Source organism: Micromys minutus (genome assembly GCF_963924665.1).
Source record: "Micromys minutus genome assembly, chromosome: 24".
Lineage (NCBI taxonomy): Eukaryota > Metazoa > Chordata > Mammalia > Rodentia > Muridae > Micromys > Micromys minutus.
The window spans coordinates 39533849-39597740 of record NC_137959.1 but is presented as its reverse complement, the minus strand read 5'-3'; the positions used below and the strand labels follow the sequence as shown (position 1 = coordinate 39597740).

Genomic DNA, 63892 nt, shown 5'->3' with positions numbered 1-63892 from the left:
ACTCATATGTGTATGTGAGTGTCTGTGTGTGTGTAGATCAGAGGACAACTTGTGGGAATCAGTTCTCTCTCTACCACATGGGTTCTGGGAACTAAGCTCAGGTCATGAGGCACTGTTACGTCACCTTGCTGGTCCTCTTCTTCCTGATTCTTTTCTACACAGTTCAAGCAACTAGAAAGCCAGTTGGGGAGAAGGGTAGGAGGGCTGAAGACCAGCAGAGTATACTGAGAATGCTCTGATGACCAGGACTAGACTCCTCCCTCTGGAGGGCTATGGGAAGGACCCTGTTCTTAATCTCCTTCCAGTAGCATGCAGGGTCTAGAACAGTGCCCTGAGGCTGCTCTCTCATGACTACAGGGTTCCTTCCCATTTCTAGACAGGGTTGAAGTGAGCTGCTCACTTCTTACCTGAGGGCTGAGGGGCTCTGTGGTATGCTTTCACCAGAGGAGAGACAGCACAGGAACAAAAGAATGGGTTCCCTAGAAATGTTTCACAAGAGGTAACAAAGAACCATGCCTGCTCCCAGGGGAGGTGGCTAAGCTTGCCAAGCACCTTCCTGGGCAGCCAGCCCAGCTCGGGAGACAGGGGTGTCGATTCCCAGCTTAAGGCAGAGTAGGCAGCAAGGAGCTTAAAACAGAATGTGTGTCAACCAAACATGATGCTTCTGGTGGGTATTACGGCTTAAAGAAATCTCTGGAAATAAGAGACTGTTAGAGAAAGTCGGACCATGAGCACTCTGGGGAAGGGACTGCCATGGTGGCTGGTGGCCACTGGCCACAGTCAAGGGACCAAAGTGATGATAAAAAGTGGAGGGCATAAAGCCAAGCCTAGACGGGACACAGGACTACCTCACAGGTAGGGACACAAGACACCTTTCTACTAAATAAACAGTCCCCAGAGCCCTTGGCTTGAGAACTCTGGATGTGGGCAGAGAACCACACAGACTGTCCTGAGCGCAGCGGATCCCCTGGAACTATTGACAGACGCAGTCGGTCAGAACTGCAGAAAGCACCCTGTCACCCTGATGTCATTCTATCTGATGGGAGCAGAGGCAGAAGGCTTAAGACCTTGTCTCAAAAAACTTAAGAAAAAATCCGCACAAAATAAATAAACAAGACAATGAGATTCTGTAGTTCTGCCTACTGGACTGAAAGGCTCCTTTGTCTGCCGACCACCGGGCTGAGGGCTCTTGCAGAGCCTGCTCACCTGCTCAGAGGCTAGATGGCTCCGGGTTGTTGAGGCCTCACACTGCATATCTGCCTAGAACCTCCAGACTGGAAGCAAACATGGCCTTCACCACATGGACACAGAGGGTAACAGTTTGCACACACACCATCCAAGTTGAAGAAGATTAAGTCTAAGACCTCAATCAGCAATATAAAAAACACCCAGTTTACTTGGTCAACTTAGATGACACATTTGATATTTTGGTGAAAACAAAAAGTCTCACCTTGGTAAAGGACTTTAAAGACCCTTAGAGGACTCCGTTAAGCAAGCTCTGAAAAGAGGGCGTGACCACATTCTTTGTTTTTCCTTTTTTGAGACAGGGTTTCTCTACGTAGTTCTAGCTGCAATGGTTCTTGCTATGTAGACCAGACTGGCCTCAAACTCACAGAGCTCCATCTGCCTCTGTCTCCCACTTGCTGGGTCTAAAGGTGTGTGCCACCATGCCTGGCTTGACTGTAACTCTTCAACACTCCAAGCACATGTATGTCTTGGGGGTGTTTCTGACACCATAATGCTGGAGATGAGAGGTGGGATGTGTGGTGTGTGCCCAGAAGGAAAAGGATTCTCTAAGCACAAACAGATGTCAGCTGCTTTCTAAGGTGGTGGTGGGCAATGACAGGGGCCAGCAATGCTCAGCTCCCAACCAGTGCCCTGCTGGTCCAGTGCCTCATAGCACTGTCTGTGTGAAGAGCAGACATGACCAACGAGGCAACGGTGTCACCACTACTGATGGGTGACACAGCAGCCTGGGCTCCACAGTCACCCTTTCCTTAGAGCCCACAGAGGCCAGAACCCACACTGTCCTCCCTCCAAAGACTGAACTGAGCCTTGAGACCAGAAGACAGATGACACAAGTCTGCAACCCTGGGTTCCCCAACTCCAGAGCCCATGCTCCCAACCTGCGACCTGTTTAAGTCCAGGAAGGGAGGATTTGGTCTGGGTGCTGCTCACCGAAATCATGGGCTCCTGCTGCCAGCTCAGCTGGGCTCAGATGCTGCCATATATTGTCACCTGAGGAGAAGCGTTGCCACTTTCTAGTCTCTGGGACAACTGGGAAAGGTATCAGCACACAAATTTAATGTCTTTTGCATGATGTTCTTCTCTAGTTAGTCTAAGCATGCAGGCCTCTGAGGGGAGCTCAGGCCCGTGAGGGGAGCACAGGGCTCTGAGGGGAGCACAGGGCTCTGAGGGGAGCACAGGGATCTGAGGGGAGCACAGGGATCTGAGGGGAGGGCTGAGTCTTTTAAGGAGGGGCCTGTATCTGAGGGCGAATGCTCTGAGGGAAGCACAGGCCTGAGAGGAGAGGATTCTTTTGACTGCTATTGACTACCCAAGTCTACCCACTTAAGTAGGCCAGGTTCACCTGTGACCTGAGAAATGTCCTCTCCTAGAGCTAACTACTGGGAGAGGGTATCAATGGCAGAGGTACTTCACCCTGGCTTGGGGACCAGAGGAAGCCAGAGGTGGGGCACTGAGGATCTGTTACTGGTGGTGTGGAGAACAGATACACAGGGTGAAGAGTTGGAGAGTCCCCTGTCCTGTGTGACAAATCACTCCAGTCATGAATTCAAGCAGAACGTGATTCAAAATTAGTTCGGTCAACCTCGGTCTTGAACCTGGAACACATCTACTCCATTCTGACATCTGGTCTACCAGGACTGAAGGGGAGAGAATGTAGTGAGGAGCCAGGAAAAAGAAAAAAAAAACCCCAAGAAACAACAGCACCTTTCAAGTACCATAAGAGCAGCCTCAGGCGTCTAAGTTGCGAACTGTGTCAAATCAGACAGGCGCTCTGTTCTCTGATCCTAACAAGGACAGAAACTAGGCCCTCTATCCTGCACAGCTGTGCTGTGTGCACAAGCTACTTTTCTGCTACAGGAAAACATAGCCTTTTAAATGACTCTTTCAAGTTCAAGTTGAGTTTCAAGTAATCACTTTGTAGTAGCCCCAGAAGAATTACTGCTCCTCCGGGTTAAAGTGCCTAGTTAAAAAAAGGGAGAGTGGGGATGAAAAATATGCCCAGAGGATCCCCAGGCTGTTCACTGCCTGCTTCCAGGCCTGTGTTATGGGACAGAACACTGACTTCTCATCGGTCAGGGAACCAAGTACAGCTCTCCGTCCTGAGGTAACTGACCACAGACACTAAGAATGGGAATGGACGGAAGCACCATCCATCCAATGAGCCAGGGCATGCCAGAGAGCAGGCAGCGGACATTTCTCTGGTGCTGCTGGAAGACATTCAGCACCAGTGTCTTCTCTGTATCTGATGAGGAACAACTGTCCTACAGAAGCACTTGGAGACATGGGCATATGCTGGGTACGCGAGGCACTTGGCATTTTCGATTCTGTCCTAGCTTTCCCACTCCACAGGCCAGCCCACCGATACTCGCAGCTTTTGGTTTAGAATCCAGCAGAACCAATAAGGACATTCTCTGCCTCGTGCGAAGCATCACAATGAAGGCTGGGGTGCTGTGACTCAGTACCTGCTTGCAAACCCACAATAGTTCAAACAAATAGAGTCCTAATTCAAGCTCCAGTGACTTCATAAGCCAGACAGGGAAGACTGAGTCCCACCTGCTTCCTGTGAGGTTTGCAGAAGCACACGTGTGTAATTCCTGGGAGTTGCTCAGTATTTGCTGCGTGGTGCAGGACAGGCACTGTCATGCCTCACCAATCACCACTGGCCTGGTCAGTGCTCTCAGCTAAAGGGGAGTCACTGTAACAAAGAAGCCTTGCTTCTCCCTTCGGCGGGTTACTTCCCAGGCAGTTCTGGGCCTTTAGGATCATACAGTGAAAGCCACCTCACTCCTTCCCAGAGCATCCAATGTCTTTACTAGCCACAGGAGGGCTATGCAATCAGGAAAGCCAGCCTTCTAGAAGACGGCACTGCAGGGCTTGTCATACTCCTTAGAGCACTTCTGGGACCCCTGGTGTAGGGCACTGGGTAGGAGATGCTAAGAGGAGCCCTCAAGAGGTGCTAGCTGTTTCCCCAGACACCTGACTGGTGGCCCATCAGACCCTGAGGCACCACAGCAAGGACAGCTCTACTTTCATTTCCTTTATAAAAAGAATGTGTTTCTGAGTCACTGCTTGGGGGTGGCCTCTGCCCACTTATAGAGAATAAAATGACACCTTCAAGCCTGTGGACATCACAGCAGCCTCAGCAGCAATGCTCAGAGCGATGTAACAGAACACTTGCTGCAGCACAAACAAGGGTCAGACACAACCCCCAGGTCGTTTGGTTGCTGGACTGTGTGAAGAGTCCAACCCGAGCCATGACTCCTCCGACCAATCATGCTCAGCCCTAAACCAGACCTTTCCAGAACCAACTGCTAGCTGGTAAGCACATTTTAAAAATCCTACTAAGGAAGAGAGATGCAATCCAGCAAAACTGACTACTGAAGGCCGGCAGATTCAAGGCTTATCTGAAGCACCAGGAGACGATAGTGCATGTAGCTTGTGACTACAATTCAAAAGTAAACATACACAGACGAACTTTCAAGTCACGTGGCACAGCAAACACACACACACACACATTCACTCACTCGTCACACCTTTTCTTCTCACATGAGCACTCTTGAGATTTAAAAAAAGACAAAAACAAAAAACACATCATTTCAAATTAAGCACTTAAATCTTTTAAAAACCTGTGTCTGGATATGTTAGATAAATAAGCAAGCAGGTAAACAAACAAGCAACAAGCCTACTTTAGACCCAGCTTAGGGAAGTACCTTGGTTTGCCTACTGTAGTTTAAGACACGACCTTCTAGTAAAAAGAAACTGCACTTCCCCCAAAGATGCTTGTGTTTCAGACTTTAAGATCTAGCCCCAGTTGCCGAATGCAACAGCATACATCTGGTCGACGTGCCTTACAGAGGAGGCAAGGGCCACTCAGATGAGGAGACGCAAGTGGGGAAGTAAAACGAGCCTGCGTGGGAGGGACCACAAGCTATTTCACAACGCTGAGAGAGGAGCCATAAAAGGTATGACTGACTTCAAAACATCGAAATAAAATTAATATAGCCCTACTCTTCAACAAGATAGTTTTACACACATGCATGCACGCGTGCACACACACACACACAAAATAATAGTTTGGCACTTAGCAGCTTTTGTTGATATTGCATCCCATATTAAGTTGCAAATTTATTTTATAAAACATTAATTTCTGCAGCTACCGTGTCAATAAACTGAACTAAAAGCCTGTTTTGTTTTTTGTTTGTTTGTGGTTGTTTTTTTTAAAAGTGAATTGACCAAGTCAACAGGCACCGGTGACATTGCAGTCATCTGTTGCTCTAAACAAGGAACTGTCTTCTTGGAGAGGCCTGAAGCAGACTGAGAAGAATTTTAAATTTCAGGGGTTAAAAACAAACAAACAAACATCAACAAAAACAGAGCAGTCACCACAGCTGTCCAGACTTCAGTTTCTCTCTGCTCTGCTGGCCATGGCTCTGTCCTGTGCAGATATTTCACCAAAGTCAACTTGCCCTTTTGGGTAGTCTCTCTCCTCTGAAGCCATCCCAGCAGCAGCAGAAAGTGCTTTTCTGCAGCACCTTCTCTGAGGGAAGCTTCCCAGTAGGGAAACATGCCAACAAGCTCTGACTGACATCGGATTCCCTGGGTGGCGTAAATGTGTAACACATCTGGCCTACAGCAAAGGAGAGACCTTAGACCTTCTCTTGCCAAGTTGCTTCTGGCCCTAACAGTTTGAAGCGGCTCCCAGCCCCTTTTATACCCATCCTACCCCTACCTCTTTTTAGTAACTTCTTAATGCTGATGACTCCCAGCAGGTGTAAGAAAATTCTGCAGAGGCTACCCTTTTAGGAAAATAGGATTGATGTCTTATATGCACTTTAATGGCATATAAGCATCTCACGTAGGAAGTTTCTAGAAGAAATTCCTGTTCTCCAATATAATCAAAGGATGTACTCAGACATTTAGCAATCACTAAGATACAATGTTGCCTCTTATAGTCATGCTCCAAGGGAAAGCAATTTGAAGAAAACAGTTAGAAATGAGGAACTCTATCAAGTTGACCAGAAACTTGATATTGCACTGAAATAGCCAAGTGCGCCCAAGTCCCTCATCTCACACCAAAATGCCATAATCTAAATGGAAAACAAAATATCTTACGAGATAAATTCCACTAAGTAAAGAATTGTTTTTACTAAGGGGAAGTAAACCGGAGGGTGAAAGTGGGGGTGAGTGACAGGGAAGCAGGGGGAAGGGTACTAATGGGAACAGAATAAAATTAAGTTGAGGTAGTTTATTCTACCAGCCAAACATTACTGGGAGCGAAATTCATCTAAACCTCTACGCTTTGGGAGCGGCCTGTTACGAAGACACAATTCTATACACACCTGCATTCAAAGACAAGTCTGTAGCTCTAAGCAGCAGTAAACAGGTCTGAGTGTGCTTTCAGGCAGATTAGATGAAGACCTTTTGATCCCTTACACGTTATCAGGACAGCTTTTTTTTTTTTTTTTTTTAATGTTTCATTGTTTTTAGTTGCAGCAGAACTCTCATTTGCCTGACTCTGTCTAAAGTCTCCTCTGCACTAACAGCCTGGAGCACAGAAAATGGTTTTGCTTTTCCGGGTGGAAAGGAAGAATGGCATGACTGAGCTCCCTCCTGATCTCACATCACCACCCCAGAACTCTCTGGGCCTGGCCCAGGATTTTACAGTGAGCAATTCCTTTAAGCTCACACAAAAGCTTCAGCCTTGAGCTCCTTGGTTGGCTGAATCTTTACTAAGGTAGACTGTTGCCAGGGAGGAGTTTTATCTAGTTTCAATTCCTCAGAATAGAGATTTTGAGAGTCTTACGACAGAGCACTAGTAATATGTGGGAACCAACTGCACAAGCCTCAATTACTGGGCGGAGCTGGGCATTTTCTCCTCCACACTCGACACAAGGACAACCTTGTGTGGCGGCTATGTTGGTTTGCATATATGGATTCTGTTGTTTGTTTACCACAGCCACACACACTGGAACTCAGCAGTCAGTCAGGTAAGAGTTCCTTCCGGGAAAATGCACCTTAGGGTTTTAACTTTGATATTTCACACGATACAAGCCCCACACCCTCCTTCTAGGACATTCACCAGCCTTGGTTACCAATGCATCAGGCTGGAGGGACTGATTCCTCCCAGGTAGTTTTTCAACAGTACGCGGTCTCCAGACAAGGGCAGAAGCCTGAGCTCCTAAGCATTAAAAACCCACCAAAGAGTAACCATACTGAAGCCCGGCACAGGCAAGATGGGGCTGCCTCTCTGCACTTGCTGCCGTCCAGCCACGGGATGCGCCTGGGGCAGGATCTCACTTTTGGCTCCTCTTCCTCTTCAAGGGGAATGGACCCGGATGCGGAACAAGCCTTGCTGCAGCTGCAGGCGGAAGAGCTTGCAGTTGGCTATGCGCAGGGCTGCACAGCCTGTGCGCCGAAGGTCGGACGGCAGGAGCGGCTTTGTGTGATGCCAGGTGCCGGTGCTTCTCTTAAACTCCCGCACGTAGTCATAGTTGGTACCTAAACCACAGAGGGAGCAGAGCTGAGCAGATGCCCCTGAGCCACAGGAAGCAGCCCCCTACTCCAAGCATCCAGCTTCCTCACCTGTGTCAAGGTCTCCGATAACATAAATACTGGCTCCTATGGGGACTGCTCCATAGACAAAGGACGAGCTGGCTGGAATGCATAGGTTCTGATCATTAAGGTAGATCCACCTGGAAGCAAGGTCCACAGACACAACTCAGGAAATAGGACGTACAACGGACGTGGTACAATCAGCTCGGCAAGCCATCAGCACACCTCACCCTGCCTGGCTTGACCCCCTTGGCTCACAGGAGCCTTGGCTGTCGTTACTGCCAAGATAGACAGCAGAGGCTCAGATGGCGCCTCTCGCACACTCCAGCTCCTGGCACCGCTCCAAGCTCGGCTCTCGTCATGCACACTCTGCTGTCTTATTCATCTGTTTTTTTTTTTTTTTTTTTTTAATTGTACGTGTGTGTCTGTGCATCTGTGTGTAGGTATAAGCACATGAGTGCAGTGCCCCCGGAGGCCAGCAGACAAGGTCAGACCCCTGGAACTGGAGTTACAGATAACTGTGAGCGACTGATGTGGGTGCTGGAGACTGAATCCGCCCTTTGCAAGTGCAGCAAACGGTCTCAATGACGAGCATCTCTGTAGCCCGGGAGTATTGCTTCTCATGGCTCAAGTTCCATCACACTAGCCAGGATTCATCTGGATACCTTCTGGCTGTACCTACGACAGTCAGGGGACCTTAGGTGAGCCTTGTTTGGTTCTGTTTCTTGGTGGACTTATGGAATCACTGGATTTTGTGAAGTGACATGTGCCACTTAAGCGACAAGAAAATGCTCTCTTTCCAAAGTTTTGTTTTCTGCTCAGTAAGGCATGGGAATTCCAGTTGCTTATGCTCGCCAGGTCTCTGTGCCCTTAGCCCTTTGAAGACCTATTTCCTTAAAGTCTAACTAAGCTGGGTATTTTGGCAAGAGCTTACTGGCCACTTTATGTACCTTCTTTTGCAAAATATCTATTAGAAATTTCACTGATTGATGCTAACCCCAGAGGCTCGGACTGCCCCAGAAACAACTCACAAACTGTGTGAAGTTCAAGAAAAAAAAAAAAAAAAAAAACATTAGGCTCAATCCTTACACACTAAGAAAACGTTGACTAATTCCGGGTTACATCCTGTTTTGCATGTACTTTTTGCTCATTGTAACTAGTAAGATCTTAATGCAGAGTATCAAACCTTAAAAAAATGCTTAAAATTTGTAAAAATAAATAAATAAATAAATACATACATACATATAAAAAAATAAAAAATAAAAAAATAAAAACTCCAAAAGTTTAAATGAAAAATAAAAAGAAATTTCACTGATTTTAGAACACACACACACAAATAAAAATAATATAAATCCTTTAAAAAAGGCATTCTAGAAAATACCTGACCAATCTTCAAGTGTGAAGGCCAGGAAAGACAGGCTATCACAGGCTAATGGACAGCAAGGAAGAATAACACCTCTTGGCAACTAGAGGCAAGGGCCATGCTGGTGGAAAGAGGGTGACACTGAAGGCAGTCTGTACTTAGCTAGTAGTGCAGAGCTAACACCTGTGTTCTGACCAAGGGGGACACTAACATCAGGAGCCAAGTAAATGATTTATGAGGACACTTTGGCTTTTGGAAATGTTTGTACAAGTCTAAATTTGCTGCCAGGGCTGGAGAGGTGGCTCAGCAGGTTAGAGCACTTAAGGCTTTTTCAGAAGATACGGGTTCAATTCCGAGCACCCACATGGTAGCTGGTAGTACTAGGGGATCTGACATTCTTTTCTGACCTCCATGGGGAACACATGGTACACATATAATACAAGCAAACCCCTCATAAACATAAATAAATGTAAAAGTTACTGCAAATAGATATGGGACGGTGGCATGGGCACTGGCTGTTCAGCCTGTTGAGCCAAGTTTGACCTTGAGGATCCACATTGTAGAATCAACTCCTGCAAAGGTTGTTCCCTGACCTTCATATGAGATAAATACACTCCAGGCTTTGCCATGTAGTACTGTTCACTCAGGAAACCGACCGACTTCCCACTAACAGCTTATACCCACGCCGGACCATAGCCACTGCTTAAACAGCCCTGAGGCTCCGCGGTCCAGGACGGTGGATACAGTTCTGCGGACACTTTGGCCTCTCCATTCTGCTGCACAGCAGTTAAAAGAACCAGTGTAGCAGGTGAGTGGCCTCCAATGTCAATTACCAACAAAGAAACACTTCATAAAGAACGTTACTCACTTCGACAAACTCCTTACCACTGTCACAAAACACACAGCTTCCTTATTTTAAAGTTCCAAGAAACAAGGAAACAAGATAATTTGCCCAAGATTATAAAACAAAACTAAGCCACTACATTTCTACCCTTCTCTCCTTCCCTGTCTTTCCCCTCCATCTTCCTTTCATTTTCTGAGACAGGGCCCAGGTTAAGCTGCCAAGGGTAACCTTTAACCTCTGTTCTTCTTCCACTGCTTGAGTGCTGGATAACATGCCCAGGTTATGGGGTGCAGAGAATGGACCCCCAGGGCTCCATTATGCTCTCTCTGGAGCCATATGTCCGGGGTACTATCAGATGACTTACCAGGACTAGAAATATGGAATTTGGCATCACACATGTACATGCATGTAGTCTACTTAGTCATATACCAGCCCAACATCTACGTCCTCAGGGTCTTTTTCATCCCACGTCACGGCTGGTCAGTAATTATGGACATCACTGTATTTTCTGTTTAGGTTAATGGTGTGGTTTCTGCCTCCAGGCTGGACCATGACTCAAGATCAAGAGCAGGGTTTGCTCCCTGGGACTCATGTTTTCACAAGTCTTACTAAGCAAAGAGAAGAACTCCATTGTCCTAAGCATCAGATGCAAATGGTCTGACATTTGCAAGGCCAGGCAGTACGGTGTCTCCTCAGAGCATCAGGATGAACAACTTTTACAAAGGACTGACTCAACCCCAGGCACACACTGGGCAGGTTAACTATTGGCCTTGCCAATAAGACTAAGATACAGAAACGTCTTCTGCACATCCTTGCAAATAGAATGGATGAAGTGAAAACCTCAGCTAGACCAATGGCTGCAGAGAAAGGCCTGAGACGGAAAGATGCAGCCTGTCCAAGACACACCCCATCTGGACAGTAATAGCGATCAGCCTAGTCACCCCAGGGCTGAGGACTTTCAAGACTGACCTGACATGTCCTCCCCAACTCTCTCTCCTGAGTATGATTGAAGTTGGTCTGAATTAGCAATTCTTGTTTCGGTTTTCTAAGTACTCGGATTATAGGTACGTCCCACCACACCAGCCATTTCTACTCTCTAAGTGAACTGCATGGAGGGACGGGCCTCACAGGCCTGCTGCCACTTCCCGTCTTTGGAGACAGGAGTGCTCAGGGATTCTTAGCCCTTCTTCCTGGGTCACTAGCATTCATCCAGGTGTCAGGCATGCCTGTGTAATTGTACCCTCTATGACGGAAAGGTGACACCAGCAACATAACCTCAAAGTTAACACAAGGACCATGTGTCAAACAGGAAACAGACAGGGTAAGAGCACTGGACTCAGGAAGGGGAGATTTTGAAGAGCTGCCTCAGCCTCAGACAGGTCCTGAGCAGGGCGCTGGGAGGACCTCAGTGTCTGTTGCACTCTGGGAGAGTCACAGCAGGAGAGAAGGGGGTGAAAGAAAAAGCATGGCAAAGTCATGAGAGAGGCTGTGTGGACAGCTGATAACACCACAGGGGCGCAGGGCTTCCAGAGGAGGAAGGGAGCCCTCTCTCTATGTGTTTGTTTTTTTTTTTTTTTTACCATGACTTAGAAGTAATTTGTTGCCTTTCTTCTTTTTAACAGCTTTTTTTAAAAAGAAAAATCAGAAACCACAGAAAATATTAAGATGTGGCATTTTTCCAGGAAAGTTTTAATCTAAAAATAAGGAACAAAGACAGGAAAGAAAGAGATTACAGACAATCTGGTCTCCATCTAACCCAGAGTTCACGTGGCAGCAGTTACCAGTGTGCAGAGAGTACACACCAAGGAGGGAGCCCTGCCCACTGCTGGGGGATCTTTCTGCCGGTCGGCCAGGATTTACGGGAACATAGTCAGGCCAGTGGGGTGGGCGCAAAGGGGGCTCTGCAGCCTGAAAGTCTGAGTGTGGGTCCCAGGTCTGCTGAGCACTCAGCACCTATGCTCCGTGCTCACCGTAAGACCAGTTGGCAGTGCCTGAGCTGCAGGAACACAAGAGCCAGGCAGCGGCTGTGCAGCATCTGGCTTTGCTCATTCCCAGTGTTTAACAAACGTGCAAATGTCCTGTCTGTCAACTGACAGAGGTCCTGCCAGCTGCTGTGTTTACAGGCTAACACAGGGGAGCCTGGGAGCACAAAGGCTGGAGATGCATGAGTTTTATTAGAAAAAAAGTTCTTAAGATCACAGGCTTATTTTTTGTGTTTACACATTCATGTATGTTTATATATGTATTTATGTGTGATGATGTGCTTGCACATGTGTCTAGGCTGATGTCATGCCTGGCTTTCTTGAGGGTGCTAGGAACAGAAAGAAAACCTGCAGATTTGAGCAGCAAGTACTTTACTGACTGCCCCCTACCCCTCCCCCCCTTAAATACAAGAATGGGGCCGGGACATGGGTAGTGGTTAAGAGTGCTGGCTGCTTTTCAAGAGGACCCAAGTTCAGTTCCTAGCACCCATGTCTGGTACTCACAACTCCAGCTGCTAGGGATCTTTTGACCCCCTTGAGCACCCACACACACAACACACACACAAATTAGTCATAAAAATATATTAAAGGCCAGGCAGGAAGATCTCTGTAAGTTCATGGCATGTCTGGACTATATAGAGTCCCAGGCCAGTCAGGGCTGCAAAGTGAGACCTCAAAACAGAAAGGGCTGGGGAGATGGCTCAGCGGTTAGAGCACTGACTGCTCTTCCAGAGGTCCTGAGTTCAAATCCCAGCAACCACATGGTGGCTCACAACCATCTGTAAAGAGATCTGATGCTCTCTTCTGGTGTGTCTGAAGACAGCTACAGTGTACTCATATATAATAAATAAATAATAAAAAACAGAAAAAGAAAGAGTTAAAGCAGACAAATAGAAATGAAACACACACTCCTCCCCACTCACAGTGCTGTAGTCTCCTCAGAACAGACTCCGAGCAGGCTGACTGGAATACCAAGGTTCTAACAATACAGCATGTCCTGGGATGCCTGGGACGCATTAGAGTCAGACTTGATCCCACCCAGGGCAATAGACAAAAAGAACAGAAACGTAAGCAAATGACTTCTGACATGTTGCAGCTCACACTGACTGCGCATGGAGTCAGTCATCACAGAAAAAGGTTTGTATCCATATTTTATCAGAAGCCAGACACACTGCTACTGCTTGTTAATCAAGCAGGACAGACTGTCTCATGCTCATCTGGGCAGAAGGTTAATACACTATTTCCTGCAGAGGCAGCATTCCCCCACTGTGGCTTATCAAAGAACGTAACAAGGCTGGCATCCCCTGCCCACCCCCACACAGCAAATGTCTTCGAAGCTGCCTCCTCATTTTCTGTCTAGTGAATTCCCCAGGCAGTCTACCTCTGATGACGGAAAGTAAAGACATGTCTGAAAGTATTCGACATGAAAAACACATGACAGCCCAGGCAACGTTCATATGCATGGCTAACACTGTATCTGTTTATTATTCACTGCATCTCAAAGACAGGAAAGAGGCGTTATCTTGTGGCACCCCCACCTGGTACCATGACCGAAGTACATAGGATCACATTGTGCAACAGGCCCCCTAGGGATCTGAACAGGTCACTGTAGTGAGAACACTGCTGCGCCTTTAGGAAAATCTGTGAGAGGAGGAGCGGGGCAGGACCGACCACAGGCTCACGCCATAGCCTGTCAGGTGTTTTAAAAAAGGTTTTTGTTTTTACATTTATTCATTTACTCTCTCTGTGTCTATGTCTCTGTGTGTGTTAGTGTTTCTCTCTCTGTGTATATATCTGTGTGTTTGTGTCTCTGTGTGTGCACATCTCTGTGTGTGTCTGTGTCTCTCTCTGTGTATTATCTCTGTTGTGTCTCTGTGTTTATTTGTGTATGTTTGTATCTCTGTGTGTGTTTGTGTCCGTGTTGTGTTGCTTGTGTCTCTGTGTGTGTGTGTCTGTGTGCACACACTGACACACTGTGTGGAAGTCAAGAGGACAGTCTGGAACTCAGCTTTCTCTCTCTTTGGGGTCCTGGCAATTGAATCCTCTCAGTGTTTTAATATCTCAGAGAGCAGCTTAACTGACACACGATGGAGCATCTGATGCCTGTCAGGTTTGATGCTGGAGGACCACCTGGGACCTTGCCTTGTATACATTCAGTTAACAGTTACAAAGTCAGACACAGTGCAGAGGATAAGGGATCAGTGTCTGAGCAGTGTGCTTGGGCCTGGGAGAAGACAGCAAAGGCTGTCTCTGGAGAGTGACAGTTATGTGTTGTTTCGGAAAGGGACAAGTTAACTAGATTGGCAATGAGGGGTATTTCAGGCAGAAGCAGTCTAGAGCTGAGCTAGCTGAGGGCACAGTGTGGAGCCTCTGGAAAGACAGCAGCAGAAAAAGCAAATAAAGGCCCTGTCATAAAAGACTACGTATGGTCAGGTGTGGGGTGCACACCTTTAACCCCAGAACTTGGGAGGCAGAAGCAGGTGGATCTCTGAGTTTCAATGTCAGCCTGGTCTATGTAGCAAGTTCCAAGACAGCCTGGACTACACAGAGAGACCTTGTATCCTCTCCCCCTCCAAAAAAAGAAGTCATACATACTAACAGGACAATGTCAAATATGTGCTAAGTTCCAGGTTCTGTGTTGTTTCTTTGAGTCACTCTGGTGGTTTGAATAAAAATAAACTCCATAAATCCATATATTTAAATACTTGGTTCCTAGTTGGTGGAACGGTGTGGGAAGGGCTAGGAAGTGTGGCCTTGTTGGAGGAGGTGTGGGACTTGTGATTTCAAGAGACTTACCAGTTGTCTCTCTCCTCTCTCTCTCCCTCTCTCCCTCTCCCTCTCTCTCTCTCTGCCTCCAACTTTTGGACGATAACATAACCTCTCAGTTGTCCCTACCACCATGCCTTTGCTCCACCCTCCTGGACTCTAACCTCTGAAACTGTAAGCCCAGTGACATGTGTTCTTCTGTAAGATGTCTTAGTCATCATGTCTTACCACAGCAATAGAGAAGTAACTAAGACACCAGTTTCTGAAGTCTCTGACAAAATATCCAGCATGTAGTAGGTACACCCCCAACAGAGAACTCAGTGATGTCATTGGAAATCAAAGCTAAGGCACAGCTCTGAAGCATGGAGGGAAGGGGGGGGAGGGAGAGCCTCGAGACTGTCTGAAAGAGAGAGCAGGTATGAAGGCCTTCAGACTGATTACCTCTTAAACTCATCATGATAGAACTCAGACTTGCAGGTGACCATCTCACTGCCCTGGATGTCTTCTCGACTTCGGACGCCTCCAAATACATACAGCTCCATGGCAACGCCACAGGCCACTGCTCCAAACCTGCGGGGCCACAGAACACGGGTGCTGGCTTAGAACTCAGGACCTCACCCCAATTCCTCTACTACTGCTCTTTTGTTTGCTGGTCTTTTTGAGACCTCAGGGTAGGCTAGAACTCACCAAATACATCACATTGTCCTTGAACTCACAGCAATCCTCGTGCCTCAGTAGTCTCCAAGTGCTGTGATACAAGCATATGCCACCACGCCCAACCCAGTTCCTTTTTGTCTTTATGTGTATAGGCACACGTGTGTGTGTGTGTGTGTGTGTGTGTGTGTGCGCATGTGCAAGGCCCAAGGTTGATGTCACTAGTGATTCCTTATTCATTAAGGCAAGGTCTCTCAATTGGAACCAGAGTGTGCCGATAGGATAGTCCAGCTAGCCGGCTTTCTTAGGGACCCCTTGCCTGACATTTACTTAGATACTGGGAATCTGAGCCCCCATGTTTGTACAGCAGACTACACATTTTAACACGGAGCCATCCCCCAGTGTTTATTGCTTGTGCCTGCAATGCTCTGTTATATGTGCCTATGGGCCGTCTGTTTTAGGGCTGCTAGCCTCTGAGGCCTCACACAGCAACAGTGGCGTACTGCGGGGCACTCTCTGCCTCACCTCCTCTCTTTCAGTGGGCATATGGCGGTCCATTGCTGGGTCCGTGGATCGTAACACTCCACAGACTCGAACAGTTTTCCATATGAGCCTCCACCCATGGCATAGATTTTCTTTTTCATAGCTGCATAGCAGCCAATCTGAAAGGAAGAAACAGTGGTGGGAAGAGACCATTTGTCATTAGAACTGATGGACAGACAGAACTGGCCCAGAGCACGGTCACATACCTAGGACAAGCTCTGACTCCTAACAACAAAACCATGATGCCTTCTAACATGACCCACAGGACCTCAGAGATGGAAAGAAAGAGCTGGTGACATGCACTGGAAATTTCCAGAAAAGGAGTCTTCATCCATCTTCAGCAAAAGAAGTTAATAACTTTCCTTTCCTTCTTGGGGGGCCATGCTGGGCATGGAACTCAGAACCTCAAACATGCCAGGCCAGGGTTCTGCCACTATGCCGGATTTCAGCCCATAGTCCTGTAACATATGGGTGCTTTGTTTTGAACCTAGCTCTTTTCTTCCACCATATGGACTCTGGCATATCAGGTGAGATACATCAGAAAGCTTGCAGCAAGCATCTTTATCCACTGGGCCATCTTGATGTCCCCATAATCTGACTTTTTACTGGCTTTGTAGGTAGTGGCACTTGCCTGGTATGCTCAAGCCGTGAGTCCCACCCACACCACACTGTGTGACATGGGGGATGGAAGGGTATTCCAGCATATCCTTTCTCCAGGTATACATCCCCAGGACTTAGGACTTGGAACAATAAGTTGCTCAGTTTCTATCACAATTGTTTAGTTGGATGATGTGGTAGTTTGAATAAAATGGTCCCACAGGCCCACAGTGAATGGCACTATTAAGAGATGTGGCCTTGTTGGAGTAAGTGTGGTCTTGCTGGAGGAAGTGTTGTCACTGAGGAGTGGGCTGTGAGGTCTCCTAGGCTCAAGATATGCCTAGTGTGACAGTCTTTCCCATGTTGCCTATGATCAAGATGTAGAACTCTCAGCTCTTTCTCCAGCATCATGTCTGTCCGGATAATGCCATGAGTCCTGCCTTGAGGATAAGGGACTAAACCCTCAGAACTATAAGCCAGCCCCATTCAAATATTTCCCATATAAGACTTGCTATGGTCACGGTGTCTCTTCACATCAATAAAACCCTAAGACAGAAGTGTACACAGTAAAAGAAGACAGGATATCCATAGCATGAACCACAAGCATGGCCAGGACTGATGGGCAGCTCTGCCTGTAACCTGAGTCTATATGACAGAGGCTCACAGAAGGAAGCCATTGCAGCCTTTCATGTGTAGAGTAAGTAAGTGGGAGAGATCCAGCTATTCACAAAGCATCTACTCCAGACCCTGCCAACACAGCACCACTGCACTGAGCCAGACTAATACTCACAGGCTCTTTCCTGCTGTGATGTATGATTCCAGGCATGAAGGCAAGCTGCCAACAGAGACAGAATTCTAGGCCTGGATCCTCTGAGCATTTTCTGTTGCACCAAAGGCACACTTAAGAAATGAAAATGTGTGCTGAGGACTTTGCTCTGCATTAGAGTACTATGTGAGTCCCTGTGGGTGAGCCTTGCCATCCCAGAAAGAGACGCTGACTCTGAAGCCAGCTGCACAGACCGAGGCTCACCTTCCTAACCATCGTCAAGTCAGGTTGCTTTGTCCAGGTTTTTGAATAGATATCGTAACACTCCATGGAAATCAGCTCACGGTCACCATCCTCCCCTCCGAGAATGTAGAGCATCCCATCTATCTCCACGATCCCAAAGTTGTGTCTTGCCTAGAAAGACATTGCAAACCTTGGTAGGCGAAAGTGGATACTCCACATTATTTTATTCCAGTGTTCCAGCAAAGAAGAGACTTGTTCACACTGTTTCTCCTTGGAATGTCTCCTCACTGTGTGTGGCTTCTTCAGCACAACAGACAGAGCCAGTTACTCCTCAGGACCAGGGACAAAAGATGCAGGCTCATCAGCAGAGATGCTGTGCTTAACCTATTCAGAAGAATGCCTACAAGGACAGTTGGCTCCATGGTATTGCTTCTGTACACTTATGGGCAGGCAGGTTTCTGAGGTGACTGTGAAAGGTAGCACAGAGACTACCTGCAGCCAGGAGAGGCAGCAGGGAGGACACGGCATGCCCAAGTATCAGGAATTCCAGAAACCTGAGGTGCTTATAATTTACCTACAGCCCAAACAGAACACAGAAAATTCCTGACTTGTGGAGTCTCGTAGGAACATGTAAAGCCAGAGGTAGGGCACAGCAGAGCAAGAGGAAGGTAGTGAGATGGCATCTTGAGACTGGGGCAAGCAGTAAGGGTAGTGAGAAACAGAGTCTCTGCAGGGAGATGGTGCTAAGCAGGAGGCCAGGAGGAGGTAGGGAGAAGGGGAAGATTTGGGAGAACAGGTAGGGCAAGGCCAGGCAACCTCTTCTTCCTCTACATGGGAACCCACACCCAATAAAACTGCCAGAGAGAAAAGAAACGCACCCTGGAGACAAAGTGCTGCGTACCTCGTTCATGGGTGGGAGCGCAGTCCACGTGTTAGCATCTGGGTCATACTTCTCTCCTGAGCTCAGCGTCTGCTTATTTTCATCCTGGCCCCCCAACACGAACAGAAATCCTTCTGTAAGAAGCACAGGGGTCACACAGGACACTCCAGCAGATGCCATGGGGTAGTGGCCTGGCATTTAGAGGCCCCCTCCCTAGCCCAGAGTATTCTTGCTCCTTGACGAGAGTCAAACTAGTTAGTCACCCTGGCCACTAGGCTTTATTCAACACAGTCTGAGTTGATTCTTACCCTACAGGAGGAGAAGAAAGGTGATCCCACCCTTCAGTCAGCAGGCAGCTCAGGGCTACCTCAGCTCCTCTCTTTGTCCCCCACCTCTGAGTCTCAACAGCATCTGACCTACAGTCCACATCTCGCCAGGTCACAGGGATGCCCTGCACAGGGCATTGGGCATGCAGACGGAATGCAAGATTAACTCCTGCACCTGCTGCCATGGAGGAACACATAGCTAATGGATGACTGCTCACAGAACCATTCAGACACAGAAATGAATTCCAAGGGTGGCCTAACAGGCTCTCAGAGCTGAAATGTCACCGAGACAGATCAAAAGCGACCATCAATCCCATGACAGAGACAAAAAGACAGAAGCTGCTGTGCAGTAATGGTACAAGTGTTAATCCCAGCACTCAGGAGGCAGAAGCAGGAGGATCTCTGTGAGTTCAAGGCCAGCCTGGTTCATAGAATGAACTCCAGGACAGCCAGGACTGCACAGAGAACCCCCACACCCAGAAAAAAGGACAGAGCCTACAAAGACAAGCAGAGAATGTGGAGAAAGGCCTGACATGCTGGATGAGACATCCAAGAGCTGGGAAGCAACGGAACATAAGAGGATAAGGAAGATAAAAGGGCAGGCAATACGGCTCTGCAGGTAAAAGAGCTTGCTGCAAAGGATGACAACCTGAGTTTGATTCCTAGGACCCATATGTCACCACTATACTGGGTGGTGCTAGAACTCAAACCCAGGCCACTCAACAATCTGAGCTACACCTCCTAGCATTAAGCTTTTTTTTTGAGACAGTATGCAACAACAAATCCCTAGCTGGCCTGAATTCACTATGAGATTAAAGCTGTGCACCACCAGGCAAAGATCACACCCGCATATCTGTACAACTTGGGTTCTGCTAAAATTGAACAGAGAGTACCTGCTGAAAGCACTCCATGGTTAATTCTTGGCATGCTCAGAGGAGCCAGTTCAATCCATAGCTGCCGATTGGGGTCGTAGAGAGGGCACATACATCGCATGGCTGCTGTGGGTTTCCGTGAGCTAAGGAAATATATAATTGATGTTTTACAGTTCCTCTCATGATAACCACTGTCGATTTCAGTACTCCACAGATAGTTAAACATTTATAACAGTCAACTAGGGTTACACTTTAGACACAGAAAATTACCCAAACTTCTTGTCACTCCTCCTCTCCCTCCTTAGAAGCCTCCCCCCACCCCAGAAATCTCTCCACCTCCTCTCCCCAGAAGTCCCCTACCCCCACCCCTCCCTACCCCTTCCCCGCCACACTCACACTCTTTCTTCCCCTCCAATGGTCACTATGCACTCTGAGTAGCCCCTGGGCTTGAAGCTGGCCAGCATGGCCTCCCCTTGCTGCGGCTGGCTGAGCGGGATATTGCTGCACTCTTTGACAATTTCTCGTACCAAGGGTTCATTCAGCATCTGCTCTCGCAGGTAGCTGGAATCCAACCCTGAAACCCACAGTGCTGACATGACATCCTTCATGTGGACCTGCAGATGGGAGGAGGAGGAACAGAACAGGGATGACACAGGTCTTCTGAAACACACTCTCTGTTTCACAGAACATGGTGTCTGTTAACATCTGTCAGCCCATACTATCGCTGTCGGTCCTGTCTGATTATGCACACCAGCCCCTTCCTCTCCTCTATCAAAAAAATTTATTTATTTATTTTGTGTGTATATACACGTGTGTGTGCAGGTACCTATAGGTCAGAAGAGGGTGTCTGATTTTCCAGAACTGGAGATACTGGCTGTTGTGAGCTGCTTGGTGTGGGTGCTAGGAACTCTAGTTGGGTCCTCTGCAAAAGCAGCAGACGTTCTAACTGCGTAGCCATTTCTCTAGACCCCTTCTTGATCTAGGCTGTCCTCAAGCCCACCTTCCTCCTGCCTCAAGCCTCCATGTCCTGGATGGCAGGCATGTGTCCCTCTGTTCTGTGCTCCTCTCTACTCTGTTGTCCACAGTCTCTAGGAAGAAAGGTTTGGATGTTTCAAGAGCTTTGCTCACACTGCAGGTCCCACCCAGTGGGTTAAGTGAGCGGCGCAGCGGCTCAAGTACCAGGATGAAGTGTGACATTTATAGAAGCACTATAGGATGGTGAGCAGAAGTCCAGCGCGGTATATTCTGGGCAACAGAACAACATTAATATTGTAAGAAAATCAGCAAAGCCAAAAAAAAAAAAATCCCAGAATGGTGTGATAGTTCCTGCAACAATCATGGTTCAAGACTATCCCAGCTTTGGGTATTTTTGGTCTCAGTTGCTATCTCTGACAGTTGTGCATGCTCTGGATGATTTGGCCACAGATTTGCTCAACTAACCATCAAGTATAGCCTCTGTGGATAAGGGGAAACCCTTGAGTAACTTAAAACACACGTTTCCATGCTCTGAGAAATCAGATTAGCCAAAGGACAAAAAATTGTCACGTTCCCTAGTAACCAGGCCACCCGAATCCCTGAGGCAAGAGATGGTCCTGACGGCCAAGGGGGAGCAGAGTCTCCCAGAGCCCCTGTGAGTGTCACCCTTCCTAAGTTACCAATGTGGATCAGTTAGGTGGTCTGACTGTAGCTAAGACCACAGCGTAGTTCCCGAGTGTACACCCTCACAGGCTTACAGGCTCTGAAAACTACAAGATAATCACTAAGAATCCAGTCTGCATCAACAAGAACACTGAACAGTGTACTTATGCATCAAATCTATTCTCCGCAACCAACATAGGGCACGTCTTCCACTGGAACAGGTGACTGGGGAGAAGAACAAGCTCCTTTCCCTGTGGGATTTCGATGGGGACCAAAAGGCTCCCACTCTCTAAGGCCTTCACTGCTGTCACTCCACCACCCAGTTTTTGTTATTTGTTTGTTTACTGATTTTCAGACAGAATCTCATATAGTTCTGGCTGTCCTTGACTTCAGAGATTCACTGGCTTCTGGGATCAAAGCATCCACCCACCTATACCTCGCTAAGCATTCTTTTTAATTTTTTTCCCCCAAGTCAGCTAAGATGCTGGGGGCTGGGACCACCTGACATCTGTTGGACCCTTACCATGTGCCCTGACTCTTGAGTAAAGGACCATCGGCTAAGAGCCTCTTTCGTGCCAGTGCACGACTTTAAATAGTCTGTAGACGCCTTTGGGAGGCAACACAGCTGCTTACTGCTGAAGCAGGCTCTGGCTCGAGCAAGCACTGTCTGCCACAAACAGTTCAGACAGCGTGCACTGAACGTGTCCATCACAAGCCTCACTAACCTCCAGGAGCCATTTTCACTCAGGCCAGAGTGGGAGCATGTCCCTGGTGGCCAGCCTGAGGTTAGTGCAAACAGTCCTTCGTTGGTATGAAGTCTGCGGTGACTGGCCCAATTATAGCCATCTCCTCTGACACAAACTCGAGGGACTGTACCTTACTAATAGTCCTGAAGGACGGCTACCATTATTCCAAAGTTTACTGTATCTCCTTTCTAGGTATAGAGGAAACTTTTTCATAGCTCCTGGGAACTGCTCTCCCATGTCCCACAGAAGGTCCCTCCATTCCAAGTTTTGATCTTAACAGTTAGCCCATGGTGAACTGTGACAGAGGAGAGGATGGAAGACAATGAACTGGTGGTGGCCATGCAGTAAGACACTTGAAGATGTCCACTAAGTGGCCAGGACTGACCCAGGCATGAGAGATAAAGAAGGCTGTGAAGAGCGGAGAAAGAGAAACTATGATCCCTGTTACTAGAGGAGTTCCAGAGAGCCACTAAGATGTAAAAACCAAGTTTCTCAGATATCCTAGGCCTGAGAAACATACATTCAACCCTGCAGGAGCGGAGGGACTCAACACCTGAGAGTTCTCAGGAGCAGTAACAGCTATAGGTAGGAACCCTGCTGCCCACTGCTGCTAGAAGCCCAGGATTATAATAGCTGTCAAACGACAGGGCTACCAGTAATTAAAGCTCCAGCAAGAAGCCTTCGACCTGAGCATCTACAGATACAAGTCTGACTAAACAGCCTAGACAAATCATCTCCTGGCTCTTAGGGCTGTTCAGTACTTAGCCTTGGACACTTGAGGACCCAGGATTATCAGCATTGGGAGTGTTCTTCCTTGCCATCTGGGTAGACCAGAAGGACCCTGCTAACAGTCGGAGACTGACAGCTTCAGCAATGGACCACAACCCTACCCATTCCACCAAGTAAATAAACACATTAACGAGAAGGAAACCTAAGGCCATGTCCTGAATGGAAGGTACCTTTCTCATTTCTACATCATGTGCTATCCACCGAATCACCGCCTCGAACACATATCTCTCATTGCCGACATTCAGCTTCTCAAGAGAGATCACTTCTTTGAGCTTCTGTGGACTCAGCTCTAGGAACTCCTCTGTGCTGCTGACGTCTCGGAAGTGGGTCTCCAGGTACTCGGTGGCCAGGTAATGCACATGGTGCAGACAGTAATGCAGTGCAAAGTCTCGGATGCCAATGCAGTTCTCTGCCGCTATGCAGCCCTCCAAGAACTCACAGCACAGGGTTTTAAGGTCCGTGAGCAGCAGCAGGTCAGCTGCCTGCACAACATCTTGGATTGTATCTTCATTTAACCTGATCTGTAAGAATATCACAAACATTTTATAGCTGGATCCAGAAAAACAAAACCAAACCCCAAAACTACTAACCCAGTAGTCTGGCTCACACAAAGTCCCCAACTATTTCCTTTATTTTTAAATATTTAGTTTTAATTATGTGTATGAGCACATGAATGCAGGTGCCTGCAGAGGTCAGAGGCACTGGATCCCCCTGAGCTGGAGTTACAGGCAGTTGTGACATGCCAACATGGGTGCGAAGAACTGAACTCAGGTCCTTCCCCTCCAAGCGCTGAGCCATCTCTCCAGGTCTCCAATCCCCAGTGATGTAGGTCAAAGATGACTATTGTTGACCATCCATTGTACATCTTTCAATAGACTGAGGCATCAAGGGGTCTTAAACTTTTTTAAGCTTTATTTATTATGTATAAAGCATTCTGCCTGCATGTATGCCTGCAGGTCAGAAGAGGGCACCAGATCTCATTAAAGTCTGACTTGTTTGTTTGTCTGTTTTTTTTAAAAGATTTATTTATGTTATGTATGTGAGCACACTGTCACTGTCTTCAGACACACCAGAGGAGGGCATCAGATTCCATTACAGATGGTTGTGAGCCACCATGTGGTTGCTGGGAATTGAACTCAGGACTTCTGGAAGAACAGTCAGTGCTCTTAACCTCTGAGACATCTCTCCAGCCCTGTTTGTCTGTTTTGAGACAAGGTTTCTCTGGGTATCCTGGGCTGTCCTGAACTTGCTCTGTACAGCAGGCTGGCCTCAAACTCAGAGATCCACCTAATCCCTCTTAAGTGCTGGGATTAAAGGCATGTGCCACCATCACCTGGCTGGTTTGTCTGATTTTTATTCTTTGCCCTCCTGTGTCAGCATGATCTACTGTTGAGGGGACCCACCCATGTGTTCACATACACAGGTCACACAAAAACCTGACTACTAGTGGAAATTGGAGTTACCTGTTTCTGTCTGCCGAGTGGAATGCCCAGCAGATAGCACAAGCTTTGGCTCTCCTCAGTAGCCCTGCATTCAATGCTTGAGCCTCAAACCACCTTCTGGATCAAGCCCATAATGTAAAAGTTTCTCTCCTTACGACTCTTTACTTCTGATGAATTTCTCCAGTTTCCTGACTGACGCTTCTTTGTCTCCATGCAAGTATACAAAATGGCACACACAACTGAGCTCCCAGCTTCTCTACCTCAGAAACGAGGGCGTTCAGGATCCAGCAAAAACCATTCTACCAGAATCTGTACTTTTCATACCGCAGACTTAAAAGTGTGGTATTATCAACTGTCTCAGAAACCGAGCACAGAACCACGAAAAAGAAACAGGGAAAATTTCCTGCACAGAGGACATAAATAACTTTTTCTTCTTTTTTAATTTACTTTTTATTTTATGTGCATTTGTGTTTTACCTATATGTATGTCTGTGTGAGGATGTCAGATCACCAGGAACTGGAGTTATAGACAGTTCTGAGCTGCCATGTGGATGCTGGGACTTGAACCTGGGTCCTCTGGCAAAGCAGTCAATGCTCTTAAACAGTGAGCCATCTCTCCAGCCCATTTTTTCTTCTTTTTATATTTTTTGTATGTGTGTTGGCTGGTTTATGTCAAACTGACAAAAGCTAGAAGCATCTGGGAGGAGCAAATATCAGCTGAGAAAATACCTTCATAGGATCAGGCTGCAGGCAAGACGCAGGGCATTTTCTTAACCAATGTTTGATGTAGGAGGTCCCAGTACCTTGTGGGTGGGCCTCATGCATGCCGGGACTGGCTCTAGCACTGAGCTACACCCCCAGACCCCAAATATAAAATTCAGCCAGCAGACAGGGAACAACTGCAGACTAAATAAAACCCGTGAGCACACACTAAGCCACATCTCAATGAAACCTAATGCTGATTCATGAGTTTGCCATCCCTACATTGCCCCTGGGTTCTAAAGTTTAAGCTGGGACAAATCCCAGCAGTCAGTCTACAGACAGTCCCCGAGCTGAGCCGAAGCCCACACAGAGAGAGGATGCCCTCAGTGGCCTGTCACTGGCTGTACTGTAAGTGACTGATTTCACCCTGCCCAGTGAGAGCAGGTCACCTGGTTCCTCCTGCTGTGCAGGGTTTCTAGGATTTTAAGGGCTCTGCCTCCATTAATTTTAACAGTCACACATGTGCACACCAGCCGCCTTGTGTTTAGGAAAGAGCTTCCCTAAACTGGGCTCTCAATGCTATGAAACCACAGCACACCCTTCAACAGGACTAGAATCCCCGAGTCTCCGAGTGTGTGGACACAACGGAAGCACTTAGAAAAGACAAGCAAAATACTCCACTTAGTGGTGGGCGACAGGTCTCTCAGAAAAGGGGAGGCGGGAAACAGCAGTGACCAAGGCTCCAACGGGCAGGGCGAAGGGCGAGTGAGATCTTGGAGAAAATGAGGCACAACGCAGTTTGACACAGGTAAACGTACAACACACTACTCTGCTCTCTGGACAATATACCTACCTGACTTGTCTTTTCTGTTTGCTTTTTTAAAGAATTATTCCTATTTGTATGTATATGTGTGTGTGTGTGCACTTTAGAGAGTGTGTGTGCACCTCCCCTGGAGCTGGAGTCACAGGTGATTGTGAGCCGCCTTCTGAGGGTGCTGGGGACCAGAGGAGTAGCCAGCTCTCTCAGCCACTGAACCATCTCGGTATCCCTACTAAGAGTCTTAAGAGACTGTTTTTCCAGAGGTACCGAGTTCAATTTCCAGCAACCACAAGGTGGCTCACAACCATGTGTTATGGGATCCTATGCCCTCTTCTGGTGTGTCTGAAGACAGCCACAGTGTACTCACATAAATAAATAAATAAATCTTTTTTTTTTTTTAAATAAAAGAGTCCTGTGCTAGAACCTAAGTCGTAGAGAGGACAGGGCTGGGAGGCGAGAAAAAGAAAAAGGTCTAGTGGTTTATCATTTCCTGTCTGCGTGTTATCACATCTCCAGACACACTGATGCACAGCGAGTCAAGGGAAAGCAGAAGACACAGCAGGTGGGGTGAGGCACATGACCACCAGTAAATACTATAGTGAGGGTAGCCTTCAATGGGAGGTGCCTTTCACTGCAATGCCCTACAAGAAATCGTTTCTATACAAGTCCCAGTGACAGACGCTTCTACTTCCATGAAGACAGAGAAGGTCCAGACAGAGTGGATGTTGTGCAAGACGAGATTCAAGATGTGGTGGCAAGAGTCGGTGGTGAGGGGTGTACCCTGCTCTTCTAACCTCAGCCTGGAGGGTGGAGCTCGGAAGAGCACAGACTAGGATTTGATCTATGATCTATCTGTGCTGCTCCGTTAGGGACAGAGTCTGGAAGAGCATGTATGTAGGGCCGTCACCAGGGAGACACCAATAGCTGCCCCGGTGGCAGATGATGACACGGCAGTGCCACTTTGAAAGCTGCTGAGTCTGCCAGGTCTTGCCCCTGGGTCTCACCATACCTGCCCACTGAAGATGTAATCCAGGATCTCTCTCATAACCATCACCGATATCCCTTCAAGTTCAATCTTATAAGTGGATCCGTCATCTTTTGGAGGATTATAGTTTAACTTTGTCCTAAGAGAGGGAAAAAATGTAAAATTTCTATGAACCAACCGAAGCAGGTATAAACATATATGCACTGAACTCTACAATACAACACACAGTGAGCAGCAAACACACTTCCACTTAGAGAACTTAGCTTCAGATCAATATGCACAGCTTTAGCTAAAAACTATTGGTCCTCCTACACAAATGCTTCTTCATCTTTTTGAAAGATTTGTTTTTAATTATATGCATGTGTGCCCTTATGTGTGCAGATGCTCATGAGGCCAGAGACATCAGATTCCTGAGGGGCTGGAGTTAAGAGTTATAAAGGCAACTGACACGGGTGTCAGATGCTGAACTGAGTCCTCAGCAAGAGAAGAAAGCCAAGGGTACAACACAATGAAACACTGTCCTTAATTTTAAAAAAAATGGTGCTGAAGAGATGGTTCAGTGTTAAGAGCACTGGCTGCTCTTTCAGAGGATCTAGGTTTGGTTCCCGCCATCCACATGGCAGTTCATAAGCACCTGTAACTCCATTCTCAGGAGGTCAGACACCCCCTTCTGGTTTCTGTGGGCATTGCATGCATGTGGTGCACAGCCACATTCAGGCAAACATTTATTCGCATAAAAAAAAAAACTCAAAAGAAGTTGGAAAATATGAGAGATGCCGTAAGAAAACTGGAAGATGAACTCAGGAGGCTGCATTTAAAGTAGGATCGTCTCCTAGTCACAGCCAAAAATACCTGACAAGTACTTGTAAGTGGAGAATGACAGACTCAGTCCAAGGATCATTATGCCCCGAGGATGCTAGATATGGGGATAGATTCTTACAAGGCCCCGGAAGAAAACAGGCCACAAAGGAAGGGATGAAGGTTGGAATAGCTGCCTGCTTCACATATAGAAAGATAGAATGCCTGAGAGAAAGAGAAGACTTCACAATGTGAGGATAATCCAGGTGTAGTGCCACGAACTTTAAATCCCAGTACGTGGTAAGCAGTAAGCATTCCTTTGTGAGTCCCAGGTCAAGGAGGGCAGTATAGTGGGACCTTGTCTTAAAACAAACAAAACAAAAACATAACAAAATAAATAAATAACCAAACAACCCATCAGCCTCTCAGAGAATATGGTTGGGAAGTGTGTCCCAGCCTACCAAGGTAGACCCAGAAAGAAGGCATGACTGGTGTACTGAAAACACTGCCACTCAGTACAAGGTTGAGGGTGAAGAGCAATTCCTGGTCCCAGCACAGGAGGCCCTGCAGATGGCTCTGAAGGATCTATAAAGTAGGTATTTGGACAACGTTGTTCCCCTTGGTATTTAAATCTCTTGACTACTTACTAACCCGTTTTTTTTTCTGGGCTAATGTTTACTGGGCCTCCTCCACTTGCAACACCCTTGGGTCTGTCTATATGCCTGATAATAAAAGGAAGCATCAGACAACCTTCAGTCAAGAGATGGTATGAATAATACCAAAGCTTCCCAAACGTGCAAGCGTGTCTCCCAGCAACCTTTACCACTGACATGTGTCAGAGTCTCTGTGAGGGTGGCATGGCCATTCAGCTCCCAATTCACCCTCTTTGCCCACTCTGTCAAAGTAGGTCGGGTCTTTTAAAGCATCTTCCCCCTCAAGTGAGGTAATGCTAAGCACGTCAGGAGGAGACAGTAGAAACTAAACAAAAGAAAGAAAACTGCAAGACAAGACAGCCACAATTCCGGTTCTGACGTATCTCCTGGGAGGCTCCCACAGCAGATCTCCTGGCAGGCTCCTGAGGTTACCTTCAGTCACCTCCCCAGAGCAGCTTCCCCAAGCACCTTAGAAAATCAATGTCCAGTGAGTTCCACCAGTGTGGTCATGCAGTGAGCCAGAGGCATGTCCTATGCAAGGTCAGCTCAGCTCCGATCAGTTACTCCTACATTTTAAAGGTTCCTTTTTGACTAGCCAACCTACTGCTACCCCAATCTCCTGTTATAATGAATGATTCTTACATGCTTTTTCAAGGTCAGGTAGACAGCTCAGTAGGTAAAGGAGCCTGGAAATCTGGTGGACAGACAGAACTATCTTCTATAAATTGTCCTCTAATCTCCACATGTGCTTGGACACACCCACCCACCCTCTACCCATCCCTAAATTAAAAAAATTAAGAAAGACCAGAGAGTCAAAACCCGATAGTGGTGGCTACAGCACACACTTTTAATCCCAGCACTCAGGCAGAAGCAGGCAGATCTCTGTGAGTTTGAGGCTAGCTTGGTCTACAGAGCTAGTTCCAGGACAGCCAGGGCTACACAGAAACCAAAACAAAACACCACACCATGAAGGGGGATGGGGGGAGGTTCTACAGTTAGAAGCATTTACAGCTACGGCAGAGGACCTGGGTTCAGTTACCAGAACCCATGTGGCAGCTCAGAACTATCTAACTTCTGTTTTAGGGGATTCAACGCCCTGTTGTGGTCTCCTTGGACACAGCTACATATACAGTGCACATACATACATACACAGGAAGGCAAGGTACTCATATATAAAAATCAAAGTAAATAAACATTAAAAACAACCCTCTAAACTTCTGTGTTCAAATTACTGTGTTTCTCTGTCCTAGATGGAGACTCACAAGGATATTACAGATGTGCTTAGCTGGGGGAGGTTTTCTTACCTTAATTTCACCATTCAAAGAAGGCCTGGCTGTGCTGTGTGTGTTGCAGATGGGGTAAGGGACCTCCGATTTATTTTAAAATGACTATTAATTATGTTTTAAACTCACCTGTTCTTCTATCTTACCCTTGCCCCCCTAGCACTGTCTGAGCACACATAATTGCTACCTCCTGAGAGACTAGCCCCAGGTTGGCTGCTCCATGGCAGAGCATCAGCAGAGACTCTTCCAGGGGATGGGTGACACTGCCCTCACCAAGACACCTAAACTTCCCCTTCACCTTGACAGACACAAGTCAGGTTCAAATTCTTGTGTGTGTATGCACATGTGTGTGCCTATGCGCGTGAGTCTGTCCTAGCTCCCCTTGACAGGGTCTCGTGTATTTCCAGCTGACCTCGGGCTCACTCAGAGAGAACCACAGTCTTCTGATCCTCCTGCCTTCACTCACTGGGTGCTGGAATCACAGTTGTGCTCATGGATGGAGCAGTGCGGACACCAGGGCTGCCTGCATGCTAGGCACACACTCTGCCAACTGAGCCACATCCTAGCTTCTCTGCTGAGTTCCCAGGCCAAAGGCAAGAATTCTTCCAACCTCTGTGAGCCTACCAGAAAACTCAGCAGGGTTGGAAAAAGAAAAATGATGCTCTTAAATGTCATAAGACTCGAGCGTTGAAGGGACAGTCCCCATTGCAACCAGTGTCTAGGGTCTTTGGAAGAAGACTGGTCACGAGGCCTCTGACCTCATGGGCGAGTCAAGGAGCCTTTCTTCGGCTTTCTCTGATAAATGTTCTTCTAGGACGTTCAGCCTCAGCAGATGTAAGCAACCATGGACTGAAGGAATGAGCCCAAGCCCACCTTTCCTTCTTTGAAGTTGATTTTTTTGGGGTATTTAATCTCAGCAATTGAAATGTAACTAACACAATGCTCCACTATTATCTGAAAAACATTCTGAGCTGTTAGTTACTGTTGGAGGAGGGCCAGGAGGAAAGTGCTGCCAGATGACTACATGTGCTACAGAGCTGAGGGCGAGTCAGCCATCTAGGCAGGACTCTAATAACTTGATCTGATACGCTCTTCTGACCTCTGCACACACACGGGGCACATACACACATTCGAGCAAAACACTCACATATGAAACAGCTATGGAACAGTGACAAGCAGGGACAAAGTCTTCTTCTCTGCTGATGCCTGTTTCTAATAAAGGAAACATACTTGGGCAGAACACGGGAAGGTGATGTCCATGGAGTCAAGGCGCTGCAGTCCGGGGTGATTCATGGTATGACTCCCACAGCTGCTATGAGTCACATCACCTGGGACTCTGTGGCTGAGGCAGGCCCTCTGAGGTGCTCAAAGACAGCCTGTGCCAGCACTCGGTACCCCAAACTAGTCATTTGTTCTTTTGTTTTACAGATGACCCTCCCTTCCTCACATTCCTTTTTCTGTTTTTGTGAGCTTCCAGAAGCCAGAGAGAGAGAGAGAGAGAGAGAGAGAGAGAGAGAGAGAGAGAGAGAGAGAAGGAGAGGTGTTTAGGGCAATAAGTGTCTGTGCATGACACAGTACCTGCAAATCCGTGTATTCACACATTTGTGTAAGTGTACAAATTACACATTCACCAGAGGAAGCCCAATGTGAGCCAACGCAGGTGTGTTAGATGTAACACACGTCCCACTCTAAGTGAGGGTACTGGGGGGGAGGGGTTACTACGAATGTGTGGGCTCAGGGAAGATCTTGCCTTCTCTGCACCTCCTCAATTCTGCTGTGAGCTTATAATTTCCCTAAGACATATGATCTGGATAAAAATTTGTTTTTCTGAAGTTATGTCTAAGTTTTTTAAAGTAGTGCATTGTGCACATTTAAGTGTGCTACCAAGAGAGGCTAGTAGAGGGCCCTAGATTCCCTGGAACTAGAGTTAAAGGTTGTGAGTTGCCCAATTTGAGAGTTGGGAACCTAACTCAGATTCTCTGGAATATAACTACACACTCTTAACCACTGAGTCACCTCTCCAGTCCCTAACATCTGTTTTGTGTTTTTCCCCCTCCGAAGACCTTTTCTAGTTCCCACCTAGGTTGTACCATTGGTTGCTAACATTTCAATCAACAGACGAGACCGGTACCCTCTGACACAGACCTTTGATGGCATTGTCTCTGGTAGGAACACAGAGGCTAGCCTCATAGTTCTTCCCACAGACATGGGAGAAGAGCATTCACCTTGAGATCTGAGTGACAGGCCTCTCAGCAGAAGCAGAAGCGGGGGCTGTGCACTGGGAGCTAGAGAGCCAGGCCAGTTTTATGCAGTCTCACCAGGAAATCTTATAAGAGTGTTTCCTGTAGCCAAGCCACAACAGGAGACTGACCATGAACAACAGGGCCTGTCCCGGGAGCTGCTTATGTGGCGTTAAAGAGGAGGGAAAGAAACTGCACCAGGCTGCGGGACTCTGAATGTCACATTTCTAAAACAGGTATGAATATGTGTGCATCTGTGTGGCTAAGTGCATAAATATACGGGCAGGTGGCTGTGGGGTACAGAAGAGGGTTCTGGTCCCCTAACCCTGAGTTGCAGGCAGCTGTGAGTCAGTAGACATGGGTGTTGAGAATGAGTTCAGTTCCTGTGAGAGGGCAGCAGTTCACTTAACCACTGTGCTGTCTTCAGTCTGCAAACAGCATTTTAAAGGATGGTGTCCCAACAGTCTGTATCCTGCCCCTTCACTCCTCCATTTTATTGTTTTTACCCAAGAAGCACAGGTTTATTTACTTTCAACAACTTCTCTCACACAAATCCAGTGAGTCACAATGTGAATGACTTTACGAGTAGTTCCCTGGGCTGACCTCACTAACCTTCTGGAGAGCCGCTATAGGGAACCAGATCTGGGTCTTATCCTAGACCAACTAGGTCAGCCTTAGACTGCACAGGTGTAAGACATGCTGTGGCTCTGGCCCGTCCCTGCTGTCCAGAATGCTTCTTGGGCCCTCTCCCCCACATCTGCATGCTCTGATTCTCCCCAGCTAGGTGTGCCCCAACACCCACAGTGACAGCCTGCACACCACCCTCACTGTCTCTTCCCTGATTTACTTTCCTTCACAGGATTGTTCATCTCTGAACGACCTGAACCTGCTTATGCTCACTGCCATGAGCACGGCCTGTTCGCGCCTTGCCTGTGACGATACAGCAACTCCACAGCATCTAAAATTAGACTGTGTCAGCCCCCTGGGAATGCCTGTGCGGGATCATCGAGATTAGGTTGAGGTGGGAGACCCTAACTTGGAGGAGCACCATCCCATGGTCTGGGGTCCTATGCTGAATAAAAGAAGGCAAGCTAAGCACCAGCATGCTCTTTGTTACCTGACTGTGGGTGCCACAAGACCAGCTGCCTCAGGCTCCACGCCTTTCCTGCCGTGATTGACTGTAACTTCAAACCGTGGGCCGAGTAAACCTTTCTTTCCTTAAGCTGCTTTGCCAGCTTACATTACCTTACATTACAGCAACAGGAACATTAACTAACACACTACCTTGCCCCACTCCAACATTCATGGTATGTGAGACATAACTTGACCGGAAGCACACAACACAGGCGGGAACTGATAGACTCCAACCCCGCAGAATCAGTGGCTGAAATGAGTGAGCACAGCTGTTGAGAAGGGTGCAAGTGGCCATCACGTGCTGGCACGCCCAGAAGGCGATGTCCTCGCACAGCAGGCCGGGCACTCTGCAGTCTACTGTGCCAACACTCAGCTACCTGCTGGGCTGATGCCCTCACCTGGGAGCTGCAGTGTAGGGCTGGCTGAAAGAGGCTTTCATTTGTGGGTTAGCTAGCCGTACCTCATCTCTCTGTGCTTCAGTGTCTCATGGTCACCGTTACCAGAGGCCTGCTGGGAAACCTAGACTTCTATGCAATACGGACTCCAAAGGGTTTCTAGAGCTCTGGCCTTAGTTCAGGTGCTGTCCTGAAGATGAAGAGGTCCACCGAGTCCCGTAGAGGTTCAGAAGCAGCTCCTGCCACAGCTGTGTCCCACCTCCCCCGACATCCACCCCAGGCTGTGATACTGGCACAGGCACAGGGCGCCTTTTACTCTCCTCAAGGAGCCTGGTCTCCACTGCAAAGGACACACAGCACTAGCTTTGCTCTGATGCCACTGGAGAAGATACAGGCTTATCTTTGAGAGCCAGTGACTTGAAGAAAAATGGAACTTACCTTAAGAAGGCCATGTTTTCTGAAAAGAGACTGTGGGAACTCAGCTTGTATTACAACTTAGAGGGTTGGGGAAAGTGCTGTTGGTAAAATGTCTATTAGGAAATCATGAGACTCCGGGGCTGGGTCCTCAGCACCTATGTGAAGGCCATGTGTGGTCATGCATCTGTGCCCCAGTGATGGGGGTTGAGGGTGGTGACAGCTGACAGGTGGGGCTGAGAGACTTTGTCTTAAGAATATTAAATACTTAAAAGAAAATATATGTAAGTGTATTGGTGTTTTGCCTGCCCACTTCCCACAGAGATCAGTGAAGAATCCCCTAGAACTAGAAATGGCTGTGAGCTGCCAAGCAGATCATGGAAACTGAACTGGGTACTCTAGAAGAGTGGTCCATGATCTCAACAGCTAAGACATCCCTCCAGTTCCAATGAATACAATGTATCTTGACCAAACCCACACTCCAGTTCCTCTAGACCACAATACATGCTCCTCCTCTCATCACCACCTTTCCAAATGTCTGCCCCTAGGCAACCAACCAGGGTCCCATCCCTGAAAGACACGGCATCCCTTCTCCCAGGGAACATTAATTGCAACAGCTCCTTGGCTTAGGCGAAGCCTCTCTCATCTACTCCGGCCTTGCTGACAGCTTGGTCCTGTACAGTTCCCAGAGCTGCTGTGAGCTCATGAGTGTACCAGTTTTGTGTCCACAAGAACATTCCATAGTACTCCTCCAAATCCTCCAGCTCTTGGACTCTCTCAGGTCTTCTGCAATATCCCCTGAGCCTTGTGGGAGGCAATGCAGATGGAGAGATCACATCTAAAAAGGTAGGGTGGGAGCCGTAGTGGATTATTTCTGGCGTTGGCCCCTGGCCTCTAGAAGCATGTGCACACACGCACACACACACAAACTATATGTGTGACACACAAACGCAATGCTATGGGAACATCTAGAATGTATCTAGGAGTTTGGGGACAGGGAGGGAACAGGCAGCAAACATGGCATCACAGGAAGCATAGGAACGAACACTCACAGTGACAATGACTCCAAGCAGAAACAGCCACCCCCACTGAGAGACAGACAGCCCGTGACCCCAGCAGTACAAACTGCTCAGCTTAGTTTTATGCACTAGCCCTTCCTTGTCCCGGTGAGGTACTGACAGAGAGTGAGGTACTTCAGAGAGCCAGCTGATACTTCCCACTCTCGAGGCTATGGCAACAGCACTTCTAACCAACCTGTCAACAAGATCACACGTGTTGTCGACTCTGGGAGTTTGCGTTCTAACAGTCCACAACTCCCTTCTTTCCAGCCTGCTCTGAGTCTATTTCTCCTCTGGATGGTCCTCTTAGTAATCCTATCTCTGTCCTGCTGTTTGAAGACAAACCAATAAATACCAGGGACAAAGGTGTTACAGACTGTAGGTGGATGCTGAAACCAGCCAGACAGTGGGTAAGTACCAATTCCCAGATCTACTTCCTGGTTACTAAGAAAATGCTGTGCAGGCCAGATGTCTGAGGCCCAAGCATGTTCATTCTGGGACACCACTGACAGCCCAGAGACTAACCTCAGCCCAAGCTGAGGGACACCGGAGGGAGTGACCGACTAGTTCTCACTCGGCACCAATGTCATGACACATTAGAAAAGCTGAGGAACCACCACAGGTGGACACTCATCTGTGATGCTGGCCATCTTCTTTTCATGGTGTTTGTACATGTATGTGCGCATGTGTGCCTTCATGAGTTTATGTGCACCTGAGCGCAGGCACCCACAAAGGCTAGAAGAGGGTGTTAGATCCTCTGGACCCAGAGTTACAGAACACTGAGTGCTGGGAACTGAACTTTGTCTTCTGCAGTAAGTGCTCTTTGATAGCTGAGTGGTCTCTACCGCCCCCTTTCCTTGTCTTTCTTGATTCTGACTTTGCTGGGCTGGCCAGGTACCTTGGACAGCATCCTTCAAGTCAGGAATGGCTAATTTTTATGGTCCATTGTGGTTGAAGCTTAGCAGGAATGCTCCAGAAACACTGAGCCCCCCCCTTATCTATGGGGGAGAACCTGCCTCCTACTGGTCATCTGGGTAAATGGCTCCAACAGGGTTCTCCACTGCAACCACTAGCTTTTCTTTCATAGGTAATAAACACATTGGAGACCATTTGGAGAAATATAAAAAAATCCACTGATTTTTCTTAGACACCTGCCCAATGACCTCAGTACCTACCAGTGGATCTGCCTGCAACAACTACCATCACTGGCAAGGATGATGTCCACCCCCACCTATGTCTCTGTTTACCTTCCCATCTCCCCCACAACATACACACTGGGGTCTCTTTCAGGTTGCCTAGCCTGGCTTTGAACTCATGATTCTCTTGTTTCAGCCGCCTGAGTGCTTAGCTTTAAGAACTTTCTATTTTGTTCCCTTTATAAGATGTTAACTGATATTATTTTGTAAGAGGCACATTGCATCCTCTTTCCCATTTGTAAATATGTTTGTTTGTTTGTTTGTTCATAGACACATGATGGCTGTTTACTCTGACTATAATTCAGCATGGTCCTTTGTCACTTGAATTGCTGCATAGCTTGGCCACTACAGCCCTTTGAGGCTGGCTCTTTCTGGTCCCTCCCTACTTTCTGGCACAAGGCACTTCAGGCTTATGGAGTATTTTTCCTGCCTTGGCATCAAGCCTACTAGGTCTCTGAAGACATTAGAGTTTTAAATGTTATCAGATTCTACTCTGGAAACCTCCCTCTGGCGGCCACAGGGTGGAAGACAGATGAGGATGGTGTGTGAAGGGAGACAGGCCAGTGGGAGCCCAACACAGCTAAGACCAATAGAAGCTGGAGGCTGAGTGGGCAGTTATGGCCTGGAGGAGACAGACTCCAGAAGCCAGAGAGCAGAAGAGATGCTTTGGCATTGATTAGATGCTGAGAAAAAGTGGGGGGAGGGCCTCTTTGCCAACAGTTCTCAACTCCTTCCTGGGGAGCCTGGTATGTATTAAGGTAATAGAAGGGGTCAGCAAGGTGGTTCAGTGGGTAAAGTACTTGTCCTGCAAGCCTAATGACCTGATTTCATCCCTGGAACTCATATAAAGGTAGAAGGAGAGAATCATTCCACACAACTGTCCCAACCTCCACACCCTTGCTGTGGCATGTGCACCACCCGCTCATGTACACACCTAAATATTATTTGTATATATACACTTATAAAAAAATCGACGGGACATCAGGGTGTGGGGAGGCGGGTCAGTGGGTAAGCGTGTTCTTATGGTGGGAACACCTGAATTCAGATCCTGAGCCAGTCTCATGGACATGGCTCCTTGTGCCTGTAAGCCCAGGGTTCAAGGGCAGAGAGCTCGTCTCAAAACGTATGTAGACAACAACAGATGAAGGTGCCTGGCACACACACACACACACACACACACACACAAAGATAGGAGGGACAGTTTACTTGGAGGGAGCACTGTGACCACTAGGGGTGAAGGTGGCCACATACTAGGTAAGTGACCTTCGGGCTTGGGGCAGAGGAGAGGGCAGCAAGTGTCTTGGAACCGCTGGTGCTCTTGTGGGGGAAGGTGGCAGAGTATGCCTGACCACAGTCCAGGGACAGGAAGGAGAGCCAGCAAGCCGACTGAGGGGGGGAAACAGGACAAAAGATATCAGTGGAGCATAGAGAGATGCAATGTGAAGGAAGTGACGGACAGCAATGAGCAGGCCAAGGCAGAGAAGTGTAGTAGTTTCTACCGCGTCTGGAGATTACATTCCACAGCTCTTCCAAGGGCAGGTTCAGGGGAGCCCTGAAAGGCTCACTTAGTTGCACAGTGAAGGCAGCAGGGGACTTACACTAAGAGAGCTGACTTCCTCAGTCTTAGCTAAGAAGTTGAGCCCAGACACTGTCAGGAGGGACCGTCACCCTGCTTCTCATGTGTGAGGTCAGGCAATGTGAAGACAGACATGCTTTCCAGCAGGGACATGGATTCAGCAGAGATTAAAATGACAAGAAAAGGAGACAGAGCACAGAACTGAAGCTTCGAGAGACAGGTTCCAGGTAAGTGAAGGGTGGCAGCATCAACCGTGAGTGCAGAAGGTAAGAATCACACGGAACAGTCAACAAAGAGGCTCGGGCCAGGCAGCAGTGAAGCAATGTACTTCCCACAGAAGCAGGACTGGAGTTTGGGTCTACAGAACCCGTGTAAAAGGCTGAGTTTGGGGTGCTGCGCAGCTGCTATCCTAGCTCTAGGAAGGTGGAGACGAGAGGATCCCTAGGGTTCACTAGAAGCCAGTCTAGCTGGATTGAGGAGTTCCAGTTTAGTCAGAGACCCTGTTTCAAAAGATAAGGTAGGAACAATAGATAACCAAAGTCAACCTCTGGCTCCAGCACAGTACATTGCTTGCATGTGCACTGGAGTGAGCATGCACACACACACACACATACACACACACACACACACACACACACACACACACCCCTCAGATAAATAAGTAAAGGAAGGAAGGAAGGAAGAAGAGAATGATGGAAGAAGACACCTGATGCTGACCTCTGACCTCCACACATGCTGACACATGTGCATATGCATAACACAGATAAACAGAGAAACATGTTCATGTTTCTGTCCAAACACCTAAGGCTCTGACCCTGTAATAGAAAGGGTAGCAAACTCTACCTTGTTGCCTATTTCTGTAAGATCTTTTTTTAAAATTAGATACTCTCTGTATTTACATTTGGCATGTTATCCCGTTTCCCTCACCCCACTCCCCTCCCCCTCCACTTGTCTTCAAGAAGGTGCACCAGCTCCCAATCACCCTCTCCACCTCAGTGCCTTGGCATTCCCCTACATTGGGAAAATGTGCCCTCCCTGGACCAAAGGCCTCTTCTCACATTGATGCCAGACACTGCTACCTTCAGCTACATATGCAACTGGAGCCATGGTTCTCTCCATGTGTGCTCAATGGTTGATGTTTTAGTCCATGGGAGTTGTGGAAGGTTTGGTAGGTTGATATCTGTAAGATCTTTGAGGGAAGGATTTTTTTATGTTTTTAAAATGTGTTAGGACAAACAGCAAGGATACACAACAGAAATATCACAGGACACTTCCAAACTAACATTTCTGACACTTAAAGAGCAAGCCATGATTTAAAAATTCCTAGAGAGGCAAAATAATGGTTTTTCAAATCCACTTCCAAAAGTGCTAAATAACTATGACAGACAGGTCTTCTTTAAAAATGAGCCCCACTGGGCTGGAGAGATCCTTCCAGAGGTCCTGAGTTCAATTCCCAGCAACCACATGGTGGCTCACAACCATCTGTAACGGGATCCGATGCCCTCTTCTGGTGTGAATGAAGAGATCGACAGTGTATATGTAATATAAATAAATAAATCTCTTTAAGCGTTCTTAGAAGATGGCACAGTCTCCCTGGATAGAGTCAGGTATCATCCAGCAAGGTCAGGTCTGGCTCAGTCATCCTCCGAGAGAGAGCACAGGTCCTCAGGGTTAGCTCACTGATACCCACAAGACACAGAGCAGAGGGGAAGCTCAGGGTTTCCTGATGGGTTCACCATCCAGGGGGTGAAAGCAGAAACAGGAGCATCGACCAAGAGAACACTGTATGATGTAGGGACAGACAGAATCAGAAAGCAGTGATTATGTCAACTGGCTGTGGTGGCTTACACCTGCAAAAATGAAGCAGGAGGATTGCTGTGAGTTAGAGGCCACTATGGGATATGGTATGAGCCCCTATCTCAAACACACACACACACACACACTCACACATACTGCCCCCAACATTGTATGGGTATTTTTATTGATATAGAAAGATTCGATGTGAGTTAAGTCGCAGGGAAAGCATGAACATAAATAGATGCACACAGTGACCCCAGAATCACACTGGCTCATCACTCACAACCGGAAGTAAACTGAGCTGAACCCTCATGACATCTTCTTACACATGGGAAATACGTTTTCTAAATTTAAGTACAGGTTTTGTAGTTTCCCAGTCAGTCAGTAACAATTACATTTCAAAGACAAAGCTGGAAGACACACGTTAAATTTCAAGATGAGCTCAAAGGCAGAATAGTGATCCAGCAACTTTTGAAACAAATTCTTCTAGAATGAAACAAGCCAGAGTCTTGCTCTGGTCACACCCCAATCTTTTGAAAACACACAAGAAAGATTCATTCATGACGAGACATGTAACATGTCCAGATTTTCTCCTTGGGAATTATTTCTCGAGATGCCATTGAAAAGTGGCTCCTTCAATGACCTTGAGACCTCATGCAAAAGGTTATTTTGGAAGTATAGCTCTTTGCTTTGGCTACTGTGTATATCACAACTCTTTTTTGTAGTTCTGGAGGCTAAAAGGCTGAAGACAGGTGCCAGGATGCTTAGGCTCCTCCTGGCTCATCTATGCAGTCTTTCCTACTTGTGTTTATATAGCAGAGGGAGAGATGGAGTGGGGGTTGGGAGGGATGTGGCTAACTGTTCCCTCCCTCAGTAACAAAGAGCTCCTCCGGTTCTTCTTTGCTACAGTATACAAATTGCACTAAATATCACAGACACTCCACATCTGGCAGCAGGCTCAAATTTCTCTTACCTTCCATTTTCTCTTTCCAAATGAAGCAGTGAGGAAGAGGAGGAGGAAGAGAAGAAAGAGGAGAAAGAGGAGGAGGAGGAGCAGGAGGAGCAGGAGAGGCGAAGGAGGAGAGTTATGGCTTTTCAAACACAGCAAGCCTCCTGAATAAACACAAGGGGACAGCAGAAGTTCCACGAGTTTATCTTTTCAAACCCAAGTGCTTCATGAGCTTTGGTGCCGTCTGTTTTGCCTGAGCAGGATCAACAGAAGCTTAGAGCCTCACACACTTGGAGGTGGCTCCAGGACCAGCTCCTACTCAGCAGCATTGCGCTCCAGCTTCGAGCCACTTCTTTGCTTCTGGCAGCTCCTTAATTTATAACCCGCTGCTATAACGGTCTCCAAACAACTCGAGGCTGCATATGGCTTTCCAAAGTGTTGTCAAGGGAATGAATGCGTCTCCACTAAGTCCCCAGCCCTGCTGGAACAGCGGCTCTCTCACTCCTGCTGATTCTGAATACAGAGTTTGGTCTTTTCTCCCAGGCCTCTTGGCACCAGAGCTTACCATGTCGTTGAAGACAGCACCTCAGGCCCCCCTCATCAGTTACTCTTTATGGTACGATGGCTACTCTGTCCTCCTTCCACACTAATAGACTCAGACATAGAGCGAAATGTTTTGGCCAAAAGTTTCATCCTCCAGGGTGGTACACACAGCATCTTGAGGGCCAGCCTCAGCACTCACAGGTTACACCTATCTACCTCTCACATGCAAGGTCCACTGATGCCTCTAGCACCTCTGGTCCGGAACTACAAAACGATGGGCTCTCAAAGCAGCCAGCCCACTGTCTGCTCCCTCTGCTAGGCAAATGGTTGATGGAAGGCAAGCTGAAACACTCTGCCACACACTAAAGGGGCCCGTGCAAGGGAAGAAATGACTTGGCAGTGCTGGAGAAAAGTTGACAGAGGGATGCTTGAAGCAGGCCTGTGTGTGTGTGCGTGTGTGGTGTGTACATACATGCACATAAGTGTAAGGCAAATGGATGTCTGAAGCAGATCTGCATGTGTCTTTGTCACTCTGCCTTATTTTGAGGGATGAGGTACCTCACTGAACCTGGAGCTTAGCAGCTCAGTGACAATGACCTGCCAGGGAGCTCTGGTAGTTGTCTACCTTCCCAGTACTGGGATCTGAACTCAAGTCTTCATGCTTACACAGCAAGCACTGGGCTCTCTGAGCCATATGAAGCAGGTCTGGAAGGATGGGCATGATTTTAACCTGCCTGAAAGTAGCAGGGGTTCAGAAAGGCAGAGAGCAGCCACAAGCTTGGGCAGGAGCCACATCTGCACAAGGGTAAGGCCCCAATGTATGGTTATCTACTGGCTTCAACAACTGTGCTCTCCCCATTTCGTTTTATGTCTAGGTCCCCCACCCTTGCATTGAAATAGGAGCCAGATGATTTCTACTTAACCTTGACATTAGGCAAGCTTGGGGCCTCACCCTTGCCACGGGATGAGAACTGCACTCTCCCCCTTGCCAGGCCAAACAGCAGACATTCCAGGAGATGTTCTGTAATGACAACAGCTTAGGACTGAATAAGGACCTAAGCCAATGAGACCTGGCCTTTTAGAACAGTCTGCCTCCCTTCCCTCTTTATGCACCCTCACAATACTTGGATCCCACACGGCCATAGACCTGTCCTACCTGAGCATACCCAGACCCATCTCCCTCTCTCCACACGTTGCTCATACATGGCTTTCTTCACCTGTGATCCCAGGGAGGAAGCCTCAATCTTCTGCAGCTAGAAGCACCTTCGTGTTATACAGCCTTTGTTCCACATCAGGCAGGTTCTACCCTATATGAAGTTCCTATAGAGGCCCCTAACCTCACTCAGTGATGTGAGCACTTTCCATAGGTGGAAATGCAGATGACATCAGTGAGATAGGGACCATCTTGGTGCTTCGTTTTCCTCTCCCCCAAGCCCCAATGCAAAGATCACCAATTCAGCCCCCTTGCTCCATCCACAGCCCAGCCCTAGTCCAGGGCACTTTGCTTTCCATCAGAAAAACTACAATAGCCTCACAAAGGGCTCCTGCTCAGACTCCTCTTACCTGTTCTCAAGTGACCTTAAAAGAAATGTACAAACAAGACTATAGATTCTCTTCCAAGAAGCTGCCAGTGCCATTCACAACCCTTCAGCTCTTCCATGAGCGGAGTGTTATCATGAAGGTGCTCTTTTGTCCCCCTGCAGTGTGACAACAGCGTGCCTTGGGCCCACAACCACTCGGGTGGCCCTTTGCTTTGCGGACACCCTGCCCCAACTGCCGGTTTTGACTCAGCATCACTAACCCCTGCTCTTCAGCTAAAAGGTCCCCCCCCCCACAGGTACTTCTAACAGAACAAGTAACAGAATACTGTCCTTGGCACCCTTTGGACCCACAGGAGACAGTTCCACTGCAGGAGACAGCATTTTACACCTCCATGCCAATAGCATGTGTTGTAAGTTGATGAACCACACACCAAAGAGAAGTCTGGAAGATGCCGCTGGAGGTCAAAGAATCCACACCAGGAGGGTGTGGTACACATCTGTAATCCTGACACCTGAGACATGGCGGCCAAAGGAGTCTCAACTTGAGGCTGTTCTGGGTGATATATCTGAGATCCTGCCTAAAGGTAGATAAGTAGGGGCTGGAGAGAATGTTAAGAATGTTCGTTGCTCTTCCAGAGGACAGTTCTAAGTTGTTACTAATACCCGGAGGCTGCAAAGGATGTGCGCACATGCACATACACACATACAGAGGGGGCATGGGGATGGAGGGAGTAAGGGAAGAGACGGGGGAGAGCTTTAAAAACTACAGCAAACAGTCCTATACAAGCTCCCCTGAAGGAAACGCTGGAGCACAGCAATGTTCCCTTTACTGAAAAATAGAAGCCAATGCAGTGAGCCAGGAGCTCCTGCAGCCTCAGGTTCTGTCTCTGAAGATGAAGCCGGACCCCAGCCTACAGAAGGCAGGGCAGGCACAAGTATCAGCAACTCTTCTCTTCCCTGGAGTCTCACTGTTGTTTGAAACCCCACTGTTAAACTTCTGGCCTCACTTGTCACTCTCCATGGGTCAGAAGAGAATGTCCTCAGGTTAGGGTCCAGTATTGAGACTGGCCAGCACAATTCAAGAGACAGAAGTTTTGGGGGTATCTTGAGCTCCACAGTACAGACTGTGCTCAGTTTTTCAGAGGCACTGGTAGATGCTGATGATGAATGCTAACATGATGAGAAAAACATAGTTTGTCAGCACTGAACCCTCTTTCAAGTTGTTCCTAAAAGACAGGGCAATGCTGCCAGGGCAAGAAGAGCCAGAATAAACTGGCACAGTGGAGAGCCCTTCTGCATCAGCATGCAGCTCCAAACGAAGTAAAACATGGCTCCCCTCGGTGCTTCTTAATTCAGCAGATATTTAAGAACCAGCCTGTCTATCTCCCACTTAGGCTGCACACTGTCCAACAAGGCTCTGTAGAACTGAGTGTTTACGTTGTGTGCACCTCTGTGGTGTGTAGGGGTTCGTGAAGGAGAGGTCCACTCAGGTGTCTCCCTCTGCCTTTACCTGTCTTCTATTAGTCTTCACTTTGATTTTTTTGTTTTGTTTTTTGAGAGAGAGCATCTTCCACTGAACCTGTAGTTCACCATTTCAGCTACAGTGGCTTGCCAGCCAGCTCTAGGCATCTACCTGCCTTCACTAACTCCAGCACTGGGGCTACAAACATGTATTGCCACACCCAGGTTTTGTGTGGATGCTAGGGAATCTAGAGCCAGGTCCCCAAGCTGACACAGCAGACACTCCTGCCCACTGCACCACCTCCCCAGCCCTTGGGCTTGCTTGCTCACTTGCTTTCTGTCTGTCCTTCCTTCCTTCTCATGAAGGCTCTGTCTGTTTTACACAACCACATATTGACTGGGCAAAAATCTTACTTCACCTATATATCCTTTTTCTAGCACCTTTAACCAGAGCAAACACGTGAATTCTTTTTTCCCAAAGGAGCGTGGAGAACGAGAAATGAAGAGTCTGCATTTCCTTCACTCAGACCAGGTGCTAATCTCCCAGATCTACAACATTGTCATATACATGAGGTATCTTGGGGACTGGACTCGAAAACCACATGAACTTTGTAGTTTTATATATATTTTTAAATTGTGTCTACATTTAACTCTGACCCATATAACATAAGGCCAGAGGACAGGCTTTGGAGATTTCAAAATTTTAGCCAGTATGTTTCCTACGGTCACTGTGACAATGTTGGACTTGTGTTACTGACTTCTATGAGCGATGGGAGGCAAACATCAGCCTGACATCATGTGGCTTGGTCACTCTGGCGGTGAGGGCTTTGGAATCAACCCAATTCTTTTGTGCAAGCGTGAGGATCAAGCTCCGCTGGATGATGTGCGGCCTTTCTCGTCAGCTAGGCCTGCTCCGTTCACCCGAGCTTCCCATCCTTTCCTCTACAGGCTTCCAAGGAGGCACAGAACCACGGGAATCACTGAAGTTCACGGCTGTAACCGGAGCCTGACATTTGTCACACCTCACACCCCCACATCTCCGCCCTCAACCTAGAATCTTAACTTGCAAATTACTCACTTATATTATAGCTGCAGTACACAAAATGATAGCCTTTCTCCTTCGGAAGGATGAGGCAGCCCCAAGACTTGCTGCCTGCTACTCAAGCCAAATGCCTCCTTATTTGTCTCAATTATCTTTTCTTTATGGATTATAAGAGAGCTTGCAGGTCCCTCTTTGACAGCATGAGGCGAACTGATTAGCACTCCACACAATAGGTAATGTGGTTCTGACTCCTATGTGGAAAAGCACTTTACTGGAATCTTAACTATAAAATGAGAGTCACTGGGAAAATGATGAAGAAGACTGATGGGAAAACCCAAAATAAAAGTCGAAGGAGTCGGGAGGGAAAAGGAGATGGACCAATCAGAGGAGCAGCACCATTTACAGCTGAGCTTCATCACCAGACTCCAAATAAAACTGGAACTCTGGACAACACTTCCCCTTCTGTGCCAGCAACAGTCTAACAAGAATTGTATTGATTTGTTTCTGCATTTGAAACCTTCCTCTCTAATCAGGGCATTCATGACTACTATGACATTCACTGTTGTACAAAAACAAAGTTACATTTAAGCTGAAGGAATGGAACTCAAAGGACAGCACCAGTTTAGAAATGCTTAGTTTCCACAGAAGGCCAGAGCTGAGCAGGCTGGTGATCCGAAAGGAATCTGAGGGGGATCACAACTTTTTTCTTTTGAATGTTCCTTTTGAAATTTAATTTTCCTTTTGGAAAACTTAACATATGTATGGGGTTTAACCAAATAAGACAAAGAAAAAACATTGCATTTTTAGAATTAAATGTGTTCATTTTAAATGTGTGCATGCTTCTTGTCCACATAGCAGAGTACGTGTGTCAGGAGTCAGGTCTCTTGTCCTACCATATGCAGGTCCTAGAGATCAAACTCAGGTCACCAGGCTTTTAAAACACCTTTTACCTGCTGGGCGTTTAAAAAGACCTAACTCTAAGATCTTCAGGACAGGTGTACTCTTTCAGGCTGTTGCTAGGGAAGTCTTATAGTAGGCAGATAAAAACAAACAAGACCCAGCTCCATTAGAAGATATAGGTTCAATTTATTTCCCATCACTGCAAGATCCTGACAAGACAGGAGCACCACGAACCTCAGAGTAGCACAGACTTAGACAGAGCCTCAGACACCAGGACACTGGAAGAAGTCTAAGAAACGCAGTGGGCAACCTTAGTTCCTCAGAATCCTTTCTGAGATCATTCAGGAGCTGCTACAAACTCAAAACACAGGGAAAAGATGAGAATATCAAAGAAAAAAAAGACTGGAGAACATCACTCAGCAATGCCTTTGGTTTATAGCAAGAACCTGTGTGGGCGTGGCTGCCTGAGGGAGTGGCTCAGCTTCAGGATCAAGGAAGCAAATGGGTTAAACTCTACTTAGTTACTTGTGTAAGTGGATCAAGAAAAAGGGCTTTGGGAGCTAACAACATGCTCTGTATATAGTGAACAAACTAGGGGATAATACTTAAATCGCAGTTACATTAAACTTTCAGATATCCCTAAAACGGATGCTAACAATTTCTATGCTACTAGGTAACCTGGCTCTCCAATAGAGCCCATGTTAGCCTCCTTCAGGATTTGTCTCCACACTAACCATGAGTCAAATCTTAGATTTAAATGGCAAAACAGGATTGTCAATAGCTAGGCCTGGAATGCACCCAAGTTAACAGTGTGAAACAAACGCTCCTTGTGACAAAATGCTACTGGCTGCACTCATACAGAACACCCAACGAAGTCCTGCAGGGCCAGGCAAGGGGAGCATCTCAGCATCAGTGCATACATGGTGACATGCACAGAACTAGACTCAACCCCTCCACTACACACATGAAAAGCAAAGGAGCGACCCTCACGGTTACATATTACATGGATTTTGACCTCATGTGGCAGAGTCAACTTCAACCAATAAGGAAACCAGGTCCTTCAAAAGTTCAAGATGGTCGGACTGCAAAGATGAGCATCTCTCCACTCCTTCACTAGACTAACAAAAAACAAACAAGCAAAGTCATTTCCATTGCCAGCCGACTCATCAAAGGATCTAAATTAAATGATAAAATAAATCTTGGGGAATTCTTTACTGTCCAGGACTGAATGCCAAACAATATCATCACAGGTCCCAGAGATGAGTAAATTCTGCAAAGTGCACCCAGGACCAGGCACCTGAACAGAGCCACTTTAATGTCACTGCACAAGCACAGGAAGATTTTCAAATCTCTGTCACCTGCATCATTCCCAAGAACAGCTTGAGAGGGAAGGGCAGAGCCTCCCATCAGATCAACGGGACTGGGCTGGATACAGAAAAGCCTCAGACAGAAAGTGAGGCAAACTGCAGTATACCAAAGCAATTTCTTACAGGAGCCATTCCCTGGGGGTCAAGAGTTGCTGAGAAAGGAAAGACGGGGAGCATGGTCTTGCCATTTCCAAGGCTCACAGCTGCACCGAGGTCTAGTTTCCCCAACAAGCTATAACTAAATGCCAGGCAGGCTGGGCCGGGGCAGAGTTGAGTGACAGATCATGGGAGGACCTGCCCATTTCCCCCGAGCACCATGACATTCAGGCTTCAGAACACACAAGCTCAACCTTACACCTCCTTCAGCTGGTTATAAGGGATTTGTTGCTGAAACAGTTTTTTTGGTTTTTTTTTCTGGCTTTTCCCCTTTTTACTGAAAATCTTTTAAACATAGCATGCTTGAAATTGGCTATTTATTGAGAGGACAAACAACTGCCAGAAAACACAAGACTAACCCAGTAAGTTATACTGCAAGACCTTGAATAGCAAGTAGAAAATATGTCAATCATGTTGTCATACTTCCTAGAGCCACAAAGTTGGCCTGGCTTCCTAGACTACACACTGTAGACCTCCAGTGACATTTATTCTGTCTAGGATAAGATTGTGGAACAAACCCATACTTCCAGATTTATAAATTAAAAACATCACAGATCTAATTCATTTTGTTTCAATGTATTGTCTAAAGTGCCATTTCAACAAAGCTGCATTTTCAAAGTTCAATAGCATTGGTGTCAAAAGTTATCAAACTGGGGACTGGAGCGATGGCTCAGTAGTTTATAAGCACTGGCTGCTCTTCCAGGGAACACAGGCTCAGTTCCCAGCACCCACGTGGCAGCTTCTGATCATCTGTAACTCCAGAGGATTCAGTGTCCTCTCTGGTCTCCGCAGGCACTTCACACATGTGGTACATAGACACACATGCAGGCAAAGCACCCATACACATAAAACAAAAAGAAATAAATCAAGATACAGAGCATGTATGAAATTACCCAAGATATTTTAATATATAAAAATATTCTAAAAATAAATAAAAACAAAAAAAAATTAAGCTTTGCTTTTTAAGTAGTAGTTCAGATTACTTTGGAATACCCTTGAAATTGATAATCTAAAAATATCACAAGAATGTTCTAGCATTTCAGGAGTCACACTTAACACAATCTATCAATAAAGAAAACTCAACTTATTGATAAAATGCTAACATTACTTTCCCTACCAATTGTAAAAAAAACTGGTTAAAAATGAAAACCAAAATGTCTCAGTCTATGACCATGTTGACAAGCATTTAAGTCAATGGTTCACAAGCTCCCTAATGTTGCAGCTCTTTAATACAGTTCCTCTTGTTGTGACCCCGCAACTATAAAACTGTTTTCATTGCTACTTCACAACTCTCATTTTGCTACCATTATGAGTCTCAATGTAAAGTTCTGTATTTTTTTATGGCCCTAGGCAACCCCTGGGAAAGGATCAATTGATCCCCCAAGATGTTGCAAAATGAGACTACTAATTTAAATGATAAAACACTGTAAGCCACCAAGTGCTGGTTTTATCCCAAGTACAGCCAAACACAACCAATGTCCTCTGGATCAGTGGGAGCAGGACACTATGCATAACAAACTTGGGAGTTGACTCCTAGCTCAGCCACTAGCACCAGGAGCCTGGACATCTAAGTTGGTAACATCCTCTGAGATTTCTACTTGGAAACTGACAGACATAGACCAAAGGAGATCTATGCTAACTAGTAGACAGACTTGCACAGAGTTGTAGAGGGTCTGAAACTCATTCTGAATTTCTTTGTAGGTGTCTTGGAGATTAAGTGGCACAAAACCACACTCTGCCCCTCATTTGTCATATTAATGAGCAGGAGCCAAGACTAAGTCATCCCCAACAACCCACAGCTGGGCAGTTAAGAGCTGAAACCATAAGCAGATCTTCAAGCACCCAGCTCTTTTCAATCAGTTCCCATGGAAATACAACAGAGCCAAACCTCTGATGTCCACTGGAAAGAAAGGTGATCATTCATTCAACACAGTTACTTTGGCACCAGGCACCATTCCCTCCGTGAAGGTCCCAGCAAGAAACAAAAGAAAAATCCTTGTCCCCCTGACTTTACATTGTGGCTAACAGAGATGAGCAAAATACAGGGTTTACTGCAGTGGTAAGTATCATAGAGAAAGATAGAGACAGCAACTGGTTCAGGATGTGGAACTTTAGAGCCACGTGCCATTTAAGGTTTTGTAACAATACTGCATCCATTGTAGTTTTCCTAAGCATTTCCCAAACAGAGATTATTCTGGATACGGGAAAGGTCTGGCCTGGAAATTCAGTTTGATTGATTGTCCTAACCTCTGAACTGCCAGCCATGAGCTGTCATGTTGGGTGATCTAAATTCCCTATTAACAAAGACACCTGACCCCCAAGTCCACAAAGAACCCAATGTTATAAGGCAAGGTTAAGATAGAAGCCAGAAGTTTCAAGGGCATTTGGATTGCTTCTGAGTTCGAACGTCTCCAAAAGCAAAGATTAAATACAGCGTATGTGTCCGGTTCTGCTGGGACAAGGCTCTAAGAACGGCATACACATAATTTTCCATTTTCTGACCTGCCAATTCTAGTGACATTGTCTACCATTAGTCTATATTTAACCAGCTTACTGGGCACTTTCTCTAGCTTTTAGTGCCACCCCTCCCGATATTAAAAAAGCAACCCGGTTTGCCTGAAGGAAAATTGCTAAAAAGAAGAAGAAGAAGAAAAAAAAAAAAGACAGAAGCCCTTCTTACAAATTCTGACCCGATGCTATAAGCTGGGTCTCAACCTTTTCATTAACCTAGTAAACTGTGCTAAGGTTTGTGTCGCTGAAGTTTTACAGTACCCTCTTGGTGGTTACAATAGCTGGGTCCTCGACCGTAACTGTATCCAAAGAATGACAGTGGGTCTTCTCAAATTCGCAACAGTTTAACCTGTTTGTAACAAGGGAGTGGCTAACTGACAGTTGGGCTTTGGGGGTGGGGGCTTCCCACCGACATCTAACACGGTTCTCCTTCTGCCTACGCCACCAGTGTTTGTTTTGGCTTCCCCGCGCAAAACCCAGCCGGCCCACTGTGCGGTGACTCGGAGGTAAACTTCTGCGGGGCTCCGCGGGCCGGGCGGGGCCTGTCGGGGCGAAGGGGAGGCTCTTCCCGGAGCAGCCCCGCCCTGCTCGCGGGTGCGGGTCCAGGTCGGCCTGTACACCGGGTTTGGGGCTTTTGGGCACCTGCCGGGGCTCCGGGATCCGGGCGATCTCGACGGGGAAGGGGATCTCCGGGAGAGGCCCATGGACGCCCAAGGGGCGCGGCGGTAGAGCCAAGGGAGCCGCAGGCAGCCAGGCCAGAGAGAGAGGGATGCGGAGGCGATGGGCGGCGGTGCCCGCTCACCTGATGTAGGGGCTGGCCGCCGCCAGGATGTTCTTCTGCACCGGGATCTCCTCGCCGTCGAGGACCAGGTGCGCGTCGCAGAAACGCGCCTCCTCCCGGAACGAGCTGAGCGCCCGCAGCAGGCGCGCGGCGTGCTGAGGGTCCGACACAGCGCTGCCCTCGGCCATCGCACCTCCCCGCTCCTCCGCCGCTACCGGGCCGGCCCGCCCGCCCGAATCCCGCGCGCGTCCCCGCCGTCCACTCGGCGCGTCCGCCCGCCCGGACTGAGTGAAGCTCTGGAATCAGAGCTGGAAGTTCCACAACGCGCCTGCGCCATCGGCAGCGCGTGCGGCCGGCGCCTTTAAGGAGCTGTGGCGTTGCGTCATCTTTCCGCGACGTCCCCCGCGCCCCACCCTACCTCGCAGCAGCCAATCAGAAGGGTCGGAGCTGTGCGCTCCGGGCGCACCCTGAGGTCTGGAAGAAGCTTTTAGCGGTTCGGCGGAATCGAATTCCGAGTCTCGGGGATTCTAGATCTATCAGCGAGGACGCAGATGAGATGCAGAGTGAAGCCGAGGACTTGTCCCTTTCGCGGGAGTTACGCCTCGCCACGTTCGGGTTCATTATTCCCGGGCAGAGCGTGGAGTCTGCCAGAAGCATTCGCCGAAGATGTCGCGGGTGAAGCGAGAGAATAAGCAGTTCAGTTTTACAAGGCTGTGGCAAGGAAATTGTCTTCCTCTTGCAGGGTCTTCGATTGGGGACCAGGAGCAATGGAAGGGTTTTAAATACCGCTGTAGGGGTAAGGCGTTAGGAACATTACTAAAATCGGGGTGTTCGAAGCAGATCAATGCTCAGATTAGATGGTGGCCTGGAACGAAAGGGCTCTGTGGTATATGCCCCTCACCCGCCCCCGCACAGGATTACAGTTGGAAAGGAGAGGGAGTCCAGTTAATTGCATGGTTGTCATTCCTACCTTTTAGGAAAGATAAAGTCTGAAAGGCCGGAGGGGGTTGTAAAGGCCAGATGTTCAAATGGTGGGGGCCAGGCTTCCTCCCAGAGGCAGATTAAGGCTGTGATTGTAAGCAACTCTGCATGTGCTCACTCTGCAGAGCAAGCCTCATATTGTCTGAAATGTCCTTGCAAGTTGCCGAAAGTGGAGGAAGTAGCTACCATTTTGTGCAAACATTCGGTGCTCAAACCTACAGATAATTAGGTTTTATGAGGACCAAGGATCAGAACATTGGGGCAGCATTCAAGGAAAGACAGGATGGGGTTTTCAGCTCTGCATGTCAGCACAGCCACTCTTAATCCAAAGGCTCCAAGGAAGTCTTGCATTTTCACCCTGGAAACAGCAAGGCCCTGGAGTCGCTGGTAGGAATCAGCTGTACTCTTAGGACAGGAGACCAGGTGAAGCAAGGAAGAAGACTGGTAGAAGATGGACACATTTCCAGCCCCGTTTCACACACAGTTCAGTATCTGTGGGTGCAGTGATAAAGACATCTAGAATCTAAACCAGGAGGTTTAGCAAGTTTTAGGTAAACAAGTAGTACATGCCTTTAATCCCAGCACTTGGGAGGCAGAGGCAGGCAGTCTCTTGTAAGTTCTCAGCCAGAATGGTCTACCGAGAGTTCCAGAACAGTCTGGGCTACATAGAGAAACCCTGTCTTGAAAAACCAGAAACACTCTGCTCCTGTCCCCTGTCCAAAAAATGTATAATCTGAGTCAAAACTAAGACCTGGGAAAGCAGAGCGGAGTAGAGCTAACACGGGACTGTGAGTTACTAATTAGTAAGGCCTATAGTGAGCCATGCTGTTGAATATTAGTCTCTGTATTTGTGCCTCTTGAGAAAATATAATAAAGTAATGCAGGCCTGTCTTCTCCATAAACCCAGTATAGTGCTTCTGGGTTCAGCCAACACTTTTGGTTAAGCAGTTGCTGTGTTTTGAACATTGCTCCTTAAGACAATTTTTTTTCCCAATCCACATGACTAGCTAACTTCCGTGTATATTGTAGCCTGGCACAGTTTCCAAACGCCAAGTACTTGGTATCAGAGCACTTGGTACACAGTACTACTCACTTAGGGTTGGATGGATGGTGGGCAGTGTTTTATTCTGTCTTTACGTGTGGATATCTAATAAATGTCTCCTGGGTTGTATTTTTTGTTCTTGTACCATTTTCTGTCTATTGTGCTGTTGTCAAAAGTGGATTATGTGAGTGGGAGGAATGGTTTGGTCTGTAGAGTACTTGCTGCGAAACTTGAGGACCCGAGCTCTATATCCAGCACTCATGAAAAAGCCAGGGGCAGCAGTGCACACATGTGCTCCTAGCTGGGGTTGGAAAAGGCACTGGGTGATGGGTAAGAACATGGGACTTGGTGGCCAGCCAGTTCAGCCAGAATCACCATCCAGAGAACCATGTTTCAAGAGGAATGTAGAAAAGTGACTGAGGAAAGACATCTGGTGTCAGCCTCTAGCGTCTTCAGATGCTTTCTCAGTTACCCAGGAACATATTGGTTGATTGGAATGGTGGTCTACTCTTCAAATGCCAGAGGTTCCGAAATAAAATGCTCTGAAAACAGAATGCTGGTCAGTTATCCGAGGATGGGAGGGTTAGCTCCACAGAAGCAACTGGGAGTGTAGATCAGGCAGACTCTTCCTGGTAGAGATGAACTTGCAATGTTTCCCTTGGAAAGGGACGGCATGAGCTGGCCATAGGCTCCTAACAGTCATTATCAGTCGGGAGGAAGGTGGTTACTGGCCCGAAAGGTGCACCTGCACAGCAGGACAACAGCACCTCCACTGTTTCCAGACGTCCCCATCACTCAATCTGCTTGCTGAACTCTGAGTCACCCTTGAAACTCAGCTTGTACATGACTGCAAACCTCCTCCTTGTCAGGATAAGGTAGGCAAGTACTGTATTCATCACACCGTGTTTTATTAATTTACTATGGTGCTGGGATCCAGCTCAGGGCTTTGTGTATGTTGGGCCGTTGCTGCAACATTGAGCCAACTCCCCATCCCGGCTGTTCTGAGCTCCTGGTGTGCACGATTCAGTGCTGCACTCCCTCCGCTGGCTTGTGAGCACTTTGGAGGAAGGGTGGGCGTTGGATGCACCCATGTGTTCCCTGGCATGCCTGGTGTCTAGCAGATGCTCCCACTTCAAGCTTTAGTTAGCAAATCAGGTAAGAGTAGAGTGATGTAGGATGCCGAGCTGAAGAACACATCCCTTCGAGGCCAGCTGATTGTATGTGGCTAAGTGGTAGCCTCTCATTCCACTGGAGGGGAAAAAGAATCTTATGGGTCTGCAGCCAAGATCTGGCTTTAACCCCATCTCAAAGATCATCAGAAAGCTATCAGCTCCCTTTGGAGGGAGTTGATCCCACTGATGCTAGGCTCATGGTAGAATGTGTCCAGTTGAATTCAGGTGTCCCCCGAAGTATTCAGCCTGTTGCTAACGGTAGGAGGAGTCCTGGGGGGTTGGAGGACCAACACCCTGTCCCCATAGAAGAGCAGTCCTGACCGTGTCTTGGAATGCTTTGCAGCCATTCTTGATGTTGCTCAAACTGATCTGCCCTGATATTAGTTATGATCATTGACGTTGTGTGTACAATGTTATTGTTTCCCAGCATTCCATAGGTATCAGATAGCAGTTATTATGAAACAGGAGGTCTGGCCAGTTTCAGTCTCTGTTGACAACACTAAACTCACAGCCCCCCTTCTCTCTCACCCTCCCTCCCTTCCTTCCCATGCTTCTCTCTCTCCCAAAGACCAAAAAGGGCATTTGCAAGATACTAGTATACTATATATATATTTTAGCTTTGGCTGTTTGGTTTCCCCCCACAGCAGGTAAGGGAGTGCTGAGAACAGACGTGTTTCTCAGTAGGTCTTTAGTCGCTGTACTTTCATTTCCTTTATTTCTTCACTGACCATGTGTCATATTTACAGTTGAGAAAAAGAACAATTTCCATTTACCAAAAAAAAAAAAAAAAAAAAAAATTAAAAGCTTTCTTCTGTTGAAAACTGAGCTCTCAAAAGAAGTATCCCCTTGGGAGTTTTGGGGCTTTTATTTCAAAGTAACTGTTAGCACAAGACAATAAATACTGGAACACAAATAGTCAGGAGTTTGAAAACCTGGGATTGGATGGGCTTGTTTTATTGAAGAGAAAACTGAAGTTCAGACGAGTCAAAGGTTCCATCAAGGTCAGCCATGAGACTAAATGAGGGTAGAGAGGACCAAGGTCAGACTCCTCCCTTCCAGCCCTGTAAGCTTTTCCAGTCTCAAAAGCTGGCTCTTTATAAACCGCTTGGTCGAGACAGTCTCTTCTGATTCATCTTAAGGCTGTCTTCAGACATTTTATTGGGTTAATCTGTCATTTGTCCAAATCCATAGATAGCTCTTTCTGAAAAGCCTAAGTGCTTCCCAAATTGCTGAGTCAGGAAGCAGTTTGGTGTTTATGATGCTCCGAGTTGATTCTATATTTTTCACAGGGCTCAGAGAGGTGGCTCAGAAACCAGGGAGCTAATTAAATTGTATCGAAACTCCACGAAGGTAGAGGCTGTCCTTGTCTCCCACCCAGGATCCATCACAGTGCCTGACATATCCTAGATGCTCTGTGCAGATCTGCTGAGTGGATACATATTAATAGGGATGATAGATATTTTCCCAACGCTACTGCATAATCTTAGGGGCTTTTTCCCACAATTCTCCACTGACCTCCAAACTGGCTTATTCAGTAACCTGCCTGACATCTCCACTGATATAGCCAATGGCCATCTGCAACTTATGCAGGCCACAAAATAAACTCATGGGGGGTGAAGAGATGGCTCAGCAGCTAAGAGTACTGGCTGCTCTTCCAGAGGACCAGGGTTTCATTCCTAGCACCCACATAGTTGCCCCCACACGGTTGCTCATGACCATCTGTGTGACTCCAGTTTTAATGGATCTTTTTTAAGCTTCCAGAAGTGCATGCACGTGGTGTACAGACATATAGACAGAAAACACTCAAAACAAAACTTTTTAAAGTTACAAAAACCTGCTTTGACTCCCTCAAACATAATTATAATTCTTCCCAAGTATGTGGTAGTTCATTGATAGTATTTGTTTACAGGGTGGCAGAAAATCATGGATTAAGGGACAATGGTGCTGGGGATAGAACCCAGGATCCTATGCACACAGGCCATCGATATATTTGGTCTATATCCTTATCTACTGACCCGTATCCCCAGATGTGTCTGCGGTCCTTCACCCCACTCCCTGGTAAACCCTACAAACTCCCCGGTGGACTGTTCTGCCCCCCTGCCATTTCAGCCTCACAGATACCATGTGATCCATCACCTCCTAACCCTTCTGCCCTCCCTCTGCCTTTCTTGGGAATCCTTCCTTCCTGACAAGGTAATCAAATGGAACCACTTCTGATTTCTATAACCTCCAATGGCTTTTCATCAGACTTAGGAAGAAAAAACAAAACAAAAATGGAAGCCTGTCTCATGTGATACAGAGCCCGGAGTGACCTATAGCCTACATCCTATGTGACCACATCCTCGAACATTCCCTCTCTCTGTGCACTAGCCACACAGGCTGTCCTGCTCTTCCCGGAACAGCCTTAAGTTGTCCTCCACCCCAGGGCCTTTGTATCATCTTCCCGCTCAGACAGGAAGTCCACTGACATTTCCATTTTGCTCCTTCATTCTATTTACAGCTCCTTCACCCTGCCCAAGTCATGTGTATGTATTAGTGCATTGTGTCCTTGCTGCTCGTTTGTCATAGAGGCTCTCCCGAGGCTTTTGTCACTAGACCCTAAAACAAACCCAGCATGAAGGCATATGTCCTAACAAGATTAGTTATTGACACAGCTCCCTTTCCCTCTCCTGCTTCCTAACCTACCCCTGCATTCTGAGGATGCTGGGTTATTGAGAGTGATCTAAAGAACTGGAAATGAGACCTATAAATCTTAGATTGCAACAGCTCCAGGCATAGTTATCTTTCAAATTGGATCCCATGCTAAAACCTTGGCTTCCTCCTGTTAAGGCATGGACCACTTTGCAGTTTTGTTTGGTTTTGAGACAGTGTTTCTCTATGTAGCCCTGGCTGCCCTGGAACTCACTTTGTAGAGCAGGCTGGCCTTGAACTCAGAGATCCACCTGCCTCTGCTTTCTGAGTGCTGAGATGAAAAGCATGCACCACCTCCCACATCACTTGGCAGTTTTTACCAATACATTTTATTTGGTTCATAATTATGTGAAAGATATATAAAAGGTACTCAAATTTTGCTCTTTAGCAAGAGTTCTATCTGCCGTGTTGTTGGGTGTATGGTGAGTTGTTCATTCATCAGTGTTCCCATGGTATAAATAATTCACCTGTATCTTGGATATGTCTAACAGTCTGAACTCATTTGAATCCTCCAAATGGCTAGCCATTGGACTGCCTTCTTACTTCCTTCTGGGTACTCTCGGCTGCCCTGAGTAAAATGACTAAGTCTATAATTCTCAGGACAGTCTACAGCGCATCACTGTTTCTACGAACCTGGTATAACCAGAGCATCTCCTCACCCTGCAATAGTGAAGGTACAATGTGTTGGTGCCAGTGAAGGCTGGCAACAGGGTCTGGAGCACAGTAGGTCCTCAATACCTGCCACATTGTCCCTCTTATTATTATTCCCCATGCCATCCCTGCCTTTGGCTTTGGCAGGATCTTGCCCAGCTTGGGAATTATTAACCTCTTGTTGACTTCTAAGTGAATTCTAGTTTCCCCATCCCTGAAGGCACCCCTGCCTCCATGGCCAAGCTGACATCCGTCTGTCTCTCTTTTACCTTTCTCTGACTCTTATTCTGGAAGTTGGGTGAACTTCATCTACTTCCCAACTCCATCACATACTTTTGCCTCCATGCCAGACCTTTAAAATATCCCATTCCGTCTCTTCTATGGCATGCCCCATGCCTTTATTTATGGATTGACAGAATCTCATGTATCACAGGCTGGACTTGAAATCATAAAGATCTACCTGCTTCTGCTCCGAGTATTGAGGTGAAAGGCATGTGCCACCACACCCCACTTTTTAAATTTACAGTTCGGTGTTTCTGGATGGTTATGTGCATATGAACACAGATACCCATGCTGACCAGAGGCATTCAATATCCTGGACCTGGAGTTATGGGTAGTTGTGAGGCATCCAATATGAATTCTGGGAACCAAACTTGGGTCCTCAGCAAGAGTAGCCAGTGTTCTTAACCACTGAACATTTTTCCACCCTTCCACCTTCTGATTTTCCTTCCTTCCTTCCTTTTTCCTTCCTTTCTCTTTTTTAGTTTTTTGAGACAGGGTTTCTCTTTGTCAATGTGTAGCTTTGGCTGTCCTAGAACTCACTTTGTAGACCAGGCTGGCCTCATATTTAGAGAGATCCTCCTGCCTCTGCCTCCCAAGTGCTGAAATTAAAGGCACGTGCCACCACCTCCCAGTTCTAATTTGCTTTTAAACATTTAAATAATTTCAACTATTTTCAGAAATGTGCCATATCTCCCATGCTTCCTCCATGTTCTCCTTGAGGAAGCCTTGTTCTCATGATATCTTCCTGTGCTTTCTTTTAGAGGGTTTTTGTTTCCCATCTTAGGTGTGTACTCAACCTTAGATGTGTGCATTTTCTATTCTCTACCCCAATCCTGCTGAAACAGATACAACTAAATGTGAAATCCATTTACACCTTGAAACAGCTCACTCATTCAACTGAAGTTCTAAGTGCTTACCCTTGTGGGAGACCATAGACAATTAGGGTCAGTTCTAAATCTAAGGAACTAATTGGCTACTAGGGGAAGGAATGTGGAGAGAGCAGTAATTTAGTTGGCAAAGATGATGTGGCCTGCTTATTCAGACTTGTGTGCACCTCTGGGAACACAGCCGACAGGGGCCACCCCACCTTCAATCATCCTGTCTCTTAACCCATGTCCGTCAGTCCCTGGGTACAAGTCCAGGACAAGTTGCAGGAGTCGGTTTTCTCCTCCTAGAGGCTGAACTAGGCCATCAGGCTTGGCAGCAAGCATCTTTCCAGCCCTTTCTCTTTTTACATGTCTACCATCAGTCATGGCCAACCCTACAGACCATGCCTCCTGAGCCATTGAGTGGAACCATTGGAGTCTCCTGTCTGGCCTCATGTATCTGATTTGTCCCCCTTCCTGGTACCTGTCCCCAGGGCCAGACAGTTTCTAGCATTGCTTCACAGAGCCTTTCCACTCAGCTTCTTTTGGTTTTGTTGTGCTGTGAACTCTTCCTCTGGAGTCTAGCTGCCAGGCTCAAGGCTTGCCTCTGTCACATTACAGCTTTCCACCATGGGCATGCTCCTGCATCGGCTTGAGCCTCAGGCTCCTAGCTAGGAAAGTCTGTCTCAGTTGGACCCTACTTGACTCACCACCGGTCACATAGTTCACATCTGGAACACATCTATGTTCCACTGTGAAACTTGCCCGACACATAGCCATGTCCTGCCATTCTGACAAACACACTCAGTCCTGGTCACCCATGGTGTACCTAGTTTTCTTGTGGCTGTGTCAGAAGGCCTGGCACAAACAATGAGGAATGATTTACCTGGCTCACAGTCTCTGTCGTACAGTTGTGACAGCACTCTGCATGAAAGCTGCAGTTATCGGGATGCTACTATGTGTCACGATGGTGAGTAACCAGTAAACAGTGACTTTAAAAAGCATGGTCACAGGGCTGGAAAAGGTGGCGCTCTCTCTCTCCCTCCCTCCCTCCCTCCCTCTCTCTCTCTCTCCCTCCCTCCCTCCCTCCCTCTCTCTCTCTCTCTCTCTCACTCTCTCTCTCTCTCACACACACACACAAAACACACTCATGCACACACACAATTTAAAATAATTTAAGTCAAAAGTTGCAAACACAGAGTCACAGATGGAGAGGGGGCTCACTGGTTAAAAGTATTTGCTAAGCAAGCATGAGGAACAGAGTTTGGATCCCAAGAACACACTTGAGTGCTAGGTGGGCAGGGTGGCATGTCTGAAATTCAAGCCTGGAAAGGGAGAGACAGAGGAGCCCACAGCAAGCAGGCTAACAAGACTGGTTAAGTCAGCAAACTCTGGGTTTGACGTTAAGACCCTACATTCATTGACTGACCTCTGGTCTCCACATGTACTCAGACATATGTGCACCAGCAACCACACATGTGCAAACATGCACACCATATACACATACAAAGCAAAACAAAACATAATAACGGGCAGTCTATGGTATTAGCAGCAACAGTTTGAAAACATCTCTCTTTTTCCTTCCCTGGGGGTTTCTTAAATAAGGGGGCATCAACTCAGTTTCTCTACAATGACTACTTCCTCTGATGCCATGTGTGGAACATTGGTGCCTCCATAGGCAGGGAGCTCACACTAACCAGTCCTTCTTTTCTGCCATCTAAAGTCACATATGAGGCACTCTGTGTCACAGCCTAAAAGACCGTGTCCCAGAGAACCACTGACCCTCAGCTAACACATAGATTAGCCAGGATTTGGAACCCTATTGTTTTAGAAAAGCTTGTAAACTCCCACACTCCCTGTGTCCCTGCCCTTCTGTGCATTCCTAGGATCTGCATAAAGGTAAACAATCAAGCAAAGCAATCAAACCCGAGAGACTCAGAACCTATAGGAGCATGCTGAAAGGGGCACGGGTTTAACTGGGCCACCACGGTTCTGAACACATCCCTCCAGGTCCAGTCAATCAACTCTCCAGATAGCATCTGGGCTGGTGACTGTTTTCAATGTCTCCCTCTTGGGAGAGGTGGTTTCAACATCGATAATTTGCACGTTGTGGCTCCCAGGTGTGCTCTTTAATCAAGACAGTGCGGCCCTTCCAGAGGAACGGGTTGCCGCTTTTCACGAAATTTGTCCTATTTAGTGAACTTTTTTTGTTGGGTGCCAAATGAGTTGCTCTCTTTGTTGCAATCTCAAGATTTTAAAACGGTGTGCCAAGAGTCTCAGGGAATCCCTCTGTGGGGGAGACACTAAAAGCTTGGCCTCTCTACTCCATTCTAAAGTGTCTGAAGAGAAGGGACCACAGGCAGCTGTCTGAATCTCCTGTGGCACCTGGCTTGGGCAGGCAGGATTTCAAGAAGTCATTGCCAAGTCATTATCTGCTGTGGTGGTGTTTTGTGCTGAGTGCTGGGCTAGGCTTTGGGGAGTGGGATAAAGCACAGATCAGATTCAAATCTGGTCTCTAGGAACTTCTAAATCCTCCTGTCCTGGGATAAGACACAAACATAAGGGATGAGCAACCAATTTGTCTAAATGGGGTGCATGGGAGGGAGTGTGGCAGGGAGCTTCACTGAGATGCATCCCCTTCCTGGAGCATGGCTTGTACTAAAAGATGGAGGAGACCTTTGATACTAACATGTCGTTGAATGCCATGGCAGAATTTGACATTTTCATGCCTGTCATGGTAGACCCCTAGACTGCACCTTTCTTCTCCCCTATTTCTGCTAACAGATATTTTCTGATGGATACAGGCAAAGATCGCCACCTGCATGTGATAGCATTGAGTTCCCAATTCAAGCACTCTCCTCCACCATGACCCGTAAGTGTTTGATTAAGCAGCTGAGTATTCTGGACCACAGCTTACTCACAATTTTTATATGTATATGCATGTGTGTATGTGGAGGAACTCTTGTCACATATATAGAAGTTTTTATACTCATGGTGGGAAAAAGGAATGATTCTGGCAAGCATGTGTATGTATGAATGATGGCTGGATGGTGAATGGATGGATAGATGATGGACAGATGGGTGATGTATGGATGGGTGGTAGATGAATTGATAATAGATGGATGGGTAGAGCATGGATGGATGGATGGACAGATGGATAGGTAGATGATGGATGAATGTTTAGATGATGGACAGATGGACTGATGATAGATGGATAGACAGATGAATGGATGGATAAACAGACAGATGGATTTATGGACAGATTGTGGATGGAGAATAGATGATAGATTGATGATGGATAGATAATGGACAGATGAATAGATGGGCAGGCAGATGGATGGATGGATGATGTATAGAGGCTAGGTGACAGAGACAGATGATGGACAAATGGATAGATGGACAGATGGATGGATGAACAGATGAATGAATGGGCAGATGGATGGATGAACAGATGGATGGATGGGCAGATGGATGGATGAACAGATAGATGGATGAACAGATGGATGGATGGATGATGTATAGAGGCTAGGTGACAGACAGACAGATGATGGACAGATGGATAGATGATAGACGGGTAGGTGATGAAGGTGATGAATGATGGACAGTTGGGTAAGAGGTGAAGTAGAAGACAAGACTGTGTCACTACATAACAAACAATTTATATCTTCTCCTTATCACCAACACTGCAATTCTGTTATCTGTAACCAAAAGTCCTTTCATGTCACAGCAGAATCACGGACACTAGAACAATCCATTCCAGCCGTAAAGAAAAGTGCAGCCTTGAGCAATAGTATCCTGCACACATGGGGACTGGTTGGCTTCAGCGCCAAACTGGCCCTGGCTCAGCATTTTCAGCACTGGAGCTTGGGGGACCTACAGAGGGAAGGGCCACCATTGAAAACTTCCTTCCTGAGCTGATGCCACACATATGTCCCAAGTCGGTGCTGGGCAAGGGCAGAGGTGCTCCTGTGCCATGGATCCTTCTCTACTTGGGGACACTTGTGCATCTGGCACATTGCACGCTACTTCAGGAAGTCCATGAGAATCCTGAAGTCCTTCTGTGGCTTTTTCTCTTTTTTCTTTTTTCTTTTTTGTTTTTGTTTTTTGTTTTTTTTTCTGTTTGTTTGTTTGTTTGTAGTTACTCTTTATTGTCGGGAGCCGACACTGCCCAGGACTAGCGGACAATAAGTTATATTAACTGTGGCATCTGAAAGGTGTTGCCACACTGGGGAGAGGACCAAACTGCAGAGGGCATAGATCCGGGGAAAGGAATATGAGGAGGCAGTGGAAATGCCCACAGAGATCATCTCTTTTCTTCCTTAGACCACACAAATGTCTAATCCCTCCTTGTGCCCAAAGAGGCAAAGTGAGGTCAGGGTCTTAGCTACCTAGGGCTAAGTGAGGGGCTAAAGGTACAAGGAGTTCCTAGTGTCACCACAAGGAAACAAAGGTTTAAATCCCAGAACCAAACTTCCAAGAATCATTTTTCGTCACAGGATGACGCAGGGAGGCCTGCTGTTGGTAATCTTTTCTAAGGGTTCTCCATTGCTGGCTCTTCGGATAGCTTCCATGAGATCTTTCTCATAAGGAAAACCCCCATTCTCCAGCTTGGAGAACACCAGCTGTCCATTGATCTCAATCTCGAAGGCCCCTGTTCCCCCGAGTCGCGACTCGATCTCGATGCCCGGATACTCCTCCTTCACAGCGCTCGCCAGCTCCAGGTAGGTCGCCTCAAAGCCGCAGGGTTTACAGTATTCCACCATGATGTGGACTCCACTGCCTGCTTCCACCTCCCCGGGAGGGGGCACTACGGACACCTGCCCCGGCTCCCCACTCATTGCTGCCCGCTCCTCTTGCAGGGCTCTCTGTGACTTTTTCAAGTGCCCAAGATCCCTCTGCAGGGGACACCCTGAGTCTAGCTGAGCACAGAAACACAAACACAGAACTTCCAGGAAGAACAGTGGGGAGGGGTTGGGGGGTTGGTGGTTGGAGGGTTGGGGGGGGCGGGGGTGGGGAGCATACTCAGGGAATTTAGCACATTCAAGAATATCCAGCCAGGGCACCACTGCGACACCTCAGTCATTCCCCTTCTAAAAACTCAGAAGTCCATTTCAAGCCAATATACCCCTTCCTTCCCTAAAATGCTTCTCAAGGCTTGGTGGAGGTGACAACTGAAGCCATCTGTTTTAGAGAGCCAGGGTGCTAGTGTGTTAACTGGCAAGGTGGAGAGCAGTGAACAGAAAAACTCACACATTACTTAGAACTGCCCAGCACCGCGCAGGCGCTGCCTTCAGGAATGGCCACAGCAGGTAGATTAGCGCCATTGAGTTAATATGTCCACACGACACACCTGTGTTGAGAACTTTCTATATGTCAGGTCCTGGCCTAGATTCTAGCAGGTTGTGATTCTATTTAGGATCACTGAATGCAGGAACCCTGAAAAAAATTGGCAATAAATGAGTTTGGAAAATTCAGTAACGGAAAACTAGTTCGAAATCCAGAGCGTAATAAACCTGAGGGATTTTTGGCTTCTCACTGGGGGAGCATGGCGGAATTTTCTCTGTAGCCTCGGTTCTAAGCACACACCAGGCCTCACTGAATGCCCCTCACATGCCACCTCTGAATCCTGCCTCAAACACCTTGGCTGAGATTCAA

General features: G+C 47.3%; 2 protein-coding genes across 2 annotated transcripts; both read right to left on the bottom strand.

The window, feature by feature from the left end:
* Positions 1-7447: 7447 nt before the first annotated feature.
* GAN (gigaxonin) lies at positions 7448-50802 on the bottom strand. The gene is made up of 11 exons (XM_080937047.1): positions 50574-50802; positions 26782-26896; positions 22980-23330; positions 20033-20250; positions 19658-19779; positions 18460-18572; positions 17580-17729; positions 15935-16071; positions 15197-15325; positions 7831-7940; positions 7448-7746 (listed from the first exon to the last, which is right to left on the bottom strand). The coding sequence occupies exons 1-11, from the start codon at positions 50738-50740 to the stop codon at positions 7565-7567; spliced, it is 1794 nt and encodes a 597-aa protein (XP_080793173.1). The 5' UTR covers positions 50741-50802; the 3' UTR covers positions 7448-7564.
* Positions 50803-62655: 11853 nt separating this feature from the next.
* On the bottom strand, positions 62656-63075 carry LOC308436477 (migration and invasion enhancer 1; the record flags this gene model as incomplete). The annotated part of the gene is made up of 1 exon (XM_080937415.1): positions 62656-63075. One exon carries the CDS (start codon positions 63073-63075, stop codon positions 62728-62730), a length of 348 nt encoding a protein of 115 aa, XP_080793541.1. The 3' UTR covers positions 62656-62727.
* Positions 63076-63892: the final 817 nt, after the last annotated feature.

Bases quoted from the DNA above. Each gene is read 5' to 3' on its own strand.
- GAN (XM_080937047.1), bottom strand. From the start codon at position 50,740: ATGGCCGAGGGCAGCGCTGTGTCGGACCCTCAGCACGCCGCGCGCCTG. The intron at 19,780-20,032 runs GTGAGTGTGGCG...ATATTTCCTTAG, and splicing joins ATTGGAGGGGAAGAAAGAGT to CTCACGGAAACCCACAGCAG. The intron at 7,747-7,830 runs GTGAGGAAGCTG...TCTGTGGTTTAG, and splicing joins TATCGGAGACCTTGACACAG to GTACCAACTATGACTACGTG.